This window comes from Tursiops truncatus, chromosome 18 (genome assembly GCF_011762595.2).
Source record: "Tursiops truncatus isolate mTurTru1 chromosome 18, mTurTru1.mat.Y, whole genome shotgun sequence".
In the NCBI taxonomy this organism is placed as follows: Eukaryota; Metazoa; Chordata; class Mammalia; order Artiodactyla; family Delphinidae; genus Tursiops; species Tursiops truncatus.
This window is the reverse complement of record NC_047051.1, coordinates 20,411,686-20,473,320: the sequence shown is the minus strand read 5'-3', so window position 1 is coordinate 20,473,320 and position 61,635 is coordinate 20,411,686. Positions and strand designations below refer to the sequence as shown.

Below are 61,635 nucleotides of genomic sequence, written 5' to 3'. Positions count from 1 at the left end.
AGAAAGGCAAATACCGTATGCTAACACATATATATGGAATTTAAGAAAAAAAATGTCATGAAGAACCTAGGGGTAAGACAGGAATAAAGACACAGACCTACTAGAGAACGGACTTGAGGATATGGGGAGGGGGAAGGGTAAGCTGTGACAAAGCGAGAGAGAGGCATGGACATATATACACTACCAAACGTAAGGTAGATAGCTAGTGGGAAGCAGCCGCATAGCACAGGGAGATCAGCTGGGTGCTTTGTGACTGCCTGGAGGGGTGGGATAGGGAGGGTGGGAGGGAGGGAGATGCAAGAGGGAAGAGATATGGGAACATATGTATATGTATGGCTGACTCACTTTGTTATAAAGCAGAAACTAACACACCATTGTAAAGCAATTATACTCCGATAAAGATGTAAAAAAAAAAAGAAATATTTAGAATATAAAATATAAAAATATAAGTATAAATAAAATATAAATATTAATATATAAATATAAAATAAAATATATAAAAATATTTTAAAAATATAAAATTAGTAGATGTTGAACATGATGTAGAGAGGGAAGTCTCTAGAATGATTCCCTTGTTTTATACTTCATAGGAGGACGAAGTATGAAAAAAATCTTTATTTCATTCATTAATTCACCAAGACTATAACTTTGTCATAGGAAAAAATTAGTTTTATAGAGCTGATATGATATTTAGAAACTATGTTAGTTTTAAGTCATATTCTGTTCTCTTCTGGGCACTGAAGTGGAGTTGAGGCCACTTTATGCAAGTGTCACATATTAAAAAAATCTAGGTTTGTCAAACAAACAAAGTAAGGGTGATTATTCTCTTAATAAAAGCATTCTTTGAAAATCTTTATATGGCATCTTTAAATTATTAGCTCTAAGTATGATTTAATATACCACTCCTCAGAAACATATTTATAAAACCATACATATATAAGGACTTCCCTGGCAGTCCAGTGGTTAAGACTCCGTGCTCCCAATGCAGAGGGCATGGGTTCGATCCCTGGTTGGGGAACTAGGGTCCCGCATGACGTGGCCTAAAAAAAAATAAAGAAATACATACACATATATATACTTTCAAGTTGATTTATGTTTTGTTATTTTAGAGTAGGAGGCAGGTCAATATTTTCTAGGATGCATTCAGTCATTCACTCAATTAACAAATATTTATTGGGTTCCTATTGTACGCCAGACACTGTCCTAGACCGTTCAGTTATAGCAGTGAATGAAAGTGACAAAAGTTCCTGTCCTCATGAAATTCACATTCTAATGGATTGGCCATTTTTTTTCCTTTCTAAAAATAGGGTATGCCATTTTCCCTTTTGCTAGTTTTTCAGGTATTTTCTACTACAATGCCTTACACATAGCAGGTACCTTCTATGTTTTTATTCAATTGAATAAATTTTCAACAGAACAGAAAGTGAGTCTAATAACATATTGTAAAATGACTTCACAATATTCTGATCTATTGCCAGACTCAGATGAGATGCCAGACTATACATTCTCATTAAAAAAAAAAAATTCAGATATATGGTCACAATGTTTAAGTTATTTATCAAGAGAAAAAGACACTACGATTTGAATACTCCTAATTTGCTCATTTAACCTCTCACCAAATAGTGCCCTGTCTTTGCATCACTTCAAACTCTTACAACCCATTAGAAACCAGATTACATTGCCTAAATATTTTATAATTTGCAAAGCATTTTCATATACCAAAAGAATGGAGGGATTTTAAAGCCATTGCTTTTCTAGTATTACCTATGTGGCACAGAAGACTGAAAACCCACAGCATTTCCTTTCTCCTTTTCCTCGTTAGGACCAGAATCTTGATTTTTAGCTAGGCACATTGCCTCCCAGTATAAGATACTGAATTTCCCAGGCTCCCTTGAGGCTAGATTTGATGAGGAAATTATGGCCAATGAGACATGAAAGTTTCCACAGGGCTCCAGGAAGTCTGTTTAAAGGGATCAGATTGATCCAAGAGAAGACCCTTTCTGCCCTTTCCTCCTTCCTCCAGCCTGGGATGAAAACCAGACAACTGGAGCCACTTTGGGCCATGAGGTGACCTCGAGAATAGAAAGAAGGATCCCAGGTACCTGATGACACCATAAACCACAAAGTCAGACCTGGTACTGCATATCTTGTATATGAGAGAGGAATTAATTTCTAGCTTGGTTTAGCCACTGATATTTTGCATCTGCTGTTATCTCCAGCCAGACCTAACCCTAACAAATATAGCTTGTCGTGTGACTCCAATTAACCATACCAGCAAAGAGTAATATGCCCCCTGCTAAAGTCATCTGTCTTGAGCTCACTTGTTTTTCCCTTGAAGCTGCTCTTTTAAACCTGATTTCACTTAGGTTTATAATGTTAGGCTGGGAACAAGGTTAAGCAAACTGATTTGCTGTGATCCCACTTGTGAGGTGGGGCAGGGGGCCCGTGTCTTTCACCTCACCAGACACTGGTCTACCTAGCCTACTGGCAAGGAAGAAAGCAACCACTCCTGGTCCAATTACTTTCCTTTTTGTACCTCTGTCCACCTCTTCAAAGAAAAAAAAAATCTTCTAAAGAGCAAACCAAGATAGCCTGGGAACAGCATGTAAGATCCGCTTTGTTATTGAGCCCCCAACATCTTCTGGGACCTGCAGACACCTAGCCCCGCATCATCATATTCCCCAGCTCCCTGCAGGCATTACTAATCAATCCTAACACTCACACCTGCTAGGTCCTGACCTGCCTCTGAATCCTTGTCAGTATAACTTGTCAGACTGAGCTTTTCTTTGTTTACATGTTAGCACCTTATAAATGCATTTGATATCACTTCTTGGGTTCTAAGCTATTGTTTGATACTGGTTAGCAACTGTAACAGGATGCTAAAGTGGGACTCTTGGTGTTTGTTTTGCGGGGGCCTGAATGCTTAAAATAAGTTTCCAAATTGAGGTGTTACACATAACATTTCAAGTCAAAACGTTATATAGAGCTTGGAAATAAGGTGGACAAAGCTAGATTTGTGACCGTCACAGACAAGCAGACACACAGGTATCCTCCAGCTACCCAAAAGAAATCCTGGAGGTAGCTTCCCCCTTGCCTTAAGGCACCTGGGAGAGGTTTCTAGGGCCTGCTTGATGAGTTGTATGTTCACTGGAACTTCACGAACACAAGGCACTGGGGAAGGACACGCACAGAGAATTCTAAAGGGAAGAGACTGTGGCTACAGGCCTGAGGTGGCCAAGCAAAGATAAAGAAAGAGACAGGACAGCTTGGGCACGAGTGGCAGGACCACACTCAGGGGCAAGGATGCAGGAGTTTCCCTTCGAGTCAGGCGACCAGAGGGCACATCAGGCCTGGAGTCGTTGTGAAAGGGTTCTCTCTGGGAGCTCTACTGGGGTGTGGAGTCAAACGATTCTGCAGGGGGATCTACTGCTGGAGGTACAGGGCTTGAGGGAGACGGAAGCGGCAACTGAAGGAAGCATTGCCTGACTGGTGGGAGCCGCAATGGGGGATTCCTGGGCGTGGCGGACTCTCCAAGAAACCCACAAAACTACCAGAAAGAGAGGGCTTCGAGCATCCACCAAGCCCACGTGGCACAGTGCCAGATCATGACAGCACACGAGACTGTGTCCTTGTCTCCTAACCCCCTCCCCCCCGGGGCACCTCTCTGAAAGGTCAGACACTGTAGCTAAGCAATCAGAGAGCAAGGTGGGGGAGGGTAGTGAGGGGTGACAGATGCAGTGGATCACAGCCCCTCCCCCCCATGGGTTCCAGGCCTGACCCAATATGTTCTTACTTGCTGAAGAGTTCCGAGTGTGATTATCTCACTGGACTGGTTGCTTTGACTGAAAGGATACTGCTTAGGACACAGAGGGCAGGAGGACTTTGGGATCTAGCAGAAATTCCATGCCGGGGCAGGGAAAGAACCAGCTCTTGGACGTGGATATAAACGGCTGTGCTGAGAAAGGGTCAAGTTACTCGGCGCCGCCCCCTTCCCGACAACGGCCTCCGCCCTCACTGGGTCCCACTCGCTCAAAAAGGGCAGCTGCAGCCCCCTCGCCATCGGGCCCTCGTGGCGCAAGGACAATGCCCGAGTGCAGGACCCTGGGACCACCTGTCCCTTTTGAGAGAATTTCTACCCCGGCTGTTCTGAAAATTGGAAAGGACGTTTCCTGGCGCCTGGCGCATGAGAAGAATAAGGCCCAGCCTCCTCAAAGTGTCAGTTTTGAAATGCTGTCTGACCCGCCTTAACAGCATTTCCACAGCAATTTGCTGAGTATGTTTGATCACTGGGAAAACCTGAACCAACTAAATTTGCACTGGCTTTCAAATACAGGAATTTGATGTTAGAAAATTCTGCAGAAGCCAGAGTTGAAACTTTATGGGGACAAGTGGCATATTCCTTGGCAACTCAGCTAAGCCACCTACCATTAATTTTTAAAGTTCAGGGAGAACCATGGGCTTACTTGAAACTGTACAAATGACAGTCATCTTGATTTTCTTCCTTTACTTTTTCTTAGCTCAATTTCACATAGCTTATAAACGGTAGGTGTTTTCTGTACTAAAAAGAGATGCACACTAATGGCATTTTTTGACCCCTGAGTCACTCTTGCTTTGGTCATACACTTTTCACTTAAGGAGCGAGGCACTAAAAAGTAAGAATTACCCCAGTAATTTACAGTAATGCAAAACTTGGCTCGGCTCACAGATCAATAGTCTCCAGAAGGCCTGGGACAGATACAGAGACAATTACAAAAAGTCATTATCTATTTGGGAAATATCTGCTCAGCCGCCAGATTTCCAATTGACCTTAACTGAAGATGCTCTTGGCCCAGAAAGCACGATAATAGACAGTTCTTGAAACAGCATCCAGGAAAGGGCGCTATTTTGTAACATCATGTGTCAGAGAAAGAACTGCCTTAACTGGAACTTTCCAATTTCATTTTCCCTGTCCACTTGGCAATACACCAAGAAAGAGACCCAAAGTGATGTACAGTATTCCTTTTGGTGATTTCTCAAAGAACCCCCAAACGTCCCTGAATTTAGATTGCAGCCGTCTTCATTCCATTATGATAACAGAAGGTGTTTGTTATCATGACTACCGGATCTACCTCCTTGACCTCCTTTTTACAGAGCAAATGGAATTACCACTATTTACAGTTCACAATGGACACAAGCAGATAGCATGTCCTGTGTAAAAGACAAACAGGTTTTTAAAAAACAGGAGAACAATATTACCTTATAATGGTAATGGGGATGCCATTAAGCACTGTCCCAGCCTGAGGGTCTCTCTTTCAGCTGACAAAACACAGGGCAGGTGGAGCCCAGGTTTACCCTATATGCAGCTCAGCGGCAGAGGGGACGGAGGTCTCTACATGTGTGAACGCTTGTGGGTCAGTGATGGAGACACCATTCAAGGCGGCTCCAACTGCATGAGAAGGACCCAGGACAGGTCTATCAGTCTACTCCCCTCCCCAATTCCCCCTCTCCCTCCCCGCATTCTGAGCATCCCCTCTAAAGTCCCAGGTAACTGGCTCTCCATCCCATAAACACTACTTGCAGCGTTTTCTCTGTTTTCTGTGAGTTCCTGTTGCACACTCCCTTTATTGTCTTCCCAAACAGCCGAATTCTCCTCTTTCCTTTCACAACAGACTTTGATTTGCTCATCCAAACTACAGCCCAATCATTACCAGCCAAAGCAATCTGAATTCCCTGTTCCTTAGGGGCCAGGAAGGCTCGTCATCAAAGACCTTTGAAAACCTTCAAATAGACCCAGACCCTAATCCTACACACCTGCTGCTTATAAAGTTCAATCAGCCCACATGAAACGCACAATTCCAGGCACTGAGTGCTCACTAGAATGTTCCCTCAGAAAACGAAGTTTAGGGACTTCCCTGGCAGTCCAGTGGTTAGGACTTCACCTTCCAATGCAGGGGATGTTGGTTCGATCCCTTGTTGGGAAGCTAAGATCTCACATGCCTCATGGCGAAAAAAACCAAAACATAAAACAGAAGCAATATTGTAACAAATGCAATAAAGACTTTAAAAATGGTTCACATCAAAAAAATCTTAAAAAAAAACACAACAAAGTTTACCCTAAAAGCAATCCATAAAAATTATATGTGTAGTTTTCTTACGTCAAAGAAGTCCTGGGCTTCCCTGGTGGCGCAGTGGTTGAGGGTCCGCCTGCCGATGCAGGGGACACGGGTTCGTGCCCCAGTCTGGGAGGATCCCACATGCTGTGGAGCAGCTGGCCCCGTGAGCCATGGCCGCTGAGCCTGCGCGTCCGCAGCCTGTGCTCCCCAACGGGAGAGGCCACAACAGTGAGAGGCCTGCGTATCACAAAAGAAGTCCTTAACCCTTTTTATGACAATATGTCTGAATTAAATCAAAAGCTCCAGTTTACATAACTTTGAGACATCTTAAGAGATCTATTTCCAGAGCTGAATGAGCAGTGGGTGGACCAAAGCTCTCTTCCTAAAATATTTTTTTAGGTTTGTTCAAGCACACAGGGTACCAATATCTGAAAGTTCTATGCCATCATGTTGTAATAATTTTTATCTGGAAAGATTCTTATTTTTTCATCAATAATTATGCCTAACATTTGTCTAGCACACATTGTGTGCCAGTTTTCCATTATTTAATTCTCAAATCACCCTATGAAATAGTCTCTATTAATATCTCTATTTTAGAGATAAGGAAACTGAAAGGATGAGTTTAAAAAGGATGAATTCTGAACAGTATCATTTCAGGGTTACATATATAAACACACTGAAGGCTCTTGACACAGAAAGCCAGTTTGCTTTCTGGAAAATTTGTGTGTTCACTCATGTACACACCGGCAATCTACATCACCTTTTCCACCACACACTCACCAAAACACTGAGATTGTCATTTAAAATATTTAATCATTTGAGAGGGGAAACTGGTATCTTATTGTGGTTATTTGAATTGTCTTTTTTAAATTTCCTATTTTCTACTAGTTTAATTTTGTAATAAAATTAAATAAATTTGATTGCCATAAATCTTAAGGAAATGGATTAAATGCTTCACTATTTTACCTGGAGCCAGACTTAGCTATTTTATTCTAAAAAAAAATTAGAAAAGGGGGAAGCTAAAAGTATCCCACACTTCTACAGCTTGTTTCAGAAACAGAAACAGCTTCTTTACTCTGAGGAACCACTAAAAAGTTCGTTCCTCTTCTCAACAGCCAGCAGGTCCCCACCAGCATCAGTATCACCAGAGAAGCTGAGGGCGACACACCCATGTGATTGGAAGCAAGCGGACAAGCGTGTGTCCAAACTAGGTTGAGCCTCACGCTGCATTTTCTCCTTTTTTTATACAAACGCATCACTGGCAACGGTCATATTATGGTGTCTCCACATGCTGAGAATTTTATGCAATGTAATGAATACCCAGTTACGAAACATGCAAATCCCAATACCTGTGCTCGAGTATAAGGAAGTGGGTCAAACAGAGCAGGTCGCTTGCCCTTTCACACTGCCTCAAAGGGTTGCATCAAACAGGATGATGGGTGTTGCAAGGGGCAGAGACCACAAACCGTCTGCTGCCACCACTGCCAGGCACCACGGAACCTCATTGTTGCTGCTCCCTTAACCCTTTCCTGGCAAACAGCGCCTGACACATTGCAAGAAGGCAGCTCTAACTAAAATGTACAATCAGGCAAGAGAAAAACAAAATCAGATTAGCTATTTTAGAATACATCTGAATTCCCAAGTGTGATGACTCCCAAGTGAAATCACTGTTTCTAACCCACATAGCTAAAGGCAACTGAGAAACAGCAGGAGAGAAGCTACACCCTCAAAAGCAGCTGGCTTTCTGCTCTGGCTGGCTTTGTTAGAGCATATTCTGCCCGAAATACCACTATGAGATATGTCCTCCAAAGAGCTATGTCTTCCAGAAGATAAGTAAAGGCTGCTCTAGGAGAGCAGGAATCACGCTCAGATGAAAGGTATATTCGTTTCCTAGAGCTACTGTAACAAATTACCACAAATCAGTGGCTTAAAACAATACAATTTCGTTATTGTATAGTTCTGGAGGATTTATGTCTGAAATGGGTCTCACTGGGTTTAGGGTTTAAGTCACGGTGTCGGCAAGGCTGTGTTTCTTCCGGAGGCTCTAGGGGAGAATCCATTTTCTTGTCTTTTCCAGCTTCTAGAGGCTGCCTTCATTCCTTTGCTCATGACACCCTTCTATATTCAAAGCCAGCGATGATTCTGTCTCTCGCTGTCATCTCTAATATTTCCTCTTCTTTCTCCGTCTTTTGAGGATTCTTATCCTCTTGACAATGGTCCCACCCAGATGATCCAGGATAATCTCTCCATCTCAAGATCAGCTGATTAGCACACCTTAACTCCACCTGCCAACCTAAATTCTCCCATTGCCATGTGACATGACACAGTCACAGGTTCCAAGGATTAGGACCGAGACATCTTCGGGGGACCATTATTCTGCCTACCACAAGAGGGAACACCGGAGACGTTAGTTTTGTATCTCTAATCCACACAGCAAACGTCAAGGTGGGACGCCTACGATATAAGAAACTGAGTTTTTGAGAATTTAAGTAATTTTCCCAAAGATATTCTTCTAGTAAGAGACAGCTGGAACATGACCCCTTTCATCCTCCACATCATGCCCCCATCCAGGAGGGCAACCCTGGCCCTTCTACTAAATCCCATGTCAGATGGAGCCTGAAGACTATTTGGCAGGAACCTCAGAGGAAATTCCTCTTCCTTTGGGAATTTCAGGGGGTGCTGGTGAGGAGAGAGATTTAGGACACTTGGCCTTGACTTCATGTGGAATTGCACCCACTGTGTGACTCTGGGCAATTTACTAAAACTTTCAGGTTCTCAGTATCCTACACTGTAAAACCAAGGATTTGGACTGGATGGGGTCTAGCATTCCTTCCAGCTCTAAAATTCTAAAATCGAATAATCCTCTGGGTGAAACCACTGTGTTGCAGGACAGTGCTACATGATGCGTGTTTTGTGGATCCCTGTCAGTCCACAGACTATTTGTTACCTATCTGGTAGTCCGTTCAGGCTGCTATGACAACACAACACCGACTGGGTAGCTTGTAAACAACAGAAGTTTATTATTCACAGTTCTGGAGCTGGAAGTCCAAGATCAAGGATTTTTGTCTTCAACTTGTTTGGTAAACTTGGCGTTCTTTCCCCTGCTTTTTTGTTCTGCCCAGGGAACTGAATCAACAGTAGTAACATTTATAAAGTGTATTATGAGAAACACTAATTTTTAGAAACAAATATATATTTTAAATACAGGAAGAATTTCTACAGGAAGACTTTCTGTTGCATGGTAGGCATGGATGTACAAAACGCCTTTATTTCACTTCACTCTCATATAATAATTTAGGTGAGTACAGAGTTCCAGGCTGATGACTATTTCACTTCAGCACTGTGACATTTATCTTTTGTACCTATTGTTGATAAGTCTGTTCTCTGCATGACTACTATTCTTTTGTAGGTAACCTGTGGATCCTCTCATTGTGTTTAGTATTTCCTTGTTGTCTTTGATATTCTGAAGTTTGACCCTAAAATATTTAGTGTGGACTTGGTTTTATTTTTTATGCTTGGGAATTCAGAATGCTTCTTCAAACTGAGACTGCATACTGTTCCTCTCTAGAAAATTCTCAGCCATTGTCTCTTCATTGGCCTCTCCCTCCTTCCCTCTATGCTTTCCTTCTAGATGTAATTTTTTAAAATCTCTTATTTAGTTCCCCATGTCTTTGAACTTTTCTCATGTATATTTCCATCTCTTTATTTTGGTGTACTGCATTCAAGACGATTTCTTCAAATTTACCTTCCAGTATTTCAGCTGTTCCTCACATGCTGTTTAATTCATACAAGTTTTTTTCAATGACTTATTTCTAGAAATTCTATTTGATTCTTTCTTAACTCTCTTTTTCATAGAACCTATGCTGTTATTATGATTTCTAAGCTTATGAAAAATTTGGTCACTATAAATGTTTATTTTATAGTTTCTTTCAGATTATCCTTTATTTAAAATTCTCAGCATGTTGATCTCTTATTATATATGTTAACTCTCTTTCATGAGAGCTGATTTCCTCTTTGAATAGAATTTTTTTTTTTAATTGTACTCATCTTTACTAGGAGTTAATGTTTCACTGGGAGTCCCAGGGAGCCTTGGGTTCAGACAATCTTGCATTTGTTTTGGCCGCGACTCTAGACCTTTCAATGCCTCTGGATCAGTTTGTACGTTCACTTCTTGGCTTGAGTTTCACAGTCCATACAAGCAGGATACATTGATAAGTCATGCCTGTTTGTGGTTCATGCCCAGATTTTTCATTTTTTATGGGTGACATTTTCCCCCACGTGCCCATAGATACGATTAATTTTCCCACAACTTCCTCAAGCAAGTGGCCAACATTTTTCTAATATTGTATTTATTTCCAGAACTGCTCCAGGGCTTTGCTCACAGCCCTTCAGATTCCATTTTTAGCAGGAGTGTCCTTGTTCCAAACCTGCCAACCTTTAGCAGAAGTTACCATAAATCTTTTTCTTTTTTTAAATTTTATTATTTTTATTGATTATTATTAATAATGTATCATTGATGTGGGAGTTACACTCTTTTTTTCTTCTGGTTTTTTTTTCTTTTCTTTCTTTCTTTCTTTCTTTCTTTTTTAACATCTTTATTAGAGTATACCATAAATCTTTGGTCCAGCGATAAGAAAGGAAGCTACAAACAGACAAAACCAGACGGGACCAGCTGGGACCAAGATGCTGAGGAATCTGACCTCCAACAGACCCTGAGTCTCATTATACGCTGATTTTACTACATTAAGCACATAAAATAACACACCCTCCTGCAGCCAAAACCTAAGAATAAGGACCCAAAAAGGATAAAAAGGGGGTAGCACCCCTCTCCCTCTGAAAAAGCCCTGCCCCTTCTCCAGCGGACTAATGCATATGCCTCCCCTCGCTCCTCCTCCCTTTGCCTTTAGTGTTTAAAATTAAACCACTCTCCCCAGGTAGGTGAGAAGCTGATCTGTGAACCTAGTTCCCGCTTCTCCATTCTTTGGCCACTGAATAAAGCTTGTGCTGTGTTGCTATCTCAGCTTCGGTTTCCTTATTCACCTACTGAACCCAAGTGGAAAAAGAACCCTCCCCTGCAGAGACAGAGGGCCTCTGTGGGGCTAGGGCCCGGAAGAGGGTCCCTACGACTCAGTTAGGTAACATATTGGATCACCCCCGACTCCGTTGGCCAACTCTGCCCCCCCCAACCCCGCCCTTTTCCTGTCCAGGGCAAAGTCCAGCTTCAACTCTGCTTGGGGTTTGGAAAGTTCTCATCCCCTGAGCTTCATCATTGGAGTTGGCATCCTCCAGCCACTCCCTTCACAGTTCTGAGATTTTGTTAAAACCAAACATTTTCCAAACTCAAAATTCGCCATCTTAGTTTGCTACTTCAGAAAATCCCTGGGGAAACTTAGAATACTAGTGCCATACCTCTGGCGGTTCCAGGTGTCAACTTGGCTAAGCTAAACAGCATTTTCCAGCATCTCCTTCCCGGTAGGTTTCCATGTAGAGAGAAACCACAGGAGTTACATTTGCACGCGGCACCAGCCCTCTCTTCCCGCTGGAGACCGAGGGCAAGCGGAGCCTGACGCAGCGCACGCGCATCGTCATGTCTCTGCCGGCTTCTCTTGCTGAGGCGGGGCGGCGGCTGCGCCCAAAGCCCCTCCAGCTCCCGCGAGATCAGCAATACAGAACGAGAACACCAACGGTGTACCGTTCAGTTGTCGGGGAAAATCAATACTTTTAGTACGATGCCTTGTTTGTACCAGCATAGTTATTGCATATGCATTTGTATTTACTCTCCTCTTGCATTTGCATGAAACTCATGACAAAACTTTCTTTTGTGAACATCGAAACAACGAAGTCTCAGCGGCGTATTTCATGTTTCTTCTGGTGAGACTCATTTGCTTGCAAGCAACACAAAACTTAAAGCTAACTCAAATAAAGGGACTTCATACAGGACACGAATAAAGTAATAGGGAAGGTGGGCTGTCTTTCAAACTTGAAAGCACGTCCTCTTACCAGGACTGGATCTGGATCCACAGACACCCTAGGGGTCTGAGTAGCAGCTGTGGCATTCCTTCACTCTTGGGCTGTGGTTTGAATATGACTTATCTATACTCTGTGGGTCCCTTTATTCTTGTCCTACGGCCAAGAGTTTTTTTTTTTTCTCTTTAACTTTTCTCATTGCTTTACCTTCACTTCTGTTTTTTTTTTTTTTTTTTTCTTTTTTCTTTTTTTTTTTTTTTAATGTGGGCCTCTCACTGTTGTGGCCTCTCCCGCTGCGGAGCACAGGCTCCGGACGCGCAGGCTCAGCGGCCATGGCTCACGGGCCCAGCCGCTCCGCAGCATGTGGGATCTTCCCGGACCGGGGCACGAACCCATGTCCCCTGCATCGGCAGGCGGACTCTCAACCACTGCGCCACCAGGGAAGCCCCACTTCTGTTTTATGTGAGACTTTTTCAGTATTATTTTTCAGCCCTTTACTTTTTTGGAACTATCATTTTTAACCTCAAAGAAATTTGTCTTCCTTTGATTATTTTTATAGTATCTCATTCTTGTTTGGGATGCAATACCTTCTCTTAACACACTGAGGATATTCGTTTTTTAACTTTTTATTTTGAAATAATTATAGATGGTTGGGAAGTTGCAAAGATGTATAAAGATGTAACACCAGGAGGTCCCAAGTACCCTTTACCCAGTTTCCCCAAATGGTTATATCTTACGTTTACTTACTTGTACCCAGTTTCCCCAAATGGTTATATCTTATGTTTACTTACTTGTAACACAATATCAAAACCAGGAAACTGACATTGGTACTATGTGTGTGTATAATTCTGTTATTTTATCACATAAGATACATCACCACCAAGATCAGCCTGTGCTATCCCTTTAAAATCTTACCTTCCCTCCTCCACCATAGAATGTTAATTTATTTTTTTCTGTTTTCAGCATGATCTGTTTCCTCTATATTTGTTCTTTCCTTCCTCCCTCCCTCCCTCCCTCCCTTTCTTCCTTCCTTTTTCTTTCTCTTTCTCTTTCTCTCTCTCTCTCTCTCTTTTCCATTTTGTAGCTACCCACAAAATGTCTGGTGATCTTGCCTATTCTTTCATATTTAAGCACGAAGCTAATTGCAAGTTCAGTTGTGAGTATTTGTGGGGCGTCACCCCAGGGAGATCAATTGGCAAGTTCCCGTTTTCACTTGGGGGGAGGGAGGTCCTCCAGTGCTGGTGCCTGGGATCTTTTTGCTTGGTTTATTCACAGGCTTCAGAGAAGAATCCTCGGAGTGTGGGGTGGGGGATGAGAGCCTACTGTTCAATGGGCAGATTTTCACTTAAGTCCCTTGTTTTCAACTTGTATCCCATCTCTCCCCACCCCACTTCGCTATGATTCTCCCAAGTTTCTTAAGGTCAGTTTCTCTAGAGAATAAGCCTCCAGACTCTGAGGGGTGGGGAGGACAGTTGCCAGACTTCATGAGGATGGGAAGGACGGCAAACTGCTCCATAGACAGACTTCCAGAACATCCCCATTCTCAGCGTGTTGCCTTGTGGGACTGCATACCTTGGGAAGCCTTTCTGTGGGTCCGAAGAGGAACCCTTGGCTTCCCATCCTGCCACCTTCTTTGCAAATCCTCCATCACCCAAAACTGTGTTGAAATCTCTCTCATCCGATGCTGTTTTGTATCCGATTCACCTTGTCCTCTTGGATTTTTTTATTTATTTATATTTTACTACCTTTACAGTCATTTTAATAAGATTCTAGGAGGGAAGGTGGGAAGGAGCATGTAGTTAATCTGCCATGCTTATGCAGCACACAACAATCATTTTTTTAAAAACAATATTTGAAATATACGATGAAAACCAAATTTTTCTCTGAGTGCATTTTCAATATAGATGTAACATGGGAGTTTAGTTCAGACAAGGCATTACAAAAAAAGATTACGATTCCTTCCACAGCTTCAGGACAGAAGTAATATTTTTTCCTCATTTGCCTTTAAAACTTTGTTGAGTGATATACAGCTCTATCTTCCACATATATTTACCCCCCTTTGCTGCTATTGCATTATCAGTGTTGTGAAATTTGCCAGGATATGTGAGGAGGGCTAAGTTTAAATGAGCTCCAGACAGTAGGAACCTTTTGTCTCCGGAGTTAATTACCTCTAACGAAAGACACGGACCCACAGGGCTCTTTCTTTGGGTTCTTGGCGGATGACTTGAATGAATGATGATTTTGTCTGCTCTTCTTTGTCTTATAGAATCCACACTGCTTCTGACTGACCATGGCCCAAGGGGATGTCAAACAGGGTGGGAGGGGGCTGAGTACAGGGGTTATTCATTGAAAAGTTGCCTTTGAAAGATATGAGTAAGGTCTCCTGAAGGTTGAAGACTGGCAACAAGCATGGAAGCATGAGAGAGACCCCATCAAGAAGAAAGAAGTTAGTGAGAATGAGAACAAAGAGATAAGTGGACAGTAATGGAGAGAAAGACAGTGGAGAATATATAAGAGAAAACTGAAAGCAATATGAAAGACAAGACACACACCAAACAAGAAGAAAGCTAGGACCATTAACCAGCAAATACTGACCTGAACAGAATTGAAGTCAGCACACTCATTCACTTAACAAAATTCATTAAATCTCTATTGAACAGCTACTATGTACAAGCCCTGTATAGGACAGAATAAAATAGACCATAAACGTATTTTTTTAAGTGAGAAAGGAAAATATCAGATAGTAAGAATTAAAATAAGGTGAAGTAGTTAAGAGTGACAGGTGTCTCAAAGTGGTGATGTTTAAGCTCAAATTTTAATGACCAAAGGGAACCAGCCCTGTAGCTATCAGGGCAGGTGATCAGCAAAATGCAACTTTCTGTAATTTGGAAACTATTTCAAAATAAAAATGTTTTAAAATTAAGGTATTAGAGCTAAGGAAGAGAAAGAGAAGTAGGGAGAGAAAGAGAAAGTGAAGGGAGAAGAGGAGGAGACCTTGGAGGAGAAGGAGGAGGGGGAGGAGGAGGAGGAGGGGGAGAGGGAGGAGGGGGAGGGGGAGAAGGAGGGAGAGAGGGAGGAGGGGGCAGGACTATTCCCGCTGAGCACATACATACCCACAGGCTCTCCTGCAATATGATTCCTCTCCATAAACACACACCATCAAGGTTGCCTTTGCCATGAGGTCTGTAGTCTGACACCGCCTTCAAAACTTTATCTTCATTAAGCAATTTAGTTGTAGGAAACTAGAGATCCAAACAAATTGCTTTGAAAAAAAGTGGGGGACAGGCTGCTGCAGAAACCCTCCATCTCCTTCAGCCCTTCCCTGGCACACGGTCCCGTCCGGCTCATGGCCCTTGCGCCTCCTGCGGTGTGTGTGCTCCTCTGTGACACCTCAGCCCCGTCCCCTCACCTGCTGGCTCGGAGTGGTCACCCAGGCCTCCCTTGCCCCTTTCTGCCTCATGATTTGTCAGCTGAACCCCCACTGCTCATCACCTCTGTCTTTTGATAACTTAGATCTCAGGGAACAGGGGACCCAGCCAGTTGAAGGACTGGACACCCTGGGCTCAGGTGTGACCGGAAGAGGAGGGAGGAGGACAAAATATGGGTGTCTGAGCCCCAGGGACTGTGGGTGGAGCAGGTTCCCTTAAAGGGGCCCTGGGTGTGAAAAATGCTCTCAGGCTCAGCCTGTCAAATGCCGTCTTGAATACGTCAGTCCTCCGAGATCGTCCCGAGGAAAGGACCAGTACAGAATCCGGTGTTTCCTTTTTTTTTTCCACTCTCTCTCTCTCCCTCTCTCTCTCTCTCTCTCTCTCTCTCTCTCTCACACACACACACACACACACACACACACCAGCAGCTGCCTCTCATTTCAGCTCGGCACTGCTGTTAACCCATTTGATGCCGTTCTTCCTTCCAGAAAGATTGTTTCCGTCCTGCCGTCCAACTCCACAGAGAATGTTCCTGGAGTAGATTTCCTGCCACTATGCTGGTTTTGTAAGTCATGCTCACCAGCTCCACAGCTAGCCTCCTGTGGCTATAACTGCAAAATCCGGTTGTCGGATTCCGTCATCTGCAGGGTCTCTATCGGTTCTCACATCTGTGGTTCAGCAGCTCAGGGGAAATCCGACGGAGGAGGCGGGCAAAACTGCCTGCAGGGCTTTCCAACCGGATTTGAAAATGCTTGGAGGCAAAACTGTGTGGCTGGCGCCCTCTTGTGGGCACATCTGACACCTCGAACAGCCACAGAGCCTTGAGGAAATCACAAAATCAGAGCACCAGCAAAACACTTAGATGATAATGGTTAACGTTGAATCGAGGGCTTAGTAAATGTGCCTGCTGGCCGTTATCTCCATTAACCCTGTGGCACCCCTGCCTGGTGGTGATGCTACTACTTCCACTTTAGATGAAACTTAGGAACCCCAGGCTGAAGCCACCTGTCCAAAGTCACAGCTCACAGAGCGATCCCAACTCAAGAAGCAGGATTCCAAGCTATATTTCGGAACTCGACATTATGCTGCCTCATCAGAGGAAAATGCCTTTAAATGTTTTTTAAAATGCAAAAACCACGTTAGAGATCATCTTGCCAGCATCTCCCCAAATGGCCCACGGTCTGGAGGTCGTTCTGCATGAGGAAAATAAAGTTATGGGTCTGTGATGGTGGGAACAGGGTGGCAGAGTGTTCCATGATCAAACGAGGCTGAGAAACGCCGGGTCAAAGAGCACTTATGGGGATGCTCCTGTCTTCATCATGCTAATGTGTGTGGAGAAAGAAGGTGATGGGATACGCTCCGTAAATCTCAAGCTCGTTAGACCAGGGTTTCTCATTATATCTTAGTTCCTCAACCTTATAACACTCTGGGAGGGATAATCCTTTGTCTTGGGGACTGTCCTATGCATTGTAGGGTAGTTAGCAGAATCCCTGGCTTCCACTCACTAGAAGCCAGGGCCGCCCCCCTTTCCTAAGCTGTGACAATCAAAAATGTCCCCAGACATGGCCAGATGTCCCCTGAGGGGCAAGATCAACACGACTGCTTTAGACCACGGAACTCTTTTCTTCATGGAGCAACTCAAAGGACTAACGTTCCAGGAACTCACTGCTGGAAACACTGATTTCGTTCATTTCTGCTCAGGTTCAAGGCGAGGAGATGAAGGCCCAGAGAGGTGAGGTGACTTGTTTGTCAGTCGTATAACTTAAGCGATGCAGGGAAGACCTATGTTTCCAAATAAACCCTGGCCCTTTGGGCTTCAGGCCTATCCTAGCCTCTCTTAGGTGATCCTCACAACGTGGGCTGGGGGTGGGATCAGGAGACAGCCCTCCCTCAGCTCTGTGAAGCCCTATCTTTGTCACTGGTGCTGCGTCAGAGATATTCAAATACTGTACACATTTTTTTTTTCTTCTCTTATTGAGGCAGCTCATGGACCCAGGGCACTTAGACACTCACTGAAGGACAGACCAGCTCATGGCTGACCCTGTGGTCCTGCTGTAATGAATTTCTGGTTTTCAACCAAAAGGAAGGAAAAGGCTAAGTTCAGAAAGAGTCCCTTTTCCATACTGGATTCTCCAGTAGTCACTTTTCTTCGTGGATTTCCTAACAGTGGTAGTGTTGGGGCCAAAGTGGGCATCTCACACCTTCTTTCCCTCAAGAACCTTTGGAATGGGGGCAGATTTCCATTTATTGAGGCCGATTTGAATGTGGAATTAGGATCGGGGTGTAAATGACAGGGGGTCAGTTGACTTTGGGAGAGCACACGCTGTGCTTTCTGAGGCCAGGACGCCACAGGAGCGGGAGGTGGGACCAGGTGCAAATTTAGGTTCCACTCCGCCTCTCCATGGGCTTGACGTGTAGCCCATTCTAGAAGCAGGGACACACCTGATGCCTCTCTGTCCACTCCAACTTGGGGTTTCGACCACCTGGATTCTACCCTTGAGAAAATAAGGAGGTATTCTGTGACCAGTTGCTCCTGGCTTGGGGTGATGAGTGCTTGGTGCTCTGCAAAGCTGTTCTCACCCTTAAAACGCACACACGCAATAGCGACAATATTCACCATCAGTTGTATCGTGCTTCCCAATGCAGCCAGTACTGCTCTGATGCTTCACACTTACAACCCATTTAATCTTCACAACCCCGTATGGCAGACGCTGCTGTTATGTACATTTTACAGATGAGGAAACTGAGACACAAGCATTACATAACTTGCACAAGGTCATAGAACTAGTAAGTATGAGACAGCTTTGAAACTCAAGTGGTCTGGATTCGGAGGCTCCTAAGCTTTGCTCTGCCCATCGCCCCTTCTCCACGCCCCCACCCCAGCCCCAGGTCTAAGAGCAGCCCTGGGAGTTCCACCTTTAAAGAGGTAAAGACACTGTAGATTTAACCAGGAAATCACTCCGGGTGCAGTGCGGTGCTTTGTAATGGCTGGAAAGATAGGATAAACCAACTCTTCCTTATAAAAAGGTGATATGTTGTCCTTATGGGAACACGACGTGTTTAAATTACAATCTGATCGACCACCTTCCTAAAGGGTGATTTTCTAGGTGATAATAATGATTGATTCGCTGCTTCTTTGCCTGTGGAGACACCAAAGTGAGCTTGAGATGCTGTCGATTTTGGTAGCTTTGATGTGCACGCGTCACTGCTTGAGGCTCAAACCCAAAGCCATGCTGCCACCTGCTGTAGAGATGGATGATATATTTTCTTCTTTTTTTCTCTTTCCTCAACAACGTTAACAGTCATAGAAACAAAGGAGGGAGAGGGGAGATGATCAGTCTCAACCGATCTCCCCAAGTGCTGAGTGGGTGCCTAGCTGCGGTCATGGCCAAAGATGTAATTTTGTTACTGCTTTCTTCTCACAATGGAGCCTAAGTATATTTCGGGGTCTTTATCACAACATTGACGCCTGGACAACAGACCATCAACTTCTCTCGACTCCACTGCTGCCATTGCAGTCTGCGGCACCATTATCTCTTGCCTGGACCTGGGTTGCCTCCAGCTGACCAGCCAGCCACCGCTTCTTCCCCTAAACATGCCCTTCTCCGGGGTGATCACTTTATTTATTTATTTAACTTTTTATTTTATACTGGAGTATAGCCGATTAACAATGCTGTGATAGTTTCAGAAGCAAAGCGAAGGGACTCAGCCATACATGTACATGTACCCATTCTCCCCCAGACTCCCCTCCCATCCAGGCTGCCACGTAACATCGATGATCACTTTTTTTTTTTTTTTTTTTTTATGCGGTACGCGGGCCTCTCACCTTTGTGGCCTCTCCCGTTGCGGAGCACAGGCTCCGGACGCGCAGGCTCAGCGGCCATGGCTCACGGGCCCAGCCGCTCCGCGGCACGTAGGATCTTCCCGGACCGGGGCACGAACCCGCGTCCCCTGCATCGGCAGGCGGACTCTCAACCACTGCGCCACCAGGGAAGACCACGATGATCACTTTTAAATGTAGAGCAGACCATGCTACTCCCCTTCACGCAATCGTCCAAAGGGCTTCTGCTTCACACAGAACGAAATCCAGACTCCTCCCCATGGCCTCGGCAGCCTCACGTGATCCAGCTCCTGCCTGCTCTCTGATTGCTGCCTGGGTTGCTCTAGCCTTGATCTTCTGGTTTTTGGACACAGCAGGCTTCTCGGCACTTTGGGTCTTCAGCCTTTGCCATTTTTCCTGCCAAAGAATGCTCAGGCCACGGATCTTTGCATGTCCTTCTGCTCTTTGTTATTTAAGGCTCAGAATCAATGTCATTGCCCCAGAGAGAATTTCTCCGGCCATTTATTTTTAAGATAGAAAACCTCAGTCTCTACCACATAACAGATGCACAGTAAATATTCATTTTCTCCCTTTTTCCAGACATCCCAGGCTCTGGTGCTGTTAACACAGACAAAGCTGGGGGCAAAAGATTTATCGTTTGAAGTTCTTACCTGCCCCCAGCTCTGAAGTTGGTACAAAACTGGGAGAACACAATAACCTGTTAGCATAAGTTAGTGTAGCTGGGAAGGCTGAGGGGACAGTCATACGTAGGTGAGTTTGGCTTGTGTTGATGTGAGGCTGAGGCCCTCAGGACACGGAGGTCTAGTTGGAGCATAAGAGGACCTCGTTGAAGGAACTGGACTAAACTAAGGGAAGGCCGGGGTCCATAGCCATCCTCCCCCTACACACCTGCCTGTTCACCCTTACAGTTACCCACACCCTGGGTCCCCTACTGCTACCACCAATCCACATTTATAAAAACAAACACCTCCAGATTAGGTCTCTCCTCTCAGGCTGAACATCAGAGAGGGGTCTTGGGGCAGAGAGAAACGAGAGAGTGGAAGGAAAGAGGATGTTTCAAGGCCAGACCGGAAGTCATGGTCATCACCTCCACTTGAATTTCACCGGTCCCTCTTTTGCTACACGGGCTGAGCCAGATGCATGGGGCTAGGACCATGTGCCCAGGAAGAGAAGAGCAATACTGATGGACATGCTACAAGCTGGAGACACATCTTTCTTCCTGTTTTTTTTAATAGACTCATGGTTCACGGGAGCCACTGTCCATTAACTTGATGTAATAAAGATTGCCCACCAGCTACTAATAAGCCATCTTCTGTTCAATATTAATAGAGAAGCTGTCCCCAGAGGCCTCCCCCTTCAGTGGGAAGGCACGGTGCTCTTATCTGCCACTTGTGGCGTCCATAATGAGAAGACTTCAGGGGAAGGAGTTCAGATCCTGGTAACTAGAGTCTGGGCTCTAGTCCCTTCCCAAAGGTACCTTTATGTGCCTGGAAAAGCACCCCCCCAACAGATGGCCTATGGAATAGCATCGTTAATTTGTTTTCAATGTTGAAATTTGTTTCAAGTGAACGGGACCGAGGGCAAGAACAACAGAGTGGGGATAGGGCGGTGGCAGAAGGGGACACTTCCCAAATGAGCCTCTGCCTAGGTGTGGCAGGAGGGCTCTGTGGGCGGAAGGCTGCTTTGCGGGCTCATGGCTCTGGACGCCAAGACTGGACCTAATGCATCCTGGCGGCCTCCCTGCAGCCGCCTTCCTCTTCTCGCTGAAAGGAACAGTGTAGACATGTGATCGAGGAGTTGGGAACCTCAGTCCCTGCCGCCACGGCTCAGCTGGTTTCACGCCAAGCAGATATCACATACACGAAGCCTCCGTCACAAGACTTCTCAAGGTCATTTCCGAAGGGGGACGTGGGAGAGAATCTCAGTGTCTCACCATCAACATCCTTTATAAGGTGCTTCCTTATAAGGATCTCTATCTTTAAATAATCCCCCAACTGGTTTGGAAAGAGGAATCAGAGTTCTCTTTTTCACTTCACCAGAAACTAAAATAGTGCTTTCATGAGTGATGTCACAGATGGCAGACTGCAAACACAACTGGAAAACCTCAGCCTAAAACTGAGAAAACACGCTTCTCCGCTTCCTCCCACACGTAGGGCCAGCTCTCCTGGCCGACAGGACTAAGGATCTGAGAGATTAACCCCAGAGTTGAGGCAAATCCTGTGCTTCTCTCTGCATTTTGTCAGGCTCCTGCCTGCACCTCCAGGCATCTCTCCTCCCAGGGCCCCTCCTGGCCTTCATCTTGCTGCGTTCCTGCCTCCATGCTCCTTGCCTCTGCTGGATGCTGCATTTTCATGTCAAATCCTCATATCCACTACATATCGTTATTATCCCCCAGTTTTCAAACGGAAGCTCAGGTACTGATAATTTAAGTAGCGTGGTCAGAGTCACACAGGTAGGAAGTGGCAGATCTGGGATTCGGTCCATAGTTCTGGCCAAAGATTCTTACCCAAGTCATCACACCAGGACGACTTTGGGATGGCTCAGCCTCCTTGCCCCATGTCCCCTGGTATAACTCCCTACGTGCAGCTGAGAATCACGACTGTAAAGACATGTTATTGGGATTTTCCAAGTAAAGAGTATAAAGGCAGAAGATTGATCCCTGAGATCCTGGGACTGAACCTCAGTGCCTCACGGTGGGCGATGGCCTGATGAGAAATGCTAGGTCTTTGTCTACCTTCCAGCAGCCATGGGAAAACCAGGCAAGGAGTAAATCCCATTAAAGAGCAAAATATGTCACAACTAATTACTTCCCTCCGGGGGGGGGTGCTGAGGACACTTCTCTGTTCCAACAGGTACCTTACTGGGAAGGAGCCTCTGTTACCAGGGCAGGGAGGAACCACAGCCCAGTCAAACCTGTAGACTGGTGATTTAAATGGCCTCATTCTTCCTCAAAATAAAAAAACCAAAAGCATCACTTCCTGGTAGCTCCTGTGCACTCTTCCTCAACATCAAAAATGTGTCTCACACCCATACACACACGCACACGCACACACACACACACTCACCAGTGCCTTACAGACCTGGCAGCCTGAACACAAAGCCCTTCAAACAATGCATAAGCCACAGCAACTCCCTCAAATCAACGCAAGGGAAGAATGTGAGAGAACACTCAGCCAATGCCACCAGCTGAGGTTTGACCAGCACTTAGAAGTTAAAGTGGGTTTTTTTGTATAATCTAAGAAAGATGCCACGGAAGAAGTGGGAGTTGGAACATGGTCTTTGGAGGCAGGCAGCATGCATAACTTGTGGGAACCTAGGTAAGTTACTTCTCTTCTCTAAGCCTCAGTGCCCCTCCCTGTAAAATGGAGATATTGACGTGAACCTCGTAGGACTGTTATAAGGAATATCAACATGCCCCTCGGATCCTAGATTCCTAAGACAGAATATAAGCTATGGGTAAAAATGAAACAGTGTCTTAAATTTCATCTCATTTATCTTATCCTATGTGCCTGAATTTCTATTTAAAAGAGACCTAGCTTGGACTTCCCCGGTACCCAGGGGTTAAGACTCCCCGCTCCCAATGCAGGGGGGGCCGGGTTTGATGCCTGGTCGGGGAACTAGATCCCGCATGCATGCCACAACTAAGAGCCCGCATGCCACAACTAAAGACCCCACACGTGGCAACAAAGATCCCGCGTGCTGCAACTAAGACCCAGCACAGCCAAATTAATTAATTAATTAAAACACACTGAGATTTTTTTTTAATTAAAAAAAAATAAAATAAAAGAGACCTAGCTTAAATAATGAATGGGGGCCCAGCTCCAGCAGAAGCATCTGGGACGGGAAAACAATTGATAGGATGAGAAGACGCCAGATTTATAGTAGACACTCATTTCTTGCAAGTACTCAATATCATCCCACTGAATGAAACACACACACACACACACACACACACACACACCCCACTGGATGAGCTGAGGGAACGACCTGTCCCACTTTATTGCTTGCCTGTGCTGTTTGACAAGTTCATTCTGAGTAGGTTTACTTAGGGTGTGAGAATCCTGGGGACATGACACCACGTTCCAGACTAAAGATGTGCCGAGAAGGGACCCAGCCCCAGGGCCCTTTCTCAAGCAGGAGAAAGTATATAGGAGGTGGAAGAAAAGCATGTAAATATAAGAAATATTAGGAAAAAGAAATTTATGAAGGTTTAGTGATTCACTTAACCTTGTTAATGGAATGTCTATGATTTTAAAGTTATTACTATAATCACATTGTGTTCATTAACAGCATTTCCCCACAGCGTATTTAAGTCTTCAAATATCTTATGGTCAATTTTATGTCTATGAGACAAAACCCTCAAAGTTCTACCCACCCATGCGTCCCTTGACTTTGTGGAACAGAGTTGACAAATAAAGGTTTGATTTGTGCCACCTGAAAGAGCGCCATCTAGAGGCAACTACTTCAAACGGCACCTGCGTACACCGCTAAGCATAAACTCATTTTGACACAGATGTAACTGCAAAAGTAATACGTACCCTCTGTACAAACCCCGGAATAAGTAAATCTGTAAGACTGATACAATTACAAAATGGAATTTAAGTTGGAAAAAAATGCCTGAGCAAACAGAGTTTTGGTTGCCTTTTTGTTCCTTGGAAGTACCAATCCCTTTCACAAAACAAGCTTCACGGGAAGAGGAACTGAGTCATTTGCCTTGTCAGTTACAATTCATAAAAAATAGGCTCCACCATTAGCTAAATACAACTATTCAAATACAATTTAAGAAGTATCAAAAGAAAAAAACCTTAAAAAAACAGTAGCAGCAAAAACATTGAACATCTGTAAACAAAATCACCAGTAACAACCCTAGGCTTAATAACAAAGGATCTGCATTCTTGTAAAATATTAAATATATATAATGAAGAGAATATTGGCCATCTTTTTTCTTAATAGACAACAGTCAATAATAAAACAATCTTGGGCTTCCCTGGTGGCGCAGTGGTTGAGAGTCCGCGTGCCGATGCAGGGGACGCGGGTTCGTGCCCCGGTCCGGGAAGATCCCACGTGCCGCGGAGCGGCTGGGCCCGTGAGCCATGGCCGCTGAGCCTGCGCGTCCGGAGCCTGTGCTCCGCAACGGGAGAAGCCACGGCGGTGAGAGAACCGCAAAAAAAAAAAAAAAAAAAAAAAAAATTATAATAATAAAACAATCTTATCAATAGGAGACGTGATCATAACAAGTGTTTCACAGTCTTTCTCACGACAGTCAAGGGCTTGACGTCGCCACAGAGGGCAAACTTTCCAAAAGTCTTCTCCTCGCTGCGATCCTCGCACACCGGGGGCACTCGGAGGCCTGGAAGCACTGCTTGTGAAAGCAAGCCCTGCACGCTGCAAGCAAGGAGGACAGCCGTCAGCTGACAGGTAGCTGGTTTTCTCAAATATGTACAGACGCTCATCCCATCCCAGGGAGAGAGGGGATCTGAACCCAGAAACCAGAGTCTTCCAAAGAGAAGTCAGGCAGGTTGAAACTCAGAGGGACTGTAAAGTCCCCAGTAGGTCATGAGGGCCAGTAGAACATGAGGCTCAGAGAGCTTGATGTCGTGGAGGCTGCAGCGCCTCCCAGATCTGTCCAAAGACCGCCCCCCAGGGTGCTAAGAGTGCATCACCACACCAATGGCTGATGGCTCAGGAGGAAGCATCCCTTCTCGGGAAATGGCTTGATCAAGGTCATGCCCCCTCGCTGGCCCCAGCCCGCATCTAGTGACTGGTCAATATGATGTTTAAAGGCCTGGCTGGCTCTCTTGTCTCCAGTTTGGCAAAATGCCGCAAAACCATCCCAGCTCTCCTGAGATGCACTGAGTCTTCATGGCAACCCCACCACAGTTCAACTTCTCCCTCTGCCCAACCCTGCTGCCTTCATACTCTCGCAGGTGTTGAACCTGAGAAGTGCCCTAGTGAACTTGGGATTGGCTGTGATTCAATTACAAAACAGGGGGGCAGCTGGGGCTTCCCTGGTGGCGCAGTGGTTGAGAGTCCACCTGCCGAGGCAGGGGACGTGGGTTCGTGCCCCGGTTCGGGAAGATCCCACATGCCGCGGAGCGGCTGGGCCCGTGAGCCATGGCTGCTGAGCCTGCGCGTCCGGAGCCTGTGCTCCGCAACGGGAGAGGCCAAAGCAGTGAGAGGCCCGCGTACCGCAAAAAAAAAAAAAAAAAAAAAAAACAGGGGCAGCTGTAACTTGCCCTGATGTAGAAGAATTGGGGGACAGGCCAAACAGGGACCACCTCCTCTCGCCAAACCCTGTTCCATAAGACATCATCCTTTAGTTCTGCCCCACTCAAATTCTCCCCACTGTGCACCCAAACCTTTATTGGCTCCAATTCAACATAGAAGCACACACCAGCATTATTATACTTTAAAGAAATAACACAGTGCTTTAGTTATTAAGCTGTTTTTAAGCTAAGGTTAATTTTGTGCTTAAGTCATCAAACTTAACGTTGCGCTTAAGTTATTAAGCCACTATAAAGCTTAAGGTATTATCGCATTATGATACCTGAACATCTTCTACACGTTGCAGTCTGAAATGGGAAGATGACAGCTGTACTCCGGCAAAATTCACAAATGAAACCCTTTCCTTGACACAGCTGTAAGAATAGGAGTCAAAAAGTGAGAGTCCTCGTTGGTAATGTTTCTCCTGATGCAGAAGCTGAGTTACCACTTTCACAGAACTTTATAAACACCAGTTTTTCCCCCAGGTATTGAAATCTTTTATTCTAGCATCCCCCAGATTGACTGTGGAAGTAACAAGTTTCTGCATTTAAAACGTTTATATAAATTCGTGAATTGCAATTTTCATAGAAGTCAAATGAAACATTCTGCATAGGACAAAAGATATGCCTAAGCAACATATCATATTTGCACAAGGCCACTGAATGTCGTGGATATACGTAACAATTAAAAAGCTTGTCTACGGCAGATGATGTAAAGATTTCAGTTTGGTATTCTATAAGCCAAGACTGTAAACTGCTCTCACTATACAAGAGTTCTAATGACATACAGAGTTCTGTAAACACCAATGTTGAAATGTCTATGATTCTAGCCTCTAGAAGGAACGGGATGCTACATCCTGCCACAATGGAAGAATCAGAACAATAAATGTGCATTTGTTTTGTCTGGAGAAATTGCACATCAGGGCAGTTTGAGGCACCAGAGAAAGATCATGATTTTAAATAGGTGTCCTTAAAGGATCTCATTTTGTTTCTGATAGCTCCCCTGCAACTTGTCAGGCTCTGAAGACACAGAGGTCCTGATCCACTGGATCCTGAGTCTACACAGCTGCATTTGGCACGTCAGGGCAGATGGGAGTCAAGGGAGGCCCCACACAGCACTGGGCGCCCAGACGACAAGGCGCTTGGCCCAGGCTTGCATCCCAGTAAGATGCTCTTGGTCTGGTACTTAACAGCTCCGAAGCTCATTTTTTCTCATCCGCAAATAGTGTTGCTGGTACTTTCCTCAGAGTTTGTGAGGGTTAAACGAGGCAAGTGCAGAACAACCTGCCCAGGCCTGGCCACAGAAGGGACAGTTCAGGGATGCACCCACCAGGGCAGACAAACCTCACCTCACAGCTGGCCACGTGCGCGAGGGAAACTTTCAGAATGTCCTTGAGCAAGGGCGCCAGCAGCCCTTTCTTGACCCGGACCAGGTCCTCCAGGGAGAACAGGTTAAGCTTATCAGTCAAGTGTCCTGGCACCTGTTCAAACTCCTTTAATGTGCTGCCGGAAAGGAAACCAAGGGGAGATCAAACCCACCTGACACAGGCAAGGGCAGAAACAGGGGGGTGCTTTTTCCTGGCACTCACACTGAATAGTTTGAATTCAACTTTTAAAAAAATAGCCCCAGGAACAAGTTAACTTTACTCTCCACTTTACATTTTGCCAATCTGCTTGGAAGCCAGGAAGTTAAAATTCCATAAACACCGAATTTCAAAAAGCTGAACAAGAAAAGTGTCTGGCAGCCTGCCCATGTGCACGTTGAGCAAAAGAAAACTGAAAATTTGTTTTTCCAGTCCTGAAAACGTGTACTGAGATAAAAATTACCACTTGATTCATTTCCACTAAATTTCAAGTCCATCAGTATCACTGAGTGATGCCTCAGGAGAGTTACTATGACTCCCAAACCACTGGTCCGGCACTGAGATTAAGATTCAGGCATCCAGTGCTTCCCTGGTGGCGCAGTGGTTGAGAGTCCGCCTGCCGATGCAGGGGACATGGGTTCGTGCCCCGGTCCGGGAAGATCCCACATGCCGCGGAGCAGCTGGGCCCGTGAGCCATGGCCGCTGAGCCTGCGTGTCCGGAGCCTGTGCTCCGCAACGGGAGAGGCCACAACAGTGAGAGGCCCGCGTACTGCAAAAATCTCTGCTAAATTCATGCCTGTGCCTTTATGGACATAGCCTTCAGAAGTTCATCCTCAGGCTATACCTATGGACGTGGTCAGAGATTCAGCTAAAGCTTAGTGCTTTTTTTTTTAATAACAAAAGATATTTAAAATGTATGAGGTGTTCAGTAATAGGACAATACTTAATACCACATCATAGTACAGACTATTACACAGCCAATAAAAGTTGACATGCCTCTCTATCAGCATAGCAACACTAGTCACAATAAGCAAAAGAAAGCAACCCAAGAAGGGTGGATGGGTCCATACAGTGCAGTGTCATTCAGCCTTACAAAGGAAGGACATCCTGACACAGGCCACAGCGTGGGGTGAAGCTTAAAGACATGATACTACGTGAAATAAACCAGTCACAAAATGACAAATACTGTTCGATTCCACTCATATGAGGTACTTGGAATAGTCAAAATCATAGAGGCAGAAAAGAGAAGGGTGGTTCCCATGGGCTGGGGGAATGGAGGCTGGGGAGATGGTGTTGAATGGGTACAGAGCTTCCGTTTTACAAGATGAAAAGAGTTCTGTGGTGATGGTTGGCCAGCAATGTGAACTTAACCCCTTAACTGGACACTTACAAAGGGTTAGGATGGTAAATTCTATGTTATGTGTATTTTATCGCAATTTAAAATAATGATAATAATAATAATAGCCCACTGGCTAGAGCTGTTTCATCCTTATACTGGTCCATTCTTCTTAACATGTTAAATTCCCTGCTAGTGAGTTAGAAGGCTTAGCAACACTCAAGAGGGGGTCCGCATCCCCAAGGAGAGTCACAAGGTGACTGCTATGTACTGGAGGAGCTGGGCCTGGAGGCACAAAGGATCAGCAAGTGCGTGGGGTTATCAGACCTCCCATTCGCAGGCCCGCCCGCCCGCCCAGCCAGCAGTAGCACCTTTCAGCAAACCTGCAGGTCTTCAACAGCTTCCTGATGTGAAATAGCTGCTCCTGGATTTCCTGATGTGAGGAACCAAACAGGGGGTAAAGTAAATGTGATGAAATAACACTGGAGGTATATGTACACGTGTAGCTGATTCACTTTGTGATACAGCAGAAACTAACACACCATTGTAAAGCAATTCTACTCCACTAAAGATGTTAAAAAAAAAAACACTGGAAAGGTACAAGTCAAAATTAAATGTTATTTCTAACCTTGAAATGCTACAACTCTAGAAAATAAGCTTTTGAAATACACAGTCTTTATAGCAGGGGTTCATTACTGAGTCCAGAGATCTACGGAGGGTCCAGGAGGGACCCAGGTCTCGGGGAACCTGAAGCTTATACAATGCTGGGGGCCTTCTTTAAGAAAAACACCAAACTATATACAAAAGGAGGAGGTCCTGTGATTTGAGACACCATGGATGAACCTGGAGGACATTATGCTAAGTGAGATAAACCAGACACAGAAAGACGAAAACTGCATGATCTCACTTATATGTGGAATCTAAAGAAGTCAGGTACATAAAAGCAGAGACTAGAAGGGTGGTTCCTAGGGAGGAAGAAGTGAGGGAAATGGGGGGATGCTGGTCCAGGGTACAGAGTTTCAGTTACGTAGGAAAAGTCTAGAGACCTTATGGATAGCATGATGACTACAGTTCACGAGACTATATTAAATACTGGAAATCTGCTGAGAGTAAATTTCAGGTGTTCTTACCACACACACCCAACAGGTAACTGTGTGGGGGGATGGATACGTTCATTAGCTTGACTAGCAATCATTTCACCACGTATACGTATAGCAAATCGTCATGTTGTACACCTTAAACACATACAATTTTTATTCAAAAGAGAATAAAATTCAAAAGCTAGGCATAAATGAAAACTACGCATAAATGTGAAATTTGGTTTGGGACCACGGAAAGAACCCAAGCAGACGAGGGTCTCTGAAGCGTAAGTTCCATCCGCTGGATGGTAAATCCGCCACTTTGAGGGTCTGTCTGGAGGCCCTGAGCTGGGGGAGATGTCCATCTGCTGCCACAGGACCCTTTCAGCCACTGGACTCCCTTCCCCGGAAAGGCAGTTGCTCACCCTCACTCTGTCCAGCTCCTTGGCCTTCGTATACAGGCCGTGGCCCACGTGCAGCAAGTTGAAGATGGGCTGGTACCATATGCTATCCAGCAGCCGTTTGGAGAAATTGCTGACGTAGTACCTCCTGAAGTCCCACAGCCTGAGGATGCGGGCCGGGATGCACGACTCCGCGTACGAGTGGCAGCAGTCACAGAAATACTTGCCCAGGTATTCGCAGTACCGGAGCCGCTTCACAAATTCTGCGGGACACACGGAAGGATGAGCACTGATCGCCTGACGCTGGAAACCCACCCTTGCCTGTCCCCACCTCCAATTCCCTCCCAAGGGCAAGACTCCGCTCGCTGTTTTCAGGACGCTGAAGCCGTGCTGGGGAAGCTCCGGCAGACACGGGAGGCCTCGAGTCATGGCCGTTCTGAGCTTTGCTTTCGTGTAACAGATGTCGGGAAATAGAACCCTCCCGAAACACTCTGGGATTTGGAAGATGGGCCTTTTAAACTGACGTGTGGTCAAAAGAATATGAGATTCAGGGTCTGGGGATTTGGTGGGAGTCCAGCCTCAACCCCTTACTGGCAGGAAGACTCTTATAAGCCCGAATCTCTTCGGGCTAACGGTCCTGAAGCCACGAAAACAACTCAGAACTGGATTCCGTGATATCACACATATGAAACATGCTTTGGAAATGATAACGCACGTTACGTAGACTGTTAGGAAGTAGCACCCCAAAGAGTTCTTGAATAAATCGGTGAGGAAAGAAATAAAAACACGCACAAAGGCTGGGAATACATAGGAAGAGGAAACACAGCCAGTAAAGCTGTAAAAAACACTCAGTAACAAAGACATGCATATAAAATGAGTGAAAACTTGGCTTTGACTCAGACTGTCACACATTTAAGAGATCCAGAGCTGGTGAGGTGCAGCGTGGTGGGCGCTCACCCACAGGGCTGACAGGAGAGGCTGCCTTTTAGGACATTTCCGTGATACAGTTCAATTCTTAAACAGGAGGCAGTCATCTTAATTCTGCAGCATTAGACAGAAACGCTAACTGGCACGTGTGGCAATAGAGAAAAGCGTTCATTACAGCACATTTATAATCGATGGGGGGGGCGATCTAAGTATCCATTAAGAAGCAACTGGTTAGATAAGCGCGGCGCACTCAACAGTGAGATGCCCGGGGGTCTATGAAATACAGGGAAGAGTGTGGGCAGTGGCCGTGCAGGTATAGGTGTGTATTATGTGATCTGTATCTTGTTTTTAAAAATAACCACACACGGTCCAAAAAAGTGCCCACCAAAAAGCCATCACTGAATACTTCTAGAGGGTGGGGGAAAGAAAGGAGTTTTGCTCTTTGCACTTTTTAATTTGCTAAAATGAACATGCATTGCTTTTGGAGATATTGTTAATAAAACATATTGACAAACAATAAGTATAGAAATTAATGCAGCCAATACTTGGGTGCCCACCACCCGGCTTAAGAAAGAAAATGGCAGTTCAGTTAAGCCTCCTACGCGCTCCTCCCTCAAGCCTAGGGTCTAAGATGAGCCGACATTTATCATTCATGAAGGAAGCTGATTTTCTCCTTAAGGCGCATCACAGCCTTCCTGTGCTTAGGAACACTGGACAGCATTTCAGCACTATGCTTGGGGGCCATTTTAAACAGCTGAAACCACCCCAAAATGCAAAAATGTAAAAACACATGGCACTAAATAAACTGTGAAAAGGACTTGTTTACAGCATGAGAGCTGAAACAAGGAGGCAGAGCTGCCTTGTTCAATTTCAGCTGAGAGCAAGTGCACCGGGCAACTCACATTTCGGGCGATAAATTTTTTGGTGCTTTGCACATACCTGTGAATGCCTGTGCGAACACCGTGAGCACTGATTTTGGAGTCACAAGTAAATTTTAGGGAGTAGGCAAATTTGCAAATACGGAATTCGTGAGCGATGAGGGCCAACAGTAAGTACATATGTACACACGCTATTATCAAACTCTAAATTAACATATGACACTCCTCTAGGGTTGACAAATTATTTGTGAAGAACTTAGTAAGTGCTTAATGATTCATGTCTGAGCTCTCACATTTGAAACTTTGAAAAGTCTACTGTACTGAGTCTATTTCCCACCTTGGATTAGGATCTCTGATATGAAGAATAATGAGTATTATTTTGCGTATGATAGGGCCTCAACACGTTTTATATTAAACGGGAAAAACACAGGCATATCCTGGCCCCTGAACTCTATTTTTCTGATCGAACTTAGCAAGACATGAAGACAGAGGAGGACAGAAGGGGCCAGTGCATTTTCCTGTTAGAATGCATCTTTCTCTAACATCTAAAATCCTAACGTTTCAACATCCAGCCACTCATTCACCAAATTTCATTGAATGCATACTAAGCATTATACTATCAATACAGAACGAATTACGTCCATCTCTTTTGGTTTCCTCAGTCCTTGAATTAAAACAGAACAAAACAGAGCACGCTAAACCAGCGGTTCTCGACCAGGAGTGATTTTCCCCCTAAGGGACATATGGAAATGTCTAGAGACAATTTTGGTTGTCACCACTGGGGAGCTGCTAGAGGCATCTAGGGATGCTGCCCAACTTCCTACAACTCACGGGGTAGTCTCCCCCATGCCCCTCACAACAACGCACAGCATAGCCTCTCCCACCCCATCCCCCACACATAACAAAGTCAGCAGCACTGAGGTTGAGAAACTCTGCTCTAAGCCACAGTTGTCCTCATCTCAGGAAAAGTCAGGGTCATAGAAAAAAAAATAAGAGGGAAAAGCTCTAGAACAGCGCTGTCCAACAGAGCTTTCTGTGAGGACAGAAACGTTCTTGATCTGTGCTGTCCTGATACAGTCACTACTGGCCAGAGGCGGCTGCTAGGCACTTGAAATGTGACCCGTGTGCTTGAGGAACTGGATTTTTAATTTTAATTAATTTTAATTTTCAGTAGCCACAGGGGCTAGTGGCTACCATACTGGACAGTTCAGTTCTAGAATAAAGCTGACTAAAGAGAAATAATGACGAAATGCAATGTATGAAACTTGGTGGACAAATTAGCTATAAACATCATCTTGAGGACCACGAATGAATCTGGACTAGTATTAGACAATATTAGAGAATCGTTATTAATTTTCTTTGGTGGGATAACTGTTCGTCATCCTTATTTTTAGGACCTGCTAAAGGGTAAAATACCATCCTTTCTGCTGCTTACGTTTCAAATGATTCAGTTTGTGTGAGATTGGAGGAGAGTAAGAAGACACGACAACCAAATTGAGTGTGGAATTCTGGATTGGACCCCGGAATGGATAGCGGTCATTAGTGAAACCCAAATAAACACTGTAGGTTAGTTACTAGGATTGTATCAATGCTAATGTATCAGTTTTAATAATTATACTATGATTATTATAAGGTGAAGGGTGGGTGAAGGGTATATGGGTTGTGCCTGTACTATTTTTGCAACTCCTCTGTAAGTCTAAAAATATCTCAAAATGAAAAGTTAAAATTATCCTAAGAACTATAGGAAGTTCACGGGAAAAGTCCAAAATGATTTCCACGGTTGCTAACGCTCCTGCCGTCTGTGCTCTGCCTACCTCTGCGGCATGTTGTCTGATCTTGTTCCTACTCTCCAGTCATATAGGACTTCTTTGCAGTAGCCTTGGGCCCTTTACATATGGTGACCCCCCCCCCCAACCCGTACATACACACACACACACACTCTCTCTCCCCCTCCCCCTCCCTCTCCTTTGGGGACAATCACTTCCTTATGAAACCTTTCACTCCCAGCCCCCCCGAGCCCAGATTAAGTTCCCTGGCTGTAAATCCCACAGCACACTTGCCTTTCTCTTTTGTCGCAGGCATCGCCCTGTTATTTACTTGGCTGATGACTTCCTGTCAGCAAGCTTCATGAGGGAAGGACCATGCTGTTATCAGTGGTGCAGGCCTACGTCCCCACATGTGAACAAACTCTGGGAAGTACTTTAAAAGTTGGTGGAATCATAGGCACGCATTCACACTTTCTGAGTCATGCATTCAATATTTACTGAGGCACCAGGATACAGTGGTTAACCAAGGAGACATGGTCCCCACTAGACTAGCAGGGAAGAGGGTCATTCAGAGAAAATTAGTTACGACTGTGATGCATGGCAGGCGTTACCATTCAGCATGGCAGAAGGAAGTTCGGATAGATTTCTGCTTTCTATTTTTATTTCTTGAGGTGGAGATGCTCAAAGTCTTTTTCCTTCCAAGATTGCCTATCAAAGGAACCCTTTCCCACAAAGCTCCTTCCCCAGCCTTCTCAGGTTAGACCTATGGATGCGTTCACAGCAAAACAAGTGATTCCCAGTCTCAAGAGAGCAACTCGCCTTTCTGACGGGGTGAGACCTAATTTTCTAGGCCCTGGGGCCACTCCCTGAAACCCTCTTAGAGGAGTCTGGCTAGCTCCTGCATAAGTCATTCAGTCATTCAACAAACATCTTCTGAGTCCCAACTGTGTGCCAGGTACGCTTGTAGGAGCAATAGATAAAGCAATGGATAAAACAGACCACATATCTGTCCTCATGGAACTAGAGTCTTCTGACGGAGACAGACAATAATAAGAAAAATCAGTAAAATAGGAAAGAATATTTTAGGGAGATAAGTGGTTGAATAAAAATTAGAAAGGAAGGGGAATACAAAGTGTGTATGTGTGTGTTTGTGGCCAGGAGGGTGGTGAGGTGGACAGTTTCGATAGGGTAGCCAGGGAAGATCTGTGAATGAAGATGGGACGGAAGGAAGAGAACCAGTCAGGGGGACGCTGTAGGGAGGGCATTCCAGGGAGAGGGAAGCACAAATGCAAATCCCTGAGTCAGGAGAGAGCCTGCCGCCTTCAAGGACCGACAGGGAGGCCCTGTGGCTGGAGCTCAATGCCCGACGGGGAGAAAGCTAGGAGATAAGAGTCGGAGACGTAATGGGCAGTCACAGAGCCTTGTAGGTCACGGTGGCCTCTTCACGAAAGAGAGGGCAGCATCATGAAGCGCCTATAACTTCTCATCAAAGGCATCTCTGACAAAAACAATGCACCGCCCAACTCTGATGTATAGAGGGATAAACAGGAAATATAAGAATTGGTTATTTGGGGGTGCTTTTTAACTTACAGTATTTAAAAATGCAAGGGTATGGATATGAAATTATGTAAATTTCATTCACATGCTTATGAATCAAACCATTGTTGAACAGAAGATTTGTTGCTGTGTAATTATTGCTTGTATGCATTTGAGAGAAAAATATACCCATACTTATGTTTTAAGAAAACAATGTTATCACCTAATAAGCAGGCAACCCATTATCCATACTTACTAGGTTCTATCGGAGTTCCACAGCCAGCACAGAAAAAATTTTGGGCTGCTACCATGAGATCCCTCCTGAGGGCAGAAAATGATAAGAGTTACATTTCAGAAAAGGCCAAGGGGGCATTTTTCACTGATTGGAAGAGAAATTGACATCATCGTACTTTTCTTGGCTTAATTTTATCATTTTTCATTTGGGAAAGAAATAGAATTATTCAGTAGAGTTTTCTAGTTGAAATCTCTCGGTCTTTTAAAAGCCTCTGCTACCACCAAAGCAGAAGTCGGTATCACGAGTAACTATTCCACCGAGGGGTCCTTAGAGACGTCTCACTGGACATACACAGGATTCTCTCTCCACGGAGAACTAGAGGCACGTAATATACAGGAGAAAGTTCAGGGGTACGAGACACCAAGAGATGATGCACTCGGGCAGTTTACAGATGGACCCAAAGACATTTAGATGAATAAGAGGTAATGTAAGACGATGCTATCAAACATTTTTGGTGAAAGATAGTCTACTGAAGTGTTTGCTATTGAACTGTGAGCGTCACAGTTCCACATGGGATTTGGAAATATGGAGAAAGTTGTAAATTTTTAATACAGATTAGGGTCAGCAAAAGTGGCCATGGTAAAAATACGTGGAACCCTACTCATGTGCGTTTGAGAGGACCCAGGGAGATCCCAGAGGAAAGACATCCCACACCAAGGGAAATGACCCCTCAACAAGGCTTGGAGAGGGGGCTCTTCTGCCCAAGCAGCCCCAGAGAACTTCCTGGCATTCTCTTGAAAGAAAAAAATAAAGTCAGTCTATAAGGCACCTCCACAGGGAAGGCAATGACCCTTACCAGTCCCTTCATAACACTGCAGTTTGTACACTGTATTAAATACCAACCAAGAGGAATGAAAAAAACTGTACTTCGTTACAATGTCCCTTTGTCTACAATGTCATCTAGTCTCACAATAAACACTACTTTAAATTATTATATATATTTATATACAATGTATTTATTTCCTTTTTTTGCACCATCTTAGTTTTTTTGTCTTTTAGGATTTCGTTACTTCATAGAGAACAAAGATATTTTTATTTGCATTCTGTTATGTTTCTTAACTAGAGGTGCGCTTTTCAAGATTAAATTTTCCTTTAAAAAAAGTAATTCATTGATTTTTACTTCACATTGCACTGGAAAATAGTGGGCTAGTCTTAAAATTACTGTATGTAATTTTTAAAGCTCACTATTAGCCACTTAATATGAGCCTATTTACTTTTCAATTGTTATGTAATGTTCATAATTAAGGACACATAGTTAAATTCTCAAGTTGTCAAAACTTACAGAACCCAAAAGCCCATGATAAACAGGGTGCCAAGAAAGCTAGCTCAGAAAAATATGCCCAACTTTACTCTTCCTAAAACAAATTTTTCTTTGTCCCTTGGTATATTATTTTTTGCCTTTACCTATTTTCAGAACGAGTCAGGCGGGACCCATCACAACTTGCTTTAACTGGACTGGAGGGTCCAAGCAGCAACCCAGACTTACTTGAGTGGTGGATGAACATTAAATATGATTTGAAACCTAGGGGGCGCCCAGTCTCCAGTCCCTCTGATCCTCGACTTCAATTTAATTTCCTGTACTACATCCGTGCTGGATTCAAAGTCTTTCTGGACACATTCTTCATTTACAACCTGCATAAATAACCCAGAAGAGGATTTAGGAGCAACAGGCATATTTCAGGAACTGAAATAAAAGAACATTCAGGGCTTCCCTGGTGGCGCGGTGGTTGAGAGTCCGCCTGCCGATGCAGGGGACACGGGTTCGAGCCCTGGTCTGGGAAGATCCCGCATGCCGTGGAGCGGCTGGGCCCGTGAGCCATGGCCGCTGGGCCTGCACGTCTGGAGCCTGTGCTCCACAACGGGAGAGGCCACAACAGTGAGAGGCCCGCGTACCGCAAAAAAAAAAAAAAAAAAAAAAAAAAAGAACATTCAAATGTGTTCGCAACATTAAAATTTACCTTGAGAAATGAAAACTGCTTTCATCTGAACTAAAGGACCTGGGCAGAGCCCTCCCTGTACTTAAAACCCTCTGCAGGAGAATTGCTTAAGACATCACGCAGCTGAGATCACTTTGCTTGGTATTTTCAGTTAGTTCTTTTGTTTCCAGACTTCAGATTGCTGTAAGTAGGTCAGTGTGACCTGGAATGCTTTCCTGCACAGCAGAACCTTACCCTGCTTAGTCAATAGGCTGACAAACGGTGCGGATCAGAATCCCCTGTTGTAGTCAGACTTTTCCAGAAGCAGCTCTCTGCAGACACTTGCCGGCTTATACAGGTGCAGAGGCACCTCTCCCAACCATTATACTTTCCTCTTAGCATCTAAAATCCAAACTCCTGAACTTAGCATCTATGCCCTCCATAGTTTGGTCACTTTTGAGCTTAATTTCCAAGGAAGATTAAGATTAACTGTCCCCCAAACACACCCAGCTACACACAAACACACGTTTTCCAACCACACCGAATCACTCTGCTCAAGAAACACACCATGTGGACTTCCCTGGTGGAGCAGCAGTTAAGAATCCACCTGCCAATGTGGGGAACACAGGTTCAATGCCTGGTCCGGGAAGGTCCCACATGCCGCTGAGCAACTAAGCCCGTGCACCACAACTACTGAGCCTGCACTCTAGAGCCCGCGAGTCACAACTACTGAGCCCACGTGTCACAACTACTGAAGCCCGCGCGCCTAGAGCCTGTGCTCCGCAACAAGAGAAGCCACCGCAATGAGAAGCCCACGCATCGCAACAAAGAGCAGCCCCCGCTCACTGCAACCAGAGAAAAGCCCGCCAGAAGAAACAAAGACCCAATGCAGCCAAAGATAACTAAATTAATTAATTTTTAAAAATATTAAGAAAAAAAAGAAACACACCATGCAGACTTCCCTGGCGGTCCAGTGGTTAAGACTCTGAGCTTCCACTGCAGGGGGCGCAGGTTTGATCCCTGGCTGGGGAACTAAGATCTCGCATGCCCTGTGGTGTGGCCAAAAAAATAAAAAGGGAAACACACCCCGCACCTCCCTGTCACTTTTGCTCCAGCTGCCCTTTGCCAAGAGTGCCCTTCACGTGCCCCTACCTGCTACAGTTCTGCCTGGCCTGACGCTTACCTTGAATTCAGAGATCGCCTATCAGCCTTCCCAAGTTCCCCTGATGAAATGGAACACTGCCTTCCCTGCACTTCCAGAGTGCTTTTCTCCCACCCCGACTTTAGCCTCTGCCACAGAGTCCTCTGCCACGGTGGGTGGCCTGCTCGGTGGGCAGTGTGGAAGGCAACCAGCCTGGGCTTTCAAACGAGGCAGCCTGGGGCTCGACTCCCGCCGCTCTACCACTGACCAGCCCCACTGAGGGTCTGGAAGTAACACTTTAAAATAACAGTAGCATCTACCTAATAGGAGACTTGTGAGGATTAAAACATGAATTGCTGAGCACAGACCCTGGTGCATCACAAGCGCTCAATAAACATCAGATCCATCAGCACCCAGCAACAAAGACAGAAACATCTGATGTGAACAGCAGGCAAAATGAGAATTTAGGAACCTTTGATTCAAGGTCAACTTCTGTTGATACTTACTATGGAGCCAGCTGCGTTCAGGGAGCCTGCCAGCTGATAATTAACTTCTGACATCCAGCACTTCCTGAAGAGGTGGTATAACTCTTTGGCTATTAGCTCAGCCGAATTGAAGTTTGGCTCATAAACGACACTAAAATGGAAGAGATGCAAAAATGGAACACTATATTCACGACCGTATATTTTACGGTCTTGTGCTTCAGGTTTTCAACTCTCCTTCCTTCTCCAAAAACCAGAGGAGGTGTCATACAACAGACCGTGCATCTTACCGTGACCACCGACGGTTATCTTACTTGACTCAATGCCTCCACGCTCAACAGGGCAGCTTGTGTTTTTTGAGGGTACCAAGGGGAGGGATGGTGAAAAGAGCACCAGATGTAGAGTCAGAAGACCTGAGCGCAAGCCCTACCTCTGCTCTTTAACAGCACGGCGTCCTGAGGCACATCTCGTCCGAACCTCAGTTTCTGCATCCATAAAATGGGGTTTAAGAAAACCCGCCCATCCCACCCATGAGGATTAATGAGAATGTGTACAAGAGTCTTTGAAAGGGGCTTCCCTGGTGGCGCAGTGGTTGAGAGTCCGCCTGCCGATGCAGGGGACACGAGTTCATGCCCCGGTCCGGGAGGATCCCACATGCCGCGGAGCGGCTGGGCCCGTGAGCCATGGCTGCTGAGCCTGCGCGTCCAGAGCCTGTGCTCCGCAACGGGAGAGGCCGCAGCAGTGAGAGGCCCGTGTACCGCAAAAAAAAAAAAAAAAAAAAACACTTAAAAAAAAAGTCTTTGAAACACTCTAAAAACACTGTAGGAACTTTAGTAGTGATGGCTTCATTTCTAAGCAGTAATCCTTGTTATTGGAACTGGCTGAATTGGGCCCAAGATGTCAGAGGCCTGGGGTCTACAGAGCCTCAGAGGTGATGGCCCGGGGGTCTGCGTGCAGATGATACCTCTTAGAGGAGCTGCAGGAACATCCACAGGTCTCTGTGGTATTGCTGAAATCTCCAAGTTCTGTGGGAAAATCAAAGAAAGGGTGGTGAGGTCTTTTAATCTGTTTCACCTCATCGCAGTCAAGTTTATGAGAACACAGCAAGAGCTGCCTGCATCTGAGAAGGGACCGATTATTCAGCATCTCCATACTTCACATTCTTTTGTGTTTCTGCTATGAGACCACAGCTAATGACCAAAGATGGGATTTCAAAATATGCCCATCTGAAATTTCATCAAAATATAACTGAGGCGCCAAACAGATATCGGACCATAACGAGCACCTGCTTTTGCATTCAAATCTACAAATGAGATGAGAGATTAATATCGAGACATCTTATTTTTTATATCAGGGACATTGTCTGATCTTGGGAGGAGCTTCTCTGAATGCCACGTAAGGTGGTACTGTGTGTGAAGAGTGCCAGTATGTATGTGGGGAGGAGGGTACCTAGTCACAGATCATGAGTTTCCGAATCTTACCTACGATAACGAATTCATCCAAGTCACATTTGCAGTCATCCTTCATCACATCACAGTAAGTAGGTGTTTCAACCACTGGGCTGACCTGTAACACAGCACAACCTAGAAGAAGAAAGGAAGGAGATTTCATCAACAAGAAGAAAAAGGACTGCCCAACCTGCAACACCCAGCTAAATCGAAATTGGGGAATGAAAGGGCTAGTTGATTTTTTTTTTAATTTTAACATTCAGCTGTAAGAATTAAAAAGTACAGGGAGCTCTTTTTGTGTTGTTCTTATATTTACATGATTAAGTGAAACAGACTGCTGAGTCTATTGGGGTCCCTAGGAGTATTCTGCCTACTTTTATGTAAGTTTGAAAATGTCCATAATACAGTGTTTCACAAAATGAAAGAGGGGGAAAAACACTTTTTTTTTCACAGTGAGGCAAATAGTATAGGTGACAAACATTGTACTGGGTTGAACATGTCCCCCAAAATCATGTCTACCCAGAACCTGTGAATGTGACCTGATTTGGAAATAGGGTCATTGCATTGTAATCAAGTTAAGCTGAGGTCGTACTGGATCAGGGCAAGCCCTAGATCCAATACGACTGGTGTCATAAAAAGAGGGAGATGTGGACACAGACACAGATATTCGGAGAAAGAACATCCTGTGAAGATGGAGGCAGAGACTGGAGGGATGTGTCCTCACACCAAGGAACATCAAGGATCCCCAGCAACTGACAGAAGCCAGGAGACAGGCGTGGCCCAGAGCCTCTGGAAGGAACCAACCTTTCCAACAACTTCATGGCTGACCTCTGGCCTCCACGACTGTGAGAGGCTAAATTTCTGTTGTCTTACATCACCCAGTTTGTCATATTTGGCTACAGGAGTCCCAGGAAACGAATACAAACACGTTTATGCTTTTCTATCCCTAATACCAGTTTGGGGGATTATCCCAAGAATGTCATTAAACAGAGGGGAAAAAGTGGAAGAGGAAGGTTTTGATCACCAAGGAGCTATCTGCAGTCCTTTTAAAGTGTTAAAATATTGAAAGCTACCTAAATGCCAAAGAATTGGGAAATGGTTTTGCAAATCATGCTATTACCTCAAGAAACACCCTCACTGAACAATGTGATCATTGAAAAACCGTTCTAGCTGGGAGACAATCAACTTCTCAGCTTGCTTTCCTCATGGGTTAAATGGGGACAATTTCACCCACCTCTGTGTTTCTCACACTCTTTCGATCATGGTCAGCAGTAACATACAATTTACATAGCAACCTAGTACAGGCACAAAAATAGACTTAACTGATAAAGTTCCAGGAAGCATCGCTCCCCCTATGTGAGGTGCATGCTGATACTGTCTAGTTTTTCGTTTTTTGTTTTTAATACTCTCTTTATCAACCTGCAATTTGTTAAACGCCTGCCTTACCTCATGGAGTAACCTCTATGACCATAAATGTCACAAGAGTGATAAAAGATAAATATTTTTATCTGTGTGGTAGAAATATTTTTAAATTTCATTTCACATATTCATATTTTTAAAAAATTTCAGCTAAGGGCTTCCCTGGTGGCGCAGTGGTTGAGAGTCCGCCTGCCGATGCAGGGGACACGGGTTCGTGCCCCGGTCGGGGAAGATCCCACATGCCGCGGAGCGGCTGGGCCCGTGAGCCATGGCCGCTGAGCCTGCGCGTCCGGAGCCTGTGCTCCGCAACGGGAGGGGCCACAACAGTGAGAGGCTCGCGTACCGGAAAAACAAAAACAAAAAAAACAAAAACAAAATTTCAGCTAAGCATGAGCTTCCAGTCAACCATTCAACAAATATTTATAAAATATTTCAGGCCAGGCACTATATTGAATGCAAATATAAATAAGACAAATTCTAATCTCTCAAAGAGCTTAAGACCTCATGAGGGGGCTGAGACACCAACACACTTAACCACAAGAAAGCAAGGTGTGTGTCGTGGGCCTTCAGAAGTTCAGAGGTCGGGGGAGCCATGCACATAGATAATCACAGAGCACCCTGGAGCACAGCTTGTGATTCATTTCCCATGAATGGTACCTCTGCCCTGTGACACAAATCAGGGAGCATGCCACAGAGCTCGTAGCGGGAGATTGCTTTTGAAGAATGGGAAGGAGGAAGGAACTAGTGTGCTGTTCCTGGGGAACCGGCAATCCAGGGGAGCCCAGGGAAGCAAAGGGAGGGAGGCAGGGGCTTATGAAAAATGTCTGCCAGCGAGTAGAACAGGCTAGTAAAACCGGAGCGCACGGTACAGCACAGGGAAGCAAATGGCGGGAGATGCCTGTTGGAGAGGCAGGGAGCAGGTGGCCATCAAAGGCTGAAACCCCAGGGTAAATTGTGGAACAAACTCAGCAGGCCATTTTAGAGGATTAGAAGCTGTGTTCTAGGAGAACAGATGTGTGTAGAATCAACGAGGGGAAAGAGGCTGAAAGTAAAGAGAGAAAATCAAAGACAGCAAACGTACACGGAGGACCTAGATGCAGCTGTTACAGAATGACTGGCCAGAGGCTGCTGTGATGGTCCAGGTGAAAGGTGGGACTGGGGCACAGGTGGCAGGATGTTGTATTACTGTTAAGTCAAGACTGATTTTTTTCCCTTGTAGAAACAGGACGGAGCATGGGCATGAGGAAGAAGAGGCACAGGTAGGGCCCCGTGTACAGGAATACGAATCCCTTCTTTTCTCCCCATGGGTGGCCGCAAGGGGGACCATGGTCCATATCACATTCCCCGGCTCCCCTGGCCACCGCTGGCTGACCAGTTGTGGACACCCCGTCAAAGCAGGCCCAGCCAGGTGCTGTTCCCTGGGAATGTGGACTTGGGGTCCTGAAAGGCTAGGTTGAGCCGTGAGACCCTGACTGAGCCATCAGGGGGACTGCCGAGCTGAAACCAGATGCTAGGGGGAGGGTAGAAGTCTAGCCGCAGGAAAAGGAGAAGGAAACAACTGCACGAAGAGAAGTAATGAGAAGCCACAAAACCCCAGAAAAGACAGATGCCAGAGCTGCCTCTCTACTGGTCAGTGCTGTACTGGCCACCACTGGGTCCGATGAGGATGCTTTGTAAACTTTTTATAAAAAAATCCCTGTAAATTTGAGCGAGGTAGTCTATTCGACATCTATTGATCGTGCACCTGCGTTGTGCTACACACGGAGCTGGTGCCTCCCTCGTCACTGGAAGGTTCCTGATTAAGATGCTAAGTAAAGGCAGTCCCAGCGAAAAGGAGGCTTTAGTTTTCATTTTTTTTTGAAAGGAGGGGGGTTGTAAGGGAGTGACAGATGACTAGCTTAGACAAGTTAAGTTAGTTACCTGCCCACCAGGTAAACGCGTTCCACAGCTCCCAGGCTTGTGAAGCAAGCCCTTAGAAGAGAGGTGAAAGGCTGGGAAGAAACTGGGGAGAGATCAAGGGAGAAGGAATAATGGAAAAGCATTGCAGTGGATGCAATCTCCCAGGAAGTAAATACAGAGAAAGAATCTAGGACTGAAGCAGGACTCAGACTTAGGAAATGGGAAGAAAATAGTTAAGTCCTAACTTCAGTTCTCAGCTTAGGTCCCCTCCTGTCCAGGAAGGCTCCCTGGATCCCAGAATAAAGAGAGATGCCCTGAGCCCGTGACTCGCCACGCTGGGCCCTTGGTTCTGTTAGCCCAGCGATCACGCATCCCTTTCTCAGCCTCTGCTCCGGCGTGACAGCTCCCTGGGGAAAGGAGCACATCCTGTTGCCTGCAGATTCCCAGCACCCAGTGCATCGTGGGCTCCTTGTTATGCGGATGAATGAAAGAGGTCTACGGGGGGGTGGGGGGGTGAGAAGGAAGCCTGTGTAAGAAGAGGGATGCTGAGTGACAAGACAGAGGAAGAGGGAAAGCAGGATGGCGCCCAAGAGAAAAGCACATCGATTTCATAACTGAATGGAGCACGGTGACCAATCCCAAGCCAAGCGGCAGAAATGGCGGGCATTGCACAGGTTACTCCAGAAGCTTCAGACAGAGGGGATGCACGTGGCAAATGCAGCAGGAAGCGTTCTCGTAGTTGCCCCACTTGCCTTCAGAGCCACTGTCGGACGAAGTGGAAGAGCCGGATTCCTGCTTTATGTGGCTATAAAACACCCCTTCCAAGTCTGCCGGCTCACGCCCGAGCGGCCCGCCGGCCTCTCCTGTACTCCGGGTCTCTGTGTGCTGTTGACTCAGAATGCTACACTTCGTATTCTCCATGACTGAGATAATCATATCTGCGATGTAAAAGTGGGCATTTTCCTGCAGGAGAAAAGATGATCAGTTAAAATTCTCACAAGCATAATCAACTTTTTTTTCTACTGAGGGGGTATTAGATTGACAAATCAAGAAGTTGTATTTAAGTGGAGTTAATGCATAGACATATAAATGTTTATTTAACTGCGTTATCATAGGTCATTACCTCAAGTACAGCCCATATCTTCCAGAGACAGAAGATTTAGCCCACTGCAACCAAAAGATGACCCAAGTTGAATTTCTTGTGATATGAAACCCTAGACTGGTGGTGCCTCAGTGGGAGACATCATTCATCAGTCATGGAAAACTTCCCAGCTGAGTGCACACACTACCACTCAAATGCTGAAATGAAACTTATTTGCCATGTCTCATCCAGTGAAGCTTCCAGACTGAAATCAGAACAGCACGTTCTAAGGGATTAACACTCTCGGTGGTTTTAGAAAGAAAAAAGAAGCTGTGTTCACCTTTTCTACATCCACAGGGAGCACGAATGCCTCTGGTGAGAAGGAATTTGAAGAAACGGTTCTCCCACCGACTTGAATAGCACCTGCCAATACAGCAAGTTATTAAAAATAGAGAAAAAGAAGTTCAAAGATGATCTAAGAACAATTCTAGGGAGTGGCTTTTAAATGCTGTTTTAAAAATCAGCACAGGGTCTTCCCTGGTGGTCCAGTGGTAAAGAATCTTCCTTGCAACGCAGGGGACGCAGGTTCGATCCCTGGTCGGGGAACTAAGATCCCACATGCCGCGGGGCAACTAAGCCTGGGCACCACAACTACTGAGCTCGCGCGCTTCAACGAGAGAGCCCACATGCCGCAAACTACGGGGCCCACACGCTCTGGAGTCTGTGCGCCATGCGCCACCACTAGAGAGAGAAAACCCACACGCCACGACTAGAGAGAAGCCCTCGCACTGCAACAAAGAGCCTGTGTACCACAAGGAAAGATCCTGCATGCCGCAACTAAGACCCGATGCAGCCAAATAAGTAAATAAATAAAACAAAAAATAAAATAAATAAATATAAAAAATAAAAATCAGCACACTTCTAGAATAAATTAGGACGACAGAAGAAGAAAGACCCTTCTGATGGTAGACCTTGCAGATGGCAAAGGGTCATCATTTCTGCAAGAAGCTTCTGGAGTAACTTGGGAGGAATCCTCAGAGAAGGATTCCCAGAGAGCCATGGGAATGGAGGAGACCAATGAGGAAAGAGGGTAGAAAGAGAAGAGGATCATGGAATCTACCTACAGGAGATGGAGGGTGAGAAGGAGCAGTCTAGAAGCAGGGCCTTAAGAATTGTGGGATCATTCCTCCAACTCACTGCATTTGACCTAAAACTTCCTGTTTACAGAAACAAAATCTATCTGAAAAAGGTCAGCACTGCTTCTCTAAAATGTTCTTCCTCCAGTCAAAAACAAGAAGAAGCTGCAGAGGATATATTCGGCTGACTCATCCATTCTGCGTCCTTATGAAGCCACTCCATTACTGGCAATGAACACCACCAAGACAAAAATGAGGCCTGTCGTGTGACATCTTATTGCAGCTTGTAAGGCAAAACATTTCTGTGAGAGCCATAAGCGCTGTTGTCCCAACCTGGTGAATCAGAACAAAATGCTACAGATGTTTTGAAGACTTTACAGCTCTCGGGGTGGCAAACAGAGAGACAAGCAGAATCCCTCCAAGCCCTCTGCCTCGTCTTCAAGAACTCCACTGTTGCATGGAAAACTCTGGACCTCTTAGCTTCAGAAGCCATCTGGGGTGGGCAACCTTTTTCTGAAAAGGACTAGGTAGTAAATATTGTAGGACCTGAGGGCCACAGAGCATTCGTTGCAATTACTACTCAGTTCTGCCACTGTCCTGAGAAAACAGCTACAGACAAAACAAACACAACTGTATTTGTAAAATCAGGAGTCTGGCGGGGTTTGGCTACAGGTCATAGTTTGGGGACCCTGAGGATAGAGGAAAAAGCACAGAGAAAAATCAGACAGTGGATTCCGGTTCCAGGCCCACCGCCATTCACCAGCTATGCCTCTGCAGTAAAATTTCCTCATCCCTGGAATTGGGATAATTATTATTATTGGGATACTTACCTTATTAGGAAACTGAAGGAGATAAGGAATGTGAAACCACTTTGTAAACGTGTAGATCCTATGCAGACAAAAGGAATTGTTTCTTACAGCCCCAGGAAATGCTGACAGGCTCAGGTGTCTTTCCCTCCCAAATAATCTAAAAAAGGAAAACCCTGCTGCTTTCATTTGAGAGGCAGCAGATCCAGGAAAATCCCAGGCCTTGTGGCAAATGCCTGCACTCCCCACATCAAAGAAAGAAAGAACCATCTCACTCGGGACTTCTTTTTCTTAAGCCCATGGAATGAATCCCCTTACCAAGTTTAAGAGATACTCTCAAAAGACAGAGTGGTTTTTAAAGGTACTTAGATGGCTGGGAATCACTGTTTTTGGACAAAGCGGCTGGGGTGCCTGTTTTCTTTCTTGGAGAAAGGATAACTTGAAATTGCAGAACCACTTCCTGTAGAGGAATACAAAAAATGATTTGGGGCAGGGGTACACTAGGCCCTACAGGTCATCTTCTGTCACTTTATAAGCTGTCGTGGTGGTGGCCTGCGGGAGAGAGGCCTTTCAATTTTCTCTGTTTTTCCCTCACTCTCCCCTGAGACAACCTAGCAGGAAACTAATTTCTCACTTTTCAACCAGTGGATTTACAAGTCACTCTTTTCCTGAGAGCTATCCGGCCAGGGGAGCGAAAAGAGAAAAAAGGCCTATGATCAGACTATGTCATTTTGCTCAAATTTGGTTCTTAACTCAAAGTTAGCCCACTGAACCACTGTCCAAAATCTGCTCTTCCTAAAGTATTAATAATACGTTAAAGATTGTCACCATCTTTGACTTTTCAAAAGTTTCAATAGAACAAATAAACCCCGTATTTTAGGAAAGGGGGAGGATTGGTTCCTGCTAGTGAGAAATAAATACACACACACACACATGCACACACACAAAGGCAGGCAGCTTTTAAAACTGTTTTGAAAGAAAAAACTTCATTGACTATTTGAACTAGGATTCCAACAGAAATACACGTTAATGCAAAGTGTGAATATAGGGCTTCCCTGGTGGTGCAGTGGTTGAGAGTCCGCCTGCCAATGCAGGGGACACGGGTTCGTGTCCTGGTCCGGGAGGATCCCACAAGCCGCAGAGCGGCTGGGCCCGTGAGCCATGGCCGCTGAGCCTGCGCGTCCGGAGCCTGTGCTCCGCAACAGGAGAGGCCACAGCAGTGAGAGGCCCGCGTACCACAAAAAAAAAAGTGTGAATATAGCATAATGAATATTTTAAAATAAACTAAGCATGCCACACATTTTAACAAGAATTGCTAATTTATTGACTCTTGAGTGGCGTTTGGAATGGATTGTCTCATTTTAGGAATTTCAGTATTTTAGGAATACGTGTATCACCTCATAGCCCTGGTTTTAACAGGAAAAGGTTTTCTCCAGTTTGGAGGAATTGTGGTTACTGTGTTTAAGTCTTACTTTTTTTCTAGCCACACCCTGTCCAGGTAAATCTAACAGGGGAGGCGAGTTCCTCTCCTACCTCAGCACTGGTGTGAACCGGAGCCCACTCTGTCTGGACCACCTTCCATCACCACACTGAATGCAGAGCACTTCTGGCGCTTTCCTGCAGGGCACATACCTGCTCCAAGATGGCAGGTGACACTGATTATCAACTAAGTTGAGCTAAGATGACATTTCCCTGCAGTCTAAGGAGAAGGGGTATCCTTGACTCCGCCCATCGTGACCCGTGGTGCTGGGCCAAAGACAGCATGAACTGAGCCCATGCCCTGGATCGTGGGCAAAGTGGAAACCCAGGAGCTTTTCCCTCGCGAGGAGCACCTGGCCTCAGCCCCGGGCAGAGCTGGTGTGAGAACAGACAGGAAGGAGGGCAGTCCCCCCCAGAGTTACCTGCATCAGTGGAAGCTGTCAGCTGGGAAGGCTTGAAAAAAGTATCGTCAGCCTCACGACACGGGGAGGCAGCCAAGTCGATCTTGGAGCTTGTGAACAGAGGCGTCCAAGGACAGCGTCCTGGGAGCACTGCCCGTTCTTCCTTTGAAGTAAGAGAGAAGCCACCGCCTTTTTCAGCTGAGCCCCGGGCAGAGGAGCTGCCCATGGAGTCCACAGTGCCCTTCGACAATGATGTCTCCACCACGGAGTCCCCAAGAGATAACGGTGAAGGGCCCAAGGGAGAGGCAGCGTCCCAGGCAACACGGCTCTCTCTGTTCCCCACTGCTGGCACCTGGGGGGGCGAGTCCTGCAGCTGTTGCTGCACACACTGGGGGTTAATCCAGGCAGCTCTGTGCCTCGTAAACCTGATGTCTGATGCGCAAGAGAGGTGGTCCGTGTCCAGGAGGCTGGGCGAACCATCAATGTCGCCAGGGTCATTGCTGATTCCTTCGCAGGGGTCCACAGGAGAGTCCTGCCGGCCCGCAGACTGTGACACCATCTTCGAGGCTCAGGACTGGTGTGAATTCCCTTGTGCTGTTGGATTAGGACCTTGAACTCACCACCTGGTCAGCTAGAGGGCTTGGGGAGCTTACCTGCAATGAGCAAGAATCATTCACGATAAACAAGGGCTCGATCATATTTTTAACTCCAAATTCTTTTAAGGAAGCAAAGAAACAAGAAATAAAGTCTCTACTTCGTCCTATACAACACAGTAAATTCCGCTTGGATTTAAAAGGAAAAAATTAATAAATGAATCAGCCATAAAACTAGAAGCAAACGTAAGGGATATGACATTGGGATAGGAAAGGGATTTCAAAGCATAAAAATATTATTTTTATACCAGGATAAAGTCGTGTAAGGATACTGCTGATAAAAAAACAGGTAAAAATGTAAAACACCCATGCATTAAATGTCAACTCAAAATGGGAATGCCATCTGGAAGTAAAGACACACGTTCATAGTTTCTTATTTCTATTTAGTTTGTGTTTGTATTTCAACAAAGTAGGCAAGTGGCATGTGAAACTGAGAACAACCAATAGCACCAAAAACTTCTGTTTTGTATAACTTTACATGAGCCTGTAATACTTACTTAGATTATAACGGCAATGCGAATTTATGATTGGCTTATAATATCTAAAGACCACACTGCAAACCTAGACTCTGTCTTTAAAATGCTCCACTCACTTTTCAGCCCCGTCTTCAGCTTTAGTAAGTTAGGCAGTGATTACAATGTTGAGAGCCACACAGATGAGAAGCGCTCTCGTCACTAATTACAGGCCCAGCACATGTGTCTTCCTAATGTTCTCCCACTGTCCTTCACGTTGTAAAGCTCCAAACAGCCTTCAACAGCCAAAGCAAGGTTGGCAGGGGGAAGGTTTAGAGATGGAGGTGTCTGCTTGGGCAGTGACCCTAAAGGAAAGGTGAAATCCATGGGCACACTGCCGTGAGCCTCCGACTTTGGTCCTCATAACGTTCCAGGGCTTTGGGCTTCCCTGGTGGCACAGTGGATGAGAGTCCGCCTGCCGATGCAGAGGACACGGGTTCGTGCCCCAGTCGGGGAAGATCCCACATGCAGCGGAGCGGCTGGGCCCGTGAGCCATGACCGCTGAGCCTGTGCGTCCGGAGCCTGTGCTCCGCAGCGGAAGAGGCCACAACAGTGAGAGGCCCGTGTACCACAAAAAAAAAAAAAAAAAGTTCCAGGGCTTTAAACACCATCATTATATATAGGCGGCTCCCACATGGATCTCTATTCCTGACCTCCCCTGAACTCTGGGCTAGCGTATCTTACTGCTTAGTTGACGTTTGTCAAGAAGGCATCACAACCTGATATATTCAAAATAGACACTGATTTTTCCCCCCCCAAATCTGCTCCTGCCTGGTTTTCCCCATCTCAGCAACCCCCTAGTTGCTGAAGCCCCGAATGTAGGAGTCAGTACTGACCCTACCTTCCCAGGCTCTCCATCTTTAACCTACCAGCAAGCTTATATCTACAGCCACCACCCTAGTGTAAGTCAGCATCTTCTCCCACTGGATCTCCCGCCATCTTCCCAATGGTCTCTGTGCTTCCACTCTCACCTATTTATAATCAAGTTATTCAGAGATATCTTTTATAAACCTAAATCATTCCCTTAATCGACCACCCCCATAGCTTCCCATCAAATCTGGAATAAAATCCAAAATCCTTACCTTGTCCTCCAGTCATGACATGATCCTGTCCTGCAGACCTCTCTCGCCTGTCCAACCTCCGGAAGTCCCAACCACGCAGCAAACCTTGAGTCCCACACGCTCTTGCCCGCTCTCTGGGCTCCGTTGTAATCTCTCTGCTTGGACCACTCTTCCCTCAAATGATCACACAACTGGCTCCTTCCTTTCTTATTGCGTGCCTGGGTTTATGAATGACTTCCTCAAAGGAGTCTTTCCTAACTACCTCTCTTAACGTAGTTTCCTGGTTATGCCTTCTCACATCACTTTGCTTAATTTTCATCACAGTAGTTCTCACTTCCTGATACTTCCTGTCATCTCTGTCCAGCCCCCTGACTAGAAGCTCTGGGAGAGCAGGGGCCTTGTCTAAGAGTGGCAGATGGGGGCTCAATAAAAGTTACAGACTGAATGAATAAATCCAACAAAGTGGAAATAAAGTCACGGGTAGAGGAAAGACGTCTGTGGTCGATACAACTGCTCTATTATGGTAGCAGATTTACTCATCCAGGGATGGAAATGAATCAATGTTTCCTAAAGATACAGAATTTTTCTCACCCAATGCTTACAAAGAGACCAAAAGAAGGTAATGTGGAAACTGGGTTTTCTTGATTTGTGGGTCCTCCATTGCAGGTCATAGTTTTTGGAGTGATGTAGGACATCTATGTATATCTATCATCCTCAGAACACGGCACAAGCTCCAACTCACCAGTCACAAAATATCACAGGATTTGGTGAGAACGGCCAGCGCTCACTACCTGAAGCGTTTCATCTTCCTTCTCCCGACCTCAAATCTCACTTTGTGCCCCACTTTCTCTTTGTCGCACATCTTTTCCTCTCCAGTAATTTCGAGTGTTATAATTACCAAAAACCCCACTCATGACTATGGTTTTATAAAATGCCAAAAACACAGAAGCCTGGAGTGAAAAGTGAAGCAATGTCACTGCACCAAGCCCCCACCAATCCTACTGCTTTCCCAGAAATAACATCGTCAACCATTTTATTCCATCCAGACCTTTTTCTATGAATTAACATACATATGTCAGATCAGAAGATATGTCTTATTTTCTTTTTTATATACACACGAGATCATACTAAACGCACTCTAAACATACCTTCTTTTTCTCTCATCAACATGTCTTGAGGGTATATATTCTTTTTTTAAATTATTTATGGCTGTGTTGGGTCTTCATTGCTGCGTGAGGGCTTTCTCTATTTGTAGCAAGCGGAGGCTACTCTTCGTTGTGGTGCGCGGGAGGTGGCTTCTCTTGTTGCGGAGCACGGGCTCTAGGCATGCAGGCTTCAGTAGTTGTAGCACACGGGCTCAGTAGTTGTGGCTCGTGAGCTCTAGAGTGCAGGCTCAGTAGTTGTGGCTCACGGGCTCTAGAGCACAGGCTCAGTAGTTGTGGCGCACAGGCTTAGTTGCTCTGCGGCATGTGGGATCTTCCCGGACCAGGGTTCGAACCCATGTCCCCTGCACTGCAGGCAGATTCTTAACCACTGCGCCACCAGGGAAGTCCCATTGAGGGTGTATATTCTTTACCTTAACTATTTTACCACTTTTTATGGTACAAATGTATCATAAGTTCTTAGCCAGACTCCTATTGATGAAACTTTTCAGTTTTTCACTATTATAAAATATACAGCAATGAACATCTTCAATCATGTTGCTTTCGATTGACTTTCTTTTACTAGATCTTTTCTTTCACTAGTGCCAATTTTAGTTCTGAGTCCATAGCCCATGATAATCTCACTATTTCCAAGAGAATGAAGCTACGTCAGTCATGTTTTATTCTCAATTTTCTGCACATCATATCTGGTTTTGTGTGTGAGAGATGATTACAGATATGAAATCATATGAAAAACACACAACCTCAAACAAATGGTAAGCAGTAGTGATACCTGTGTTTTTATAAACAGTTTAAAGTTAACAATTCAAGAGAATGATGTTATTTTTGAGCCTCCCAGATATGGAATCAACTGCACTGAGCAAAAACAGACTTCCTTATAAAAAGTAATTTTCATAAGCAGGTGCTTGTTCTACTTCCTTCTAGAAAGATGTTCTTGCTTCACACAAATAGCCGGCAGGTGCTGGTTTTGCCAGGTTATAGAATAAGAACATTGTAGAGCTGGAATAGGCCCACAGAAAGTCAAAGCCATATCTAAGGTCACAGCTGGGTAGTGGCAGAGAAAGGATGACAAGCCAGGTTGGACACTCATTAGGAAGCGTGCGTTTCTCTGACATGCAGACTGACACAGAGGAGAGAGCAATGACTGGAGATAAAGTCCAGACGCTGGACATGAAAGATCATCTCCATTTCTTGATCTTTGGGGCAGCAGATAAATCAGGAGATACCAAGATATTGTTGCTGGTTGCGTCGCTTATTGCCACATTGCTTCTAGTCTGTTATTCAATTAAACCAATATTCATTGAGCGTCTATTACATGACTGGCAGTGTTTTTGTTCTGGTAGCACTGGGGTAACAGTGGTGACTGAAATAAGTTTCCTGACCTCCAGTAGCTTACATTCTGGTGGAGGGGAGACAGGGACTAAACACATTCATAAATTTCAGGCACTGACTGACAGCAGGTAACATGGATCTAAGGAATGCTTGGCATCTTCTCAAAGTCCTTCCCGCTGTCACAAATGAGCTCCCTTGAATCAGAGATGCTGGGGCGCAAAGATAAAATCAATTTCCAAACACATTTCAAAGGAAGAGAAAGCCAGTTGCGAAGCTTACTGTCAGTTCTATTGAGATTTTCCTACTGAACGTAAACACAGATTACTAGTTAACACATGTGCAGCAGCAAAGGTCCTAGACAAAGGAAAGACTCCAGGACTCGACTCGCAACACCCCAAGTCATTCTGGAAGGTCCCTGAGCACTGGAGTCATTGGTCCCATTGAGAATGACTGCATGACTAGGGCTACTGCTGAGGTACAGTGGCCGCTGCAAAGATGCAACCTTTGCAAGAGGGGCGGATGACTCACCGTGAACCTCTATAGAGACCTGCAAGACAAAAGTCTTGCAGACCTTAAGCAGCCAGCATTTTGACGGTAGCGAGGAGACGGCTTTAGCTCCTAATACCCCTAAGAATCTTAAAGATACTCCAGGGCTAGGAGCAAGCATGTCAGGTTTAGGATTTAGGATTTTCTCTGCCTCCGCACTAGTACCTGAATACATAACTGGGAGCATCAAAGACTCATCTTAAATGTGACCTTCTCTGTGAGGCCTCCCTGGTCACCCTATAAATAATGGCAACTGCCCCTCCCCCGTAGTTCCTCTCCCCCTTCGCAACTATCTTTCTCTCCTTACTCCTTAGCACGACCTCTCATTTCATTTAACCTCAGTGACTAACACCCACTAGAATGTAAAATCTTTGAGGGCATTTTAAAAACTTTTAATTTTCTTCAATGATCTAGAACAGGGGCATATCATAGGTATTCAATAAATATATTGAGTATATGAATAAAAGAATGAACAAACTAACCAACAGTACCTAAGTATGGTTATATTGGTATTTCTGTTGCCCAAGAGAGGAAGCCAAGAACAGACGTCACCCTGTAGAAGAAACTGGAGATCACGACCTAAAATACTTGCCAACCATTTCCTTAGAATAAAGGGTGTTAGAGAAATCACAAACGAGAGTTGAGGGTGAAAGGTCAAATTCATTTCTCTCAGTTTCATGGTGTCTTACTGAGCATATGCCAGGTGAGAGACAAAAGCAAGCAGAGAATGAAATGACCTTTAACCACAGCATGTGAGCTCTTTGGTTAACACAGTTCCCAGGACCTCTTCCCATCTTTCTGTATCTATTCCCTTCATGCTTTGACTTTAAGCAAAGGCTAATATCCCCCAAGGATGTCTACAGACTCAAGCGATCACAGATCACACAGAAACCTTTAAGATGCCCAGTAATGCAACTCCATTGCTTCCCTGACAGTGGCCAGGAATCAGAGTAAACTGCAGTTTTGAAACAGCTGCACCTTCACTGCACATGTGCTGAACGCTGTGTTCTCATACGAAAAGCACCAGGAAGGAAACAGTGCCACACCGCAATGGCGGCTGGTGGCATCACAGGACTCCTCTCCGTCCAGGTCAACCTTTGGCAATGACCCTTCATTTTGAAGGTCTGTTGTCAGAAGAACACAGAGGAAGGACAGAAAGCAGGGTGGGGTGGGAAGGGGAAGACCCAGCCAGGGAAAAGGTCAAGGAAACCCAGATATTTGCCTAAGAAAACTGCAGGCTTGCACAAGATGCACAGATGACTAACTTTCTGTGGTCACTGCATCTGTCATACTTACCACTCTCGTTCTGCACAATGAAAATTTATGATATTTCGCGTGTTATTAGGCCAATTTGGGAACTGAAATGCAGACCTTTAGGGGACTTGCCCAAAGTCTCACCATTAGTAATCGGCAGAAGTAGAATAAAAATAAAAGTCCAACACCTGATCCAAAGCTCCTTCCACTGGTATTTACATGTTCCCTTTGGGCTGAAATTAGCAGGATATTTTCAATTTCTTTAGCAAAGTAATTTTAAGAATTTCCCCATCAAAACTGTCACAAAGCATGGGATTAATAACCACACAGCTCCATATATTTGATCCTATGCCTTTAGAACAGTTGTCCCCAGAACTTTATATGACTTCCTGCTTGGAAAAAAAAAAAACTTTGCATTTACATCTCCAATATAGGACTATTTACTTATAAACCTTACATATACATAGATATTCTAATACATTGTATAATTATAAAGCATCATTGAAAAGATGCAAGAACACAGCATTTTGTTCTTGTTTTCCAATGAATCATCTTGTACCCTAAAGGTACATAACTTCCACTTTGGGGACCACTGCTCAAGTAATGCTTTACTCAAAAATCAATAACAGGGGCTTCCCTGGTGGCGCAGTGGTTAAGAATTCTTCCGCCAGTGCAGGGGACACGCGGTCAAGCCGTGGTCCAGGAAGATCCCATGTGCCATTGAGCACCTGAGGCCATGCACCACAACTACTGAGCCTGTGCTCTAGAGTCCGCAAGCCACAACTACTGAGCCCGTGCACCACAACTACTGAAGCCCACGCACCTAGAGCCCGTGCTCTGCAACAAGAGAAGCCACTGCATTGAGAAGCCCACACACTGTAACAAAGAGTAGCCCCTTCTCGCCGCAACTAGAGGAAGCCCGCGCGCAGCAACGAAGACCCAACGCAGCCAAAATATAATTTTAAAAAAAGAAACAACAAAAAACATCAATAACAAAAAGGCTTATACATTAATATAATTAGATAACTAAATAAGACTTAGAAAAATAGTAATACAAAAATTTACCCAAAGTAAGGTGTGGGTACCTGCACTTGAAAGATAGCTAGATTCCCATATTGGGGCAAAATAAACCGGGGAGCTATATTATTGAAAGAAAACAGTCTGACAGTTCCTCAGCTGGTTCAACATCCAGTTACCATTTGAACAAGCAATTCCACTCCTGGCTATATACCCAAGAGAAATGAAAGTATATGTTACCACAAAAACTTCTACGTGAATTTTAAAAATCGAGATGTAATTGACACACAGCCCTGTATAAGTTTAAGGTTTACAGCATAATGATTTGATTTACATACACTGTGAAGCAATGATCACAGTATGTTTAGGGAACATCCATCCTCTCGTATAGGTACAAAATCAAAGAAATAGAAAAAAACGTTTTTTCTTCTGATGAGAACTCTTCGAATTTCCTCTCTTAACAATTTTCATATATAGCATACAGACGTGTTAATTCTATTATAATCATGTTGTATGTTACATCGCTAGCACTTATTTGTGTTATAGCTGGAAGTTTGTACCTTTTGACTAGCTTCATCCAATCCCCCTCCCCTCCCCCTCCAACCTCATCACTGGCAACCACAAGTCTGATCTCTTTCTCTATAAATTTGTTTGTTTTTGAAGTATAATCGACCTACAACACTATGTTAGTTCCCGTTACAAAACAGTGATTTGATGTTTCTATACCTACATGAATGTTAATGGCAGTATTATTCATAATAGCTAAAAAGTGGAAACAACCCAAATGTTCATCGACGGAAAAATGGATAAACAAAGTACACTACAGCCATATAATGTGGAATTATTCAGCCACATCCTAGGAAGGGAAGTACTAATGCATGCTACAGCATGGAGGAGCCCTGCAAACATCCTACTAAGTGAAAGAAGCCAGTGACAAAAATATTTCTTATGTATTTATCTATTTATGAATGAATGAAATGTCCAGATAGGCAAATCCATAGGACAGAAAGCGGATTAGCAGTTGCTTTGGGGGATGGGAAGATAGGGGGTAACAGGTCAAAGGTAACTTTTTGAGGTTCTAAAGGTTCTCAAACCAACTGTGGGAATCCTGGCACAGACCTGTGAAGACACTAAAACCACTGGATTGTACACTTTAATTGGGTGAATTCTATGTTATGTCAATTCTATCTCAATCTCAATAATGCTGTTGAAAAAATGAAATGGGCCAAGTATGCATCTCCCTTCAAAAAGGTCTGAGAAGACTACAGAGCCCTGGTATTTCGTGTGCCACAGGGATCAAAGGAGCACAAGCTGTAAGTCAGGCTGAGAACAAAAGCACTGAAAGCTAAAAGGGGAAAAAGAGAGTAGATAAAGGGAGTATGGAATAAATGTGCCTAAAGTAGGCATGGAGAAGGGAGAGAGTAAGTAGAAGTGAAAATGCCATGACTGAACTATGTAGGAAAAAAAAAACCCAAGGGAGAGTAAGGACAATACCATCAGCATGATGGCTGAATAATGGGGAACCGATTGTCTACACTGAGGGCTCCAAGCGTCCACCCTTATCTTTACACAAGCTCTGCAGGGGAGGTTCTGCTGGTCCCAATTTAGAGATGGGAAATCAAAGTCAAAGAGATTAAGTATCATGGTCATGTTTGGTTAAGTGCCTATCTTTTAGAAATATATACAGAAGGATTTAGAAATAATTGATAGAATTTCTTGAATTTGCTTTAAAATAAAACAGTGCCAGTGGGGGGATATGGATGAAACACAATTGGCCATTTTGATCATTGTTGAAGGTGGGAGAAGGGCACATAGACTGTTCTCCCTACTTAATGGTTGAAATTTTCCATAAGAAAATTCCCAAGTTAAAAAAAAAAACCTTCAACATGTGCTATATCTGTCTGTGTCCCTAAGTTACCTCTCTGACCCCCTTATTTAGCTCTGTACCCCTACACCTCTATACCCCTCTGCAACCCTACACCACTATACCCCTTTACACCCCTACACCCTCCTACCCCCCCGGTCTTACTCAAATTTACCTTTGGGTTGAGAATTTCCCTATCACCCTGTTAAAAACTGCATCCCTACAAGTATACCCTATCCCCATTTACTGCCATTTTTTTTTGCCACACTGCACAGCATGTGGGATCTTAGTTCCCTGACCAGGGATTGAACCCATGCTCCATGCAGTGGAAGCGTGGAGTCTTAACCACTGGACCACCAGGGAAGTACCTGCCCTGTTTCTTTTTCCATAGCACTCATCATCATCAGTTCATTACTAACACTTAGATGGCATTTACTATGTGCCTGACACTGTTCTAGGCTTTCTACACACACACACACACACACACACACACACGAGGTTGTTGATCCTCCTAACAACCTATGAGGTAGATATGACAACACTGTTTTTATTTTACAGATGAGAAATTGAGGCACGGTTAGTCAATGGAGCCAGTTTCCCAGCCAGGCAGTCTGGCTGCAAATCCACATTCTTACCTACAACAGCACAGGGGTGAAGGGAAGACCTTTAAATAGCACGGATCCAAACATCACTCCAGATCATGAAAATTCACCAGGCGCCGACCGGCTGCTGTGAGCCTGGCCACATCAGTAGCACTGACACGGTTACCTCCCTCAGCCCAAATCTCCATCAGGACCACAGTCTAAATTAAGAGTGAGAACCTCCCCCAAAAAAGATCTTACATAGGTCACAGGACAGTTCAGATGATTTGACAACTGAACCGTACTGTTTAAAATACCCTTAATATAAGCATATACGGAAGTTCAGGTTTCCTCACCCACCAGATTTAAACTGGCTGTCCCAAAAGCTGTCTTCTAAGAACAATTTCCAAAGAAAGAAAGAGAGGATAGGGAAGTAACTTACATATATTTTCAGGACTCGGTTGTTCTCTGACCCACTATAGCTTGTTGGAATAAAAGGATGTAGAATGTGAGGATTAAAAAACAAACAAACAAACAAACACTCCACCCTCCAATTTTCATCACCTGAACGCAACCAGAGAAAAGCACGTGCTGGCTGTGATTACTGAATAGTGTTATTCAATGTTATTTACCAGAAAAACTCTGAGGTCTAATCTGCATTTATCTCTTTTAATAAACGTAATGCTAAGGATCTAAGAACAGAACTCAAGAATTTTTTAAAACAAATTTCAAACATAATTGTTGGGTAAATCACATTGTGTGTAGTCTCCTCCAGCTTTTACTCATTTGCCACCTGCCAGCCTACTGTTAACCGATGACAAAAACACTTTGACTCTGAAACTTCCCTTTACATGCTGAGAAGTATTTCTTTCACACGGTCCATGTTCACGTGAGAAATAAAGCATTCGCTCAATATGGAATTATTATCACTATTTTGTGGATGAGAAAACCGAGGCTCAGAAAAAAGAAGTAAAGACCACACAGCAACTTGGCAGCAAGCTCAGGGTCCTGAATCCCTGCTCCAGAGCCCTTAGTCTCACTCCTGACCACCTGTATGTGTGGGAGAAAACCCAGCGCAGATGTTAAGAAACAAACACAAGAGTACCAATCAAATGTAATTGTTATGCCAATCTGAGAGAAATTCTCCACTACTAGCTGTGTGACCTTGGGCAAGGCACTCAACATCTCTGTGCTTCAGTTTCTTTACAGACTTTTGTGAGAACTAAATGGATTGTAACATGCATATCAGAGTCTGGCACACAATAGTCTATAAAAGTTAGCTTTATTATCACCCTTTGTGTTATTTTATAAAGTATTAGACAATCTAGTTTTTTTATAAACTTATTTATTTATTCATTTATTTAATTTTTGGCTGCATTGGGTCTTCGCTGCTGCATGCGGGCTTTCTCTAGTTGCGGTGAGCAGGGGCTACTCTTTGTTGCGGGGCGCAGGCTCCTCATTACGGTGGCTTCTCTTGTTGCGGAGCACGGGCTCTAGGCGTGCGGGCTTCAGTAGTTGTGGCACATGGGCTTCAGTAGTTGTGGCTCGCGGGCTCTAGAGCGCAGGCTCAGTAGTTGTGGCGCACGGGCTTAGTTGCTCCGCGGCATGTGGGATCCTCCCGGACCAGGGCTCAAACCCGTGTCCCCTGCATTGGCAGGCGGATTCTTAACCACTGCGCCACCAGGGAAGCCCCTAGACAATCTAGTTTTATTTCCCAATCTCTTAAATGAGTCATCTTTCAACTCCTTTTAGTTAAAATGGAAAAGCCAGTCAGAGGTCTTGTTTGGTATCATGAAAAGATACAATATGACATACAGGCTCTAGCATTGCTCACTTTTATAGCCTCTGGAAGGGCTGGACACGCTTATCTCAAATGGACTGCTTAAATTTTAACAATAACACAACCAACCATGCGAATCTCTCCTTTCAGTGTTAGATATATGAATCTAAATTTGGTAATAAGAGAAACTCTTCTAACTTGTCCTTGCTAACATGTGCTATGATTTGTGTGGGAAACATTTCCGGAGCTCTTTACCTAGCTTCCTCTAAAAGCATTCGAATTAAAATGCTTATTCTTGGATGTCTATCCTTGGCTCTGACAGAATTTTCCCCGCGTCAGAAAACAAGAACTCCAACTTCAGAAAGCCAACAATGTTTTCGGAGCTAAACCTGTTCTCCTGAAGAACACGTGCGATCAAATCTAACCCCCCAGCCGCTGCAACAAAGGCTTTCAACTTTTGTGCACTCTCCGAGCACCTCCCCCGCTTTGTACCCGCCCTAAAGAAGCTGATGAACAAGGCAGAGTTCCTGTCCCCTGATGTCACACTGTGCTGGGCAGTTTCACGATGGCTGTGCCGTGAAGAGGAACTGCAACAAGAGATTGAGAAACAGACGCATCTCGCCCCTCTGACAGGTAACCAGGAAAAGGCCCGCACTGCCGCGAAGTTCCTGCCTTAACTCGGCTATGAGCAAGGTTCCGTCGGTGTCCAGGAAAAAGGTGTGGGCAGCAATGCTTAATTTGTACAAACCACACTTTATACTTTTCAAAATACCACCCTCCTTCCAATTCTCTTCCAAACCACCCAGTGAGGTGGGGCAGGAACCATCCCCACGCTTCTCACACTGAAGTTCAAAGAGGTTTCCTGACTTGCTGAGACCTCTGCTATTCGGCCTCAGGACAGGGTCTAAGAAACCCAAGTCTGCCGACCCTCAGTCCTTTGCTCTTTGCCTGCACATCTTCAATTTAAAGATCCTTCCAAATTGCACTGGCATAACACAGGGCAGCTCTTGAATATCCCCTTTCCTTTGAGTCTTCGTTCCCATTAAGGCTAAAGGACCCCTCTTCTGAAGGTGTTCCACCTTCTCCAAGCCGACAGCATCAATTTCGCAGGAGGTCGGTAGCAAACCTCCCGCGCGGCCACGGGCAGGCGGGGTGAGGGTGAAACGCAGCATGCGCTATCCCCGCTGCAATCTCAGCAGGTGGATGTCACACCTGGCGCCCGGACGAAACCTTGCGCGGCGCTTTCGCACTCTAACGTAGTTCAGTTAAGCAGCCCAAAGTTGCTTGCCACCAGGTTTGGGCGTGTTAGGCGGGTGCTGCTCCGCAGACCTTCGCCTGCTGTGTGGGCGCTTTTTGTGGAACCGGGAAAAGCCACCGAGTCCGGAGCCCAGCGTCCGGGACCACGCAGGGCGTAGGGTTCGCGCTTACTGAGAGTCGCCCTGCGCAAAAGTGCCTGGTGATCCGACTCCTGCGCCCCTCGGACCCAAGCCG

At 45.1% G+C, this 61,635-nt stretch overlaps 1 protein-coding gene and 1 long non-coding RNA gene across 4 annotated transcripts; one reads left to right on the top strand and one right to left on the bottom strand.

Annotated features, from left to right (window-relative positions):
* The first annotated feature begins 9,115 nt into the window (after positions 1 to 9,115).
* On the top strand, positions 9,116 to 11,116 carry LOC117308847 (uncharacterized). Its single transcript, XR_004523093.2, has 3 exons — positions 9,116 to 9,172; positions 9,300 to 9,390; positions 10,695 to 11,116. It is a non-coding gene; the product is annotated as an uncharacterized lncRNA (long non-coding RNA).
* An 8,682-nt stretch (positions 11,117 to 19,798) lies between these two features.
* On the bottom strand, positions 19,799 to 51,128 carry RUBCNL (rubicon like autophagy enhancer). Of its 3 annotated transcripts, none has more exons than XM_033843679.2 (14): positions 50,629 to 50,835; positions 48,403 to 49,034; positions 44,900 to 44,982; positions 44,231 to 44,441; positions 40,194 to 40,295; positions 39,677 to 39,737; positions 38,737 to 38,866; positions 36,660 to 36,805; positions 35,135 to 35,199; positions 29,796 to 30,034; positions 28,675 to 28,724; positions 26,941 to 27,094; positions 25,876 to 25,966; positions 19,799 to 24,713 (listed from the first exon to the last, which is right to left on the bottom strand). In XM_033843679.2, the coding sequence occupies exons 2-14, from the start codon at positions 48,938 to 48,940 to the stop codon at positions 24,592 to 24,594; spliced, it is 1,992 nt and encodes a 663-aa protein (XP_033699570.1). In that variant the 5' UTR covers positions 48,941 to 49,034; positions 50,629 to 50,835; the 3' UTR covers positions 19,799 to 24,591. The 3 variants fall into 3 exon arrangements, with proteins under 3 accessions (XP_033699570.1, XP_033699569.1, XP_033699571.1); XM_033843678.2 differs by having other exon boundaries at positions 28,663 to 28,724; positions 50,629 to 50,829; XM_033843680.2 differs by lacking the exon at positions 26,941 to 27,094 and having other exon boundaries at positions 28,663 to 28,724; positions 50,629 to 51,128.
* Between the last annotated feature and the right edge of the window lie 10,507 nt (positions 51,129 to 61,635).

What these genes read in the sequence shown, in the direction of transcription:
- RUBCNL (XM_033843678.2), bottom strand. Translation starts at nt 48,940, where the DNA reads ATGGTGTCACAGTCTGCGGGCCGGCAGGACTCTCCTGTGGACCCCTGC. An exon ending in GTCCGACAGTGGCTCTGAAG is followed by an intron (nt 40,296 to 44,230) that starts GCAAGTGGGGCA and finishes TTCTTCTTCTAG; the next exon opens with GTTGTGCTGTGTTACAGGTC. An exon ending in TCCTGCAGCTCCTCTAAGAG is followed by an intron (nt 38,867 to 39,676) that starts GTATCATCTGCA and finishes CTTCCATTTTAG; the next exon opens with TGTCGTTTATGAGCCAAACT.